Below are 60778 nucleotides of genomic sequence, written 5' to 3' on the forward strand. Positions count from 1 at the left end.
TTGTCCACTGCTGCATGCCCAGATGTGGATTTGTGTATTGGTAACACTTTAGAAACCAATTCAACACTCATTTTGAAATTACCCGACCAATTACTGTTGGTGTAATATCCAACTAATTCCACACAGTCACATAGAAAACCTGTCACTGAGAGAATCGTTGTGAACGATGTGCAGGTGGCTCACAGTTTTAATTTCACACAAGCCAGAGTCTATTTGCTTCCAGTTGAGCGTTTTTTTTTTGTGTTTTTTTTTTCTGCATGGGAAAAGCATGGGGCTCCTTGATATCTATTCTGCTTCAATTAGCAACAGATGCCTCCTTGCAGTGCGCTAACCCTAATTGTACGTGATGAGCAATGCTAATCGTCCTGGTGCTGCCTGACCTTGCTACAGCTGTGAGGGGGAACTTTTCCCAGATACCAAGCAAAGGCACACGCACGCACACACACACATTAGGCTTCTCAATATTTAAAATCGAGGGTGGCTGGGGGCACTAGGAATGGGGCAAGTTTGGTGACCGCAAATTAGCTGTTGTAATTGCATATCCCTCCCTGCACCCATAATTTTTCAAGCCTGTTTGGTGCAGTGAGGAGAGTTTGTTTGTTTTGGTGTCAGGGCGGTTTAGAATCAAAATGAGGACCTCCGGTGCACATGTGGACCCTTGAGGAAATAGGCAGTGTGGCAGCTTTAAATAGTCCCACACAGTGTGGCTCAGAGGGGAAGACTACAAGCAACAGTGGAAGCACAAACTATATTAAGGAACACAAACAATAAGCATTTTTTCTCGTTTTCATGGATCCTTGGAATGAGTGCAAACATACAAGACAAAAACAAGACAGCTGGAGCCTCTGACAACGTTTCCACCACAGCCATGGCATTATAGATATCTTATAATGCCTTGAATTTTCTTTGTCCAGTTCAGGGTAAGCAAAAAACAATGTACTAATTGTGTGTGCATATCATGTTGCACAGCATATTATTTTTCTTCCTTTGTTGTTGCACCTTTGGGTAATTATAACAGTATATTGCAACAAACTTCAATTTATTTTATTGGAATTTTCTGTGACAAAATTAGTAAAGTAGAACTGTAAAATGTAAAACTTAACAGTTTTGAATGATTTTTTTTTTAACATATGATCTGAAAAGTGTACCATATACAGTATTGGTATTTAATCATCTTTACACTGATGCCCCAAAACAAGTGTACAAAAATATCCACACAATTCAGTTGGCTTCAGAAGTCATCTTTATTACAAACAAAGTCCACATGTGTGTAATTTGAGATCAGTATCAAGTCAACGATTGTGTGAAGGCTAAACAGCAAACACCATCATGAAAACTAAGGAACACAGCAGACAGGTCAGGGCATGTGGGAAATTTAAAACTGGGTTTGGTTTAATAATATACAAAATATTTTATCTCTTTAAGCACTGTTAAATCCCCCATTTAAGCAAGGAAAACGTGGTATGAGAAAACCACAAACCTTCCAAAACATGCCTGCTCATTTTACTTGACAATTATTTGAAAGAAGCAACCAACTGGAGGTTGGTAGAGAACCTGTTTACCAACCATACTGGAAACACAGCAAGCATCAAGAAGAAGGTCCTATTGTCACCAGACCAAATATTAACTCTTTTGCCTCTTTGCAAAGATGGTTTCTGTGGCAGGAGCATCATGCTGCTGGGATGTTTTTGTTCAGCAGGGAAGCAGGTGAAGGAAGATGGATAGAGGGAAACGGAGGACAAACCTGTTGAGTCTCAGCAAAAGATTTGGAACTGGGATGGAGATTCACCTTCCAGCAGGACAGCAACCCCAGTCATAAATTAATGGATCAAAGCATATAAATGTAAAAATTAAAATCAAAAATCTCTGTTCAAAAATCCTTTCCATCCAGTCTGACTGAGCTTGCGCCACTTTTCAAAAAGACCAAATGGGCAAAAGTTGAAGTGTTTACATGTGGAAAGCAGGCAGGATCATATCTCAAAAGAATCGATGTGTAGTTGTTTTGTTTCACAAAGTAAAACAAATTTGGAGAACATGTGGTTTTCTTTCTACTTTGCAATCAAGCACTACTTTGTGTTAGTCTATCACATAAAATTCCAAAGGCATACAGTAAAGATTGTATTTGTAACATGTCAAACGGTTTAAGGGGTATGAACACATTTGCAAAGCACTGTATGATAATTTAACGCCATGTTCTTGAGGGTTTTACTCTAAATGTAGTTAGTGCTCAGTCTTAAACGCGTACAAGTGCATAAAGACCCCAAAGCAAAGTTCTCATGTTTATCTGGCACAATCGGATGTTTGTGGACCACCAGGCAAAGGAGCGTAGCAGAGCTAGACTTACTGAAAAGTCTTTTTTTTCTTATTTACCAAAGACAATGACTTACAGATGATGTTGCTCTCCTCAAAAATGTGCAAGCTAGCAAGCAACCAAACCAGCATAAATCACATTAATTAGCTGTGCAGCTGTAGCGTGGTCCTGTTGATGCCTCAGTGGCTTCTGCAAGATAAGAAATCCTTTTGCCGTAGTGTAAACACAAACAGCAAATCAAGATTGAACAACAAAGAGCAATTAGAGCTTTGGGGTAATAATTTAGATTAATTATACTCGTGAGTATTAGAAGTAAACATTTGATTCCTATCTTTGTCAGAGATGCTAAATTAATAAGTAAATCCTATTTATCCAGGGTTTTAACTGTGATTAAATCTTTCTTTTCTCTAAACTGTGAACCAAGACTCCGCAGACAAACGGTGAGAAGCAGCACTGTTGAGCATATTTGATTGGTTTGCTTTACACACACATAAATTGCAGCAAATGAGAAGTCTGACCTCAAGAGGTCTCTGTGCTGCAACTAAACAACTTCATTCTGTATAATCGGACACAACAACCAAATTAAGACAACTCAACTGTATATGGCGTCACACAAAACTTAGTAAGTCCTTTTGTGTGAATCATGTCAATAATTCCCCTCCCCAGATTACATGTTCTGCAAGAAAATCCCAATTTTGCAAATAATTCAAGAAACTCAAAAATATCAGAGTATATCTATGTTACTGAACCTTATAATTGCATTTTGACTAGAAGATTTTTTTTATGAAAGTTTGTGCCAGCTACAGAGGGATCATAATTCTGTGTACCGCAAGTTAATTTGCAATTATGCCGACTTCAGATTTAGAATAATAAATCTATTTTATTTACTGTTAGAAAATTTCATTATCTTCAATGACTCAAGATTTAGTAAAAACTCAATTTTTAATTTATTTTTTTTTATCTGTGGGCCAGGGAAGAGTAAGAAAGAGTGTTGTAGCTTTCCACAAAGCAGATCAGGAATAAAGTCAGACTAAGTGAAATATTATGAAACTGCGAATGTTGAACTCTGCCCTGTACATTCCTGTATTTTCATAAATACAGCATCGTAAAAGAGTTGTGACTATCACAATTTGTCACCTTTTAACCACAGGTTCAGCTTCTTCTTTGGAATTTTATGTAATAGATCAATAAAGTAGCAATGAATTGTGAAGGATGGTAAAAGGAGAACTGGATTTTTCAAATAATAACCTGAAATGTTTTTGTCTTCAGTGCCTTTGATACTATTTGGAACCACCTTTCTCTATCGTTACAGTTCCAAGCAGTGACTATTACCCCACCTGAAGTATGGGTCTCTCTGCATCTCCACCCAGCATAACCATAGGCCTCTTGGCTGCTTCTCTGATTAATGCTCTCATCGTTTGTCCTGTCAGTTTAGGTGCAATGAAATCCAAAATGTTTCTGGCACAACTTCACTGACTCCCAACGTGCATGGAGATTGTCAAATATGTGCCTAAAGTTGAAGACTCCAGCAACAGCTCATCAGGGCCATGTGACCCATGACCCTGACGAAGCACACAAGCTGAAACGCATTGATCTACCAATAAAGTTGTTTCTGTCGGATGTTCAGAGTTTCAAATATTGTTTCAAAACCTTCTCCACAACTTTATCCCTGACCTGATGCTGTTTGTTTTTTAATGTTCTCGAGAAAGTCTTTGGGGCTTCTGTAGAACAGTTAGACTCACACAGAGATTATATTATGCAGTGGACGACATTTAATTGCATCACACTGAAGGGGCATTAATACATAATCAGCATTCAGAGTTCTTTCTGTTATTTCTTTTTTAAAAACAAGTTAAAACCATTTATTATGCTCTTTAAGTCATTCTATCATTTAAAATCCTAACAAATTACATTGAAGGTTTTGGCTTTAACTTGACAAAATAAACGACAAAAGGGGTTTCATAACTTTTAAGGCACTGTATGTCTGCTTTACTTTAAGATCAACTTAAATTAGGTAAAATTTTTCTTTAGAGACCTTATGTCAGTTGAAGTTTGTAAGCTGTGCTCAAAGATTTCTAGCAAAAGCAGAAATACCAAAGCAATGACTGCTTCAACAAAGCACTTGCCAACAACCACAAAACAAGATTTAAAAAATATATTTAATCATTTATCTATTCAAGCAAGTGGGTACCACCCATATAACAGAATGTTCTCCTTCAGTAATACTTATTTTTTATGTACTCTGTTTCTTGGTTAGAGCAGGTTTGTAACTCTTAATCAAGAGATGTTTTTCAGATTTGACCAAGAACTAAATCTAAGCATGAACTCCACCTGATCTGCAGTAATCTTCATGCTGGCAGAAAGGTAAGTTGCAGTTACCATGGGAGTTGTTTTTTATTTTTTATTTTTTTACACAGAAGCAGGGTTTCAGCTGAGGGCTTACATGCTCTTGCTTGTTTTTAGAGCTAAGTGAAGCCTGGGCATACACTGTTCATGACCACATCCTTTGTCCACCACAGCTGACGACCACTGTGACCATGCTGGTCAGAGCTCTAACCAGCATGGTCACGGAAAATTCCCAGTGGTCAGAGTCCTCTTACGTTCCATTGCGCGATGCAGAAAAAAACACATTTTACTGTTTAGAAAAGATAGCTATGTGAATAACAGAAGACTGCAATATACTGTATGTATACTGTATATGTATATATATTACTCGGACTCAATTGTTAGAAACGAGACTACAGAAAGCTGCAGTTGAAAGTTTTTGTGAAAGATTTACAAAACAAGAGAGGGTGGTAACTCTGTTAATCTGGGTTTGGCCTTTCAACAAATGAGGGTAATATAATTATGTAATTGTATCCTCAATCAGTTCCATGTGCTTGCAGGAATGCTGAATCACCAAATCAGAAAGGGTTCACTGCTGGGACATTGGAACTGTTTTCTGAAACCATTATCAGTTTTGATATGGTGGTGTCCCATGCCGGGTCGGGCCGTCCAGACCAAGACTGCTGATTGGACTGACTCATTACAACTCATTTAACGGGACTCAAACAGAAGCAGATGCCAGAAAACCGTTATTTACGACTGCTCTAGTTGTTTATGCACAATTCTGATTTTTGAAGTATAAAATCTGGATTAGCTGTTGTTAGTTAAGAACTAAGGAAATTTGCCTGTCAATATAAAATAAATGAAATAGTTTGTGGGCTTCAGGGATGATCACTAAAGCCTCCAGCAGCAGCGCAGCTTATCCCTTTCAGTTGTTCTCACACTGACAGATTGCAACATCAAACTTAAAGGAATTGGTGCCAACTATGAACTGGAAATTAAATTATATATAGCTTATGTTGTTTTTGTGACTCATAAATCATTACATTATAATACCACTTTTCTTTAGCATTACAGCTATAACTCTCTAATACTTGCTCTTACAGACATTGTTTTTCCTCCTTTGTCTTCTTTGCAAAATTGCTCAAGTTCGGTCACGTTGGGTCGACAGCGTCTGTGAATAATTAATGATCATTTCTGATATTTGACTAGACCATTTGAACACATTATTATGTTTCTTTGATCTAAATTTTTTCATTGTACCATCACCATGGTGTGCTCTATGTGATGTAGAGTTTGGTTTTCTGGCTGAAATAGTCATTTGGAAAAAAAAAAACAATCAGATGAGCAGAACTAGAGAAAAAATAATAGTAAGTAAAACAATGAGGAAAGGATTTTGAATACTTTATATCTCAGGGACAACTAGGTTGAAAAACTGAACTGACTTGTTGATTAACAACTCTTTTCTTTGTTTTCAATTCTATTTTTCTTCGCCTCCTTTGACCAGACAGTGATAAACCAGCACACTATCGCCCTCTATGAGGCTTAGTGAATACTGCACATCTCTGGGTGGAACACTGTGGTTCAGCCACAATTTAAATAGAATGAATAGAAACAAGTTTATCTTCAAGGCCGAACGGGCTTACATGTGAGGAGATTGACAGGTTTGTAAAGCTCTTAAAAGGACTAAGTGTGTTCAGACTGTTATTTATATATATATATATATATATATATATATATATATATATATATATATATATATATATATATATATATATATATATATATATATATATAATTTTTCTGCTTTACAATTATGTGCCTCTTTTTGTTTGTCACGTCAAAAATTAAATAAATAAGACACTAAAGATCTATCACCGCACACAGAGGAGTAATTTCTCTACATTAGAAAAACGCTTTATTTAGATATATACTTTTTAAAAATGCAATGGCATGCCGAAACAGAAAAAAAATTGCAGATTTCTAAGTGTTTTATCTTGAATAAGAAACCTTTATGAAGTGGGAGAGTGAATAAGACAGGGTTATGGCTGAATACGACCCATGAGTAAGCAGTGAGAGTTTCTAAAGAGGAACAACCTGGTAAGAACCAATTCTTACCTGAGAATGTCCTAAAAAAGAAATTTAGATGGGTTTTTTTCCTGGGATTTTTTTTTAGGTGATCAGTTGTAACTTTCTCCAAATACAAAGTTATTTGGAAAATACATCAATAGTATTAACCTTTAAGAGTTACTTGATGTCAACATTTTTTTTTTTTACCTGCAACAGTAGAAGGAGGGACTGGATATTCCTGAGTTGGTATGCTTTTTCATATTTCTGCCATATTGTACTTAACAAAAAATTTCTTGCACAAGCAGTGAATAGACAGTAGTTGGTAGTGTACTGTATGATGCACTAGTGTCCGCTTTAGTGGTCTGTGTGCATTTATAACCTAAACTTCCACAAGAAACACAAAATAATTGCTTTTTTGACAGCTGTCCACTGCAATGACCGCTATGCATCAGAGTTAAAAGAAACCATAAACCTTGATCACATAAAACCCATTTGTTAAAAAGTTCTAAATTAATGAAATCATGCACTGACTTTAGTGAAGATTTAGGATTCAGGATTAGTGTATAGTTTTTTATATAGCTCACAACCTGAGTTGACTTTGATGTAAGAAGACGGTGAGACTAAAGTAATGCTAAAACAATGTTGTTCCAATCAGAATTTAAACAAAGAGTTTATGTCAGTCTTATTTTAGGTATGACATTAAGTGCATGTTAAGTAGTGAGCTTGTGTTGTATGGAGAATCAATCTCTGCTGGCCAATCTCTGAGTTCGGCAAATTATTCCCCTACCGGCATGCCACAAGTCTATTACGGAAGCACTGCTCTGAACCATAACAAAAAATGTGATACAGATATGATTTACAGTGTCTCATAACAGTAATTAATAAAGGCCTTAATGATGTTAAGTGTAGCAAAGCTTCTAACACCCTTTGTATAATTCATGACCCCTGTGTTGTCATTCTTCTTCTGCTGGTGACATTCTCTCCTGTGGTAATATTTTCTGTGTTGAGGAAAAAAGTTGCAGTTGCCACAGAGATGGAGCAGGAAGAAAAAAAAACATCTTTCTTTGGAAAGCAGGAGAGAAACTGATTAATGCTTAAGACAACCCACCCGAGCCAGGCGGCTTGGAGTGCCTATTTTCCTGTTGCGTCTCCCATTTCTCTTCTTTGCTCGTTCTTTTTTGCTTTTGTCTTCGAGGCACAAGCAGCAACATGTGCTTCAGGGCATGCTCAAACAGATGCTAAATTAAGACAGATTTTTAGCAAATATCCTGCTAATTCCCAGGCTTAGGATACCCTAGTGATAATCACCAACTTATTTGCTTTTCGCCTAAACATGCACAAAATACTAATCTGGGTCTGAACCTAAAGAAATATTTTTAAAAAGTGATCCCATCACGCCAGCGATTGGTGTAGCAATTTTCTAAAAGTGGCTTCTTTGAGTTGTGTCAGTGGTGTTGCCTGTGCTCTAAAAATGTCAGTCACACTGAAGAGGTTAACCCCGGCCCATATGAGCAGGCTGATGGAACGTTACACAAATAAGACGGACTGTATCTGATCCCAGCTCAGCATGTTGTAAGACCATCCCATTCCAATCTCGCCTCTCTCTGTCACCTCATTAAAAATACAAAGAGGGTAAAGAAGGGCCAGTCCTGAGCAATCTCCATTAAAGCTGCCAGTGAATGTGGTAGCGTTAATGTCATTTAATGCTGTTTCATCTGAAAAGCCACATTAAAGTCAGATTTAGTAATCTGGGTTTGCCCATGCTCGTCTCTATGATGTCATTATGCTAAACTGACCTTTATAGCCAGATTAGGAGTGGTGCAGGGAGTAGAGAAAGGCTTTGGACGGGGAATTAACAAGAAATGAAAAATAGCGTATTTAGCATATGGATGATGAAGGATTCAGCTGCATTTTCAACCTAAGTGCCATTGATTGCAAGTCAGAATGAAAGTGACAAAATGCCCCCATGTGGTTTTCCATCAGCTCATTCCATATCTTTAAATGAATTTTCAGCTATTTCAGGAATTTCTCTCGTCAAACATGGCTCATGTTTCACTTTGTAAAGCTTCACCAAAAGAGATAGTGAATACTATTTTTTGGATGTTATCCTGCATCCAAAAATGATTCCTGTATTTCTTTTTTTTTTACATTACTTGATTAATATAGGCGGCTGCTGCACACAGTCAGCTAAGGAAGTAATGCACACTCAGCAGTCTCCTACCTCCAAACTCATAATCTCTTACATACTCTCTCTGTCTTTTACTCCAAATTCCAGGCGGTATAAATTTAGACACTTGAAAGGTTCTTGCAAAACAATAATACACCCAGTGCTGAGCGGTGTGGGGTGGCAGTGGAAAAAGTAGTTGTCTTGCAGTTGAAAAGTGTGGGTTCGATTTCATCCTCCTCTATTGTGTTTTAGAGTCTGACTGGGTGAATATTACTCTTTGCACTTACTGATTACTCAGTAAGTGCAAACTTACTGACTACTCAGTAAGTGCAAATAAATTGACTCCAATTATCATTTTAAATCTTCTGTTCTCCCAACAATGTATTGCTTATCTAGTCATGTTCAGAGAAACCATTACCTGGAAAGATCCCCCATCTCACACCCGATGTTTTAACATAGTGCCTTGAAAAATACTCATACTCCTTGATTTTATGAGGCAGACCTTAGATTTTAAGGAGTGCACAACCTGAGTCTTTGCAGCACCTCCATAAATACCATAGCCCTATGCAATAGTGTTTCTATGCCTAATTTAGTTAGATGGTCAAGTCAGACGTGTCAAACTTGTTCCATTTCTTAAAAGATATAGTAAACAGTCCTCATTGGAATATTTTTGATAACCTGCCTTGTTTTAAAGAACTCACTTCTTTCTCCCTGACCTGGTCTTTGGTCTTCATGTTACTGTTTGTTCACTAATGATCTCTAACAAACCTCTGAGGCCTTCACAGAACAGCTGGATTTATACTGTGATTAAATTACACCCATTAGGTGTCTTCTGAAGGCAGCTGGCTGCACATTTATACAATACTTTTGTTAGTTTATCACATAAAATCCATCTGGTAAAACAAGGAAAAGTTTGTAATGGCAATGTAACAAAACATTTTTTTTTTAATTTGAGGGGAATACATAGATACTTCTTTCAATCATTGTAAGGGTTCAAAAGTTGAATTTACACTAAGCCTTTTAGCAAAAATACATATACATAAATGGGAATTAACTGAGAAATGTTACTTCAACACAGCCACACAGTGTAACATCGTCTCGCTAGACAAGCTCAGTACTTTACCAGCTTGTTTTATCACTCAAAGTTGCAGCATTTTAGGCAATTTTTCCAACCTCAGTAAAGTCGCTGTGTGTAGAGCACAAGCTTTTCTTGGTTGCATGGTTCTTTGTCCTAAATGTTGCCATGTTGCCTGTAGTGGACTGGGTTGTAGCCCACCTCATACTTAATGATTGCCCCACCTTTACTGGCCCTGCTGCAAACCTGCAGGGATAAACGCATGTAGACAATGAATGAATGCAGTGTAAATATAATTTAAGATATTGGCACAAATTTTGTAGCATAACTGACAGCACTTGTGTGGTTCATATCTGTACAACAGTGGGACGAAACACTTAAAAAAAATAAGAGTGATGATTTGCGCGATGATTTGTAGAAAACAAAACAGTTGCATTAATCTGTTTTTAAAACCGACAGCTTACACATCCACAGCACACTTCCAACTGATCTTGTTCATATAGGCACTAAATGCAAATCTTGTCAAGTCTAGTTTATCCTCTACTGACATGATAAGCACTTCCTGCACAGTGGGCAAATTTGTCTTACACTTCCTTATCATGTCATTATCACAATGTCATGTCATTATCATAATTATTATCATGTTATGTTCTTCCAGGAGGAAGGTAATTGATGGGTCAGCTAAACTCCTCTCTGAGGAGAAAGGCATCCCCTGGTTAGTGATCCCAGCAAAAAAAAAAGCCTAGTGAGCACGTTTGAGGCACATGTGTACATGTTAATCCCATCCTGCCGCCGTGAAGCTGCTGTTTTGTTGGTTCATTGTTTTGAACAACTGCAAAAACGTACGCGGAGTTTGACACAAGACAGCAAAACAGAGTGATATCCTGCCGGCAGGAGAAAAGAGATCCAACCAAGTCTGTCTTCTTTTTCCTCACCCCGTGGGACTGCACTAAAATGAGTGCAGAATTCTTTCAGCGCTGCTAAATGGACCGCCGCCTTCCTCCTGCAGAGCCACTACGCTTCACTCTAACGGTCAATCTCCTCTTCAATTGGGCCTGTCTTGCCTGAAGCTGGACCAAGAATCAGACGGAATTTGCCTGAGCTCGGTGTGCGTCTGCATCCGCCAACATGTGCCTGTTACATATTTCTGTGTTTATGTATCTGGCATATGTGTGGGTGTAGAGAACAGACATATTAGAGAATAAAGTCAGCAGGTAAATGCTCCATCAGTTTCTTTAAGATTTTTGTTGAAGTGTCGGGTGTCACAGCTCATTTTGTCTCGCTATGTTGAGACGTTCCCTGTCAGTCTGTCTGTCTAGTCAAACAGTGCAAAGACTCAGAAAATACCTTTCTTTCGTTTTTACGTATTGTCAGTGACATTCCCTCTGAAGTCAACAATGGTTTCTCAGCAAAGATCAGCGTGACAGAGACACAGGCAGGAGTGGGAGTGACAGTTCCAGGGACAGGAACCCTCCCCTGCTCAGTGCTCGTGCACTATTCCATCATTAGCCAATGAGGCTCTCATAAAAGTGAGTTATGTGCCACAAGAGGGGAGGTTCCATATGGCACAAGTGATCCAGAAAGGCAACGTGTCACAAAGGACCCCTAGAGCCCAACAAGTCAGCTTTTACAGGGGCCTCCCTCCCCGTCATTAATTGATTTTAATAACTGGCTGTGAGCAGGCAGAATGCTCTCATTCACTGGGCTGATGGGGCTTTTCCCAGCTCCCTCGGCGAACACTGCAGCACTTAGAGCTGTTTGTTTGGATTGCCAATGGTGTGTGTGTGTGTGGGGGGGGGGGAAGGTGCGTGGATGTATGTGGATTTCAGGACGGCTCGGTTACTCAGTCAGACACAAACTCAATGTCCCAACCGTTCACTCACTCGCTCGCTCACTCAAACATTTGTTCATTTACCCGCTCAATAATTTCTTCACTCAATCACTGGCCTGGTCATTTATGCGCACACTTATTCATCCCTGTGCTGTGTGCTCACAAATGGGCAGGACTCTTCAGTGCAAACTGCGTGAAACCACGTACAGTGTAGACCGTAATGTAAACACGGGGTGAAGCCGGCTTCATTTCTAATACACAAATAATAAATCTCAACACTGTTTTTTATAACATCTCTTTTCTTGTGATGCTTTGGCTGAAGGTAATTCTTTAACATTTTTAGTTTGGGTTTGATTGTTCAGCAGCAGCAAAGGGGAAAGGCTAAGGGGCTGTGTGTTGGATGATGGGGAGGGGGATCAGGGGAAAGCTAGACCTGTCATAACTGCATAATACACCCATTACTCCTGTGCTGCAGAATTTCCAAAGATGGAAATGAGATTTTGGAAGATATATGGAAAGTAATTATGACATACATATATGCATAGAAATTTTTTGTACTTTTTTTTAACTATGAAAAGGACCAGCGATATCTTCGGGTGGCACCTTTATGTAAAAAGAAGTGGTATGTGTTGTAAATAGTATTTTATTGGAATGATTTTGTATATTTTATTCAGAATTTCTGATGCTAAAAGATATATGCCTCTTCAAGTAAAATTTCCAAATGTACAAACTACTTAAGTATTTTTAAAGAGCTCTTGTGGCACACTCAGTAGTATTGGGTTTGAGGCCTGCTTCGCCTGTGACAAATCCTCACCATTTCAAAAATGATTGGACCTCACTGTGTGCTCTCTTCCTTTTCTTCAACCTTCATTGCAGTTTGTGAGATTAAAGTGTGTATGTTTTTGATGGAGTTTGTTATTTTAATTTTACAATGCTAGTTTCTCTCAAAAGGTGATAACTACTAAAAAAAAAATGTATGTTAATATTCACCTAAACAAAATGGGAGTAGCAGAAGGACTTGGATGTGCATTGCACCCAGGACAGAAAAAACCTCCCCTGCATCCTCTTATACTGCTAATTGACTGATTGAAAATACTGACGGTACTTTTTCCTCCACCACTGTGCTGTAGCTGAGGGTAGAGGTGTAGAAACCTCAACACTGTTGTTTCTTTATTGATAAGAAACCTTACTTATAAATAATTCTGACATTTTTCATGTAATTGGACGAGTTTATATAAAAGTAGCAGTGAAAGTAGCGCCATGGTGTTGATGTTAGAATATATTTTCCAGTCATTGAAAGTTCTGGAGACCATTGTTAGGGAGGGGATCTGAATTTAAAGTTAAAGAGGCTTTACAGGCCTTTTTTTTTCATGTTTGAATGAGTTTAGCTCATCTCGATGCTCTGCACTCAAATGGGAAAGATACCCTTACTCACAAGCAGATTGATATATGCTTTCATAAAACACCCCTTACTGTTTGTCTGCCTTTTTGACCTGCCGCTGATGGCTCTTGCCTTCACAGTGAACTTTTTTTGACATTGACCCGGTGCTGAACATCTTTCTGTCTTTTGAGGTCCAAGGTCTGACACTCCTAAACAAGAAAAAAGAAATCATGCTGACTCTCAATAGAAGTGAAGCTGTCTGAAGGATTATTCTCCCCCCTGGAATACAAATGCTACAAACTCCTTCAACCAAGTAACCTGCAGTACAGACCCGGTCTGAGCAGTGAGTAATTCTGGCTAGATCTCCGCACCATTCATGGGAGCAATAAAACTATTTCTTCTGTTCAAGTACAACACTCTTCTTTCTTCGTTGTGATCTGGATGCGTGTTGTTACCATATGTGTGCGGCTGAAGCACACAATGCGACAGCAGTAACCTGGAGCTCTAAGGTTGTTTTTCAGAGTTGTACCTTTGACAAGGGGCCTCTGCTGGAGGTTTTCTTTGGAAAGCACCTGGGTGTGAAAATAGGGCCTCCCAGTCTGGCCTGAGAGACTGTATAAACAGAGGTTCCAGGCGGCCCAGCCTGCTCTGAATTGGACCTCTCCAAACAGAAAGCATGAGTCAGCCTCAGGAACCCGTCCATGTTCCTCCTTCAGGGATAATCAGCCAAAAACAGGCTGGAAAATGGACAAGCTATAGTAGTGATGAAGGCGCTTGTTAACACGTACTCTTAATTTTAAAGCATTCTGAAGAGGAGTAAGAAATGTAGTATTTGGTGTTTTGAGTCTGATTCGAGTTTCTATCCTAATTCTGTAAAGCAGCTACTACTTTTAACCTCAAAAGCATGTTGTGAGACTTTATGCATGATAGCCTTTGTGTGAATTGAGTTTGAACAAAAAGATTGTGGAGAAAGCCCAAGTGTTGGATTCATCCTTATGCCGACATCTGTTTGAGTGAAGGCATTTGGGCGTCTGAGCTCTGCGGAGAGGGGAGACTTTCTCCTCATCTCCGGTTTGCATGAGCAGAGAAGCAGGGGCCTCACACTCCACTAAGGAATATTTATCTTTCCAGCTGGTTAGATGGATTAAATGACCATCCCACAGAGAAGGGAGAGGGCTAGAAGGATTTAAAAAAGAAAGGTTTGGGCAGGAAAGGTGAGCAGATGGAGAAAATTTTGTGGATTTAATGTGCCTCAACGAAGAAAAAAAAAAAGAAATGCTATTTCTTTCATCTAGAAAAAAATAACACAATAAAACAACAAGAATGACTTAGCAAGTCACATTTACCACCAGCTGGGAAAAAATATGATTGTGACTTTATCTTCTCTTACTGGTGGGGGGTGAAGACATGCAAAAGTACATTCATGCACACATGCACATGCAATTACAAGTCCACATGCACAGTCAATGACATACAAAAACACAGAGCTAATTAACTTCCTGACACGTTCACAGAAATTCATTTCAAAGACGGAACGCATATGTTCATGCAAATGTGATGAGAAACTGCTAAATGCTGAAATATCTGAAGCAGAGCGAAAATATTTTTCACTCATGTTCCCTCTTGTTCTTTGGCTTCTCATTTGAATTGTTTTAAATTGTAATTTTTTTATTTATATTTCACAGAATTAAGTTACCTGTTTCCTCCTTAGGCAAATTTTTCCCAGTAGTTTATACTCAATGCGTTGTATTTATAACCCTGGAATTTTTGCCACATACATATAAAAAAGTGAAAATGTGAATAAGGAGATATGGACTCATATTCAGTCCCCTTTACTCTGTTTACACTGAATAAAATCCAGTTCATCCAAATGCAATGGAATGGTTTAGTTCAAAACGTATTCATGAGAATAAATGGCCCTGTCAAAATCCACACTTAAATATATTTGAGAATCTTTAGCAAGACTTGGAAAATGTTGTTTATGGGCTATTATCATCTAATCTGAGATTGAGCTATATTTTTAAAGAAGAGTAAGATGATTCCAGTCTCTTCAGATGTTTGAAGTTGGTAGCGAGATAGCCCCAGGACTTTCAGCTGCACTAGCAAGAAACGCCGTACCACAAGGTATTAACTGAGTGGTGCTAAATACAAACAGTTACTGCATGCTTAAAATTTTTATTTGCAATGATAGGTTTGTAATGTGCCAAAATTTTGAAAGGTTTCTTTACTTTAGGATTAATTTTGCACGGCACATTAAGTTGTGCATTTGCTTCACCAGCAAGTTATCAGCTGGATCTTTTCTTTTAATTTAATCCTACATTTCACTCACTTCGAACATCGTTTAATGCCGCAGGAATTACAAGTAATCTGTATAAGCGTAAAACGGCAAATAAAGGGGAGTAATAACTTCAAAGACCTGTCCTGCGAAATGTGATGCCAGGCTATTCAGAAAGGAATGTTGAATGAGCGGCAGCTATGTGTGTGTGGGGGTGGGTGTGTGTGTGTATTGTGGTTATGCAAAGAGCACTGCAAGTCAGGAGCTGAAATCATGGAAATTCCCCTCCTATAAAGTGAAGCATGACAATGGATTTGGAGCATCAAGGCCCACAGGATTATGGGAGATCACATAAATCCCACCACACCGCAATTTTAGCAAACCACACCAAGATCAGTGTTAGGGGTTAATAATCCCATTCTTCACCTATTCGTGGTCCTCTTGCACCAGCAACAAATCCCTTGCACCGACATCCTCTCCTGTGGTGAACGGCATTTGAACGGCCATCCAGGAGTTTGTTGTAATATCTGAGTAGATTTAACCCAGACACAAGCTTGCAACATACAGTGACATTTTCTGGTTTGTTATGAATCTGACATCACTGATGCGCAATAACTATAAAACATAAAACCATAAGAAAAAAAACAAAAGAACTCCTCTCTGAGCAACAGCAGCCCCCCGCCAACTTTAACTCATCCCACTCTCAACACTGCATCATCTAGAGCTCAGAGGTATAAGCGCAGGGGATCTCGTTGGAGGAGCCTGAAATCGATTGCTGTGCTACAGCAGCTTCAGCGTCTCCCAGACAAAGCAGTTACCCAGGTTTTGAGTGTGTACATGCGTGTCCATGTGTGTTTGACCCTCTGTCTCTCAGTCTGTGTCCACTTTAACATCTGTACCAACAGTTATCAACAGCTCGCACACACACACAGAATGTTTTTCTATCTGTTTGGAGAGAGGCACGTGGCATAGGGAGAGCGACAGCTCCTTTCCTCTATTAGCTAGCTGTCTGAGGGAAGGCAGGGATAATATATAAGCCAAAGGGATTATCGGGCACCAAAGCATCAGGCCGAAGAAATCCCTCCAAGCCTCAGGGTCCAACGAAGGCCTTCAGTGATCTGAAAGAGCCCATAAAACAACAAACACTCTGCGTAATATTCATGCCATGCTCTTATCCAATCAGACTCTTTTAGATAAAATCACTCTCAAAGACGTTGCTTCCGCCTGCTCAAATAAAGATCCAACAATATTAGCTAAACACAAAAATTTATACTAAGTTTAGCCCTGAGATCAGCATGGCGGAAAAGTGATTTCAGCGTAGAAGCTATATGTACCCGGAGCAATCTCCCAATTCAAACTGGTAAATTTCCCACAAAATATAAATGATTGCAAATCATCCCACTACATAAATCAGTGGACAAACACCATTTCACAATTATAGATCTCTTTCTTCCACAATTTTTCTTTTTTTTGGGAAAAATTATGTTGGAAACTTGAATAGAGTTATCAATAAACATGTATTGGGACCAAAACGGTTTATTTTCTATATAAATGATATATTTAAGGCTTCAGAAATCCTTAATTTTGTTCTGTCCGCAGAAAGTACAAATATTGTTTTGTACAAATGAGAATTTACAGAAACTTGAAATCATATTTACCATATCATATCAAATCATATTTCATTTTTAGTTGTAGACTAAATAAAGGGGTTTAATATTAGGAAATTATGAACTTTAGATAAAACCAAGTTTATGTTGTTTGAAAATTGTAAAATAAATATATTTATGAATTATGATAAATTATGTGAATGTGCAGAGAACTACTGTAACAATGGAAGTGTCGACTGTTTACAAGGTCTTCTGGAAACGTCACATAAAATTTGTACAGTCTGAAAAACGTAGAAGTATTGTGGCTCTCAGCAAAGCAAGATACTTTCTGAATTACATTTCACTCAATATTCCATGCTGTCCAGTTATTTTTCCATATTTAAGTTACTGTGTGGAAGTTTGGGGCAACACCTACATAATCTCACTCACTATGCACATTACCAAAAGAACCATGAGAATGGTTCAGAAAAAGTTACTTTTTTATGACATACTAATTATTTACAGAATCCCGTCTCCTCAAAGCTCCAGATTTGGTAGAATTTCAAACAGTAAAACTGATATAAAATGCCAGAAACAAATTCTTACCAGATTATATTCAGCTTTTTTACTGATGGAGAGGGGTTAGAGCTTCTGAACTTGTCCTGCTAATACAATTGTACAGGAATGGCTCGTTTTTAGAACAAAAAGTACACACAATAATGAGATATTTACATATTGGTATTGATACAAAGCAACACTTTAGTTTTTTAATCTAAAGTGTTAAATAACTGAGCTGTTCAGGATGTGCACTGGCATTAAAACGCTTCTTCAGGGCACGAAAGTGTCAGAGTACACACAGAGAGCTGAAACGGGGTCACCGAGCCAGATGAGTTTAATATGGATTTTTTTTTAAATAATACAATGTTTTCACATGATTGATAACTGAAGAGTCTTGGTGTAAACAGGTCTACATTTAGGCTTCTAAGAAAACTCCGAGATGTTGAAATACTATTCACTTTTGAGCCAAAGGTCAACCATATTTAGCCTTGAGATTGATCAACCCTGAGGACATTGTTTAGATGTATTTTTAATTTTTTTTTTTTTTAAATTCAGTGGGCATGTAGGGTGTATCGTTCCGCATTTGCATTCCAGTAGGTGTGAGCAGCTTGATGGCTGCCTAACAGCAGCATGACTCCCCATATAAAGAGTTGAGCTGGAAGTAAATCTCTGTGATTAATCAGGTCTGAAGCTAAAACATAATAATAACCCCCTTTATATTAATGTGCAGCTCATGGCTTGAACAGCTCCGTGGAAAGGCCATTAGTCACCAGCTCCCCGCAAAGCTACAATTAAGCAGTCACATATTACTCTCTCTTTCTTTCTTTCTCTCCCTCTGCTTCCAACTTTAATCACACCGCTGTCTCCTTCGTTATGGATTCTGTTCCTGGGTGATCGTGTCTTTAGGCCCCGGACTTAGACAGGGAAATCATTTTATTTTCCTATTTGTTAAGCTGCGCATTAACAGTGTGTTTTTATAGAGATAGGGTGGGAGGAAAGAATATTAGCTTTTCAAAGCGAGTGAGTTAACACTCCGCTTTCCGCGTTGAAAAAAGTGCAAGAGAACCGAGAAGCCTTTTTTGGAGCTGGTTGAAAAACACATCAGGGCTGATATTGATATTATTTTTGAACATTTTAGATGTACATTTTGCTCTTCATCCCCCACTGTTCTTTTAACTGAGGAAGTGGGTGTATGAAAAAAGGAGCGACTGACAGATTTCATAATTGTCATTGAAATCTTATTTGAATTCAGGAGCTTTTTTTGTTTCTTGTGAGGGACAGTTTCAAAAAAAGCTGTCATGCACACCAAGCAGGCACCCTCCCAACCCCCTGCCAGCCTCCTCTTCCTCTCCTCTTCTTAGTTCTCTCTCTTTTTTTTTGTGATAGCCACAAATTTCGTCCGTGCCTAGGCAAATTTGTCGTGGAGCGTGGGCCCATTTGATTTCATTAAACAGAATACTTAAGCATAAAAATTGTTTAATCGTCTCATGTCATTAGGAGACGGATTTCATTTTGCATATATTTGCATATTTCCCCCTCAAATTAAACCAGGCAAATATGCAAATGCGGGAGCCCAGGTTATGGCGGAGGTGTTTATTGTCATCACTTCAGGCATTTCCACACTGCAGCTCCTCCGCAGAAAAAGGGCGACGGCAACATCTGGAGGCCCAGGGGCCAGGAAAGGAGGGATAGGGTGGAAGCAAAAAAAAACAAAAAAACAAAAACAACGGTGTAGGTGTCGGGTTGAGGATGTGTCACACACTTGCTGCTCAGTTTTGGCTCGGATAGTCTCTGCTTTAACCGAATGTGGAGCAGCGGAAATCTAAATATCCATCATCACACCCTACTTACCGCTTTAATTACTGACCTCATCCCTGGTGCTTTGGATGTCCCCGTGCTAAAATGTATAGCGAACCAATAAAGACATAAAACACAGCAATGTTCTTTCAACTGTAGCCTCTGCATGTGTTTTTATCAGCTGTTCTGCTGCTATTGTCCACATGGCTAAGCACTGTTGCTAATGAGGCAGTAATTAGCAATAGCGAAACGCTTTTTCACCCGTCCTCGCTCATTTTTTTTTTTTTCCCACTCGGTAATTTTCTCCTGCTGCAATTTCAAGCATCACAGCAGAATTTGCTCCGGCGCAATAGAAAGCCTGAACCTCGAAGCTGCGACACGTTAAGCCGAGTCATTTGTGTGAACTTAAAATATACACCATGACTTACATCCTGTACAGATGAGACAGTTACATGGCCAGTAAGACTGGTTTTTTTCTTATTTATTTTTTTTTTTTTACAATTTGTCATACAACAGCCACAAATTTCAATATATCTTATTGGGATTTTGAATAATTAGAGCAACACTTAGTGTAATTACAAATGTGGGGCCAAGAGAAAAGTGACTTGCAAAACTTTAACCTGAACAGTGTGGCATACATTTATGTGCATCCCCTTTTATTCTGGTGCTCCTCAATAAAAATACAATCAATCCCGTTCAGCTGTTTGGTTTTTGGTTGACTTTAAGTAAAGGCCAGCTGAACATAAACAGAGTGGTTTAGGTCATACCATAGACATGTGATAGAATAGACCGGTCAAAGTCTGAACACAAATCCATGGCAAAATTTGAAAATGAATGTTTACAGATGCTCTCTATCAAACTATCACTTGTTTTGCAAAGATCAGTGAGAAAAAATAATTTTGCAAAGTACAAAGCTGATAGAAAAATTCCCCCAAAGACTTGCAGCTGTAAATACAATGAAAGGTCATTCTAGTTTAAATTTGGCCAGTTGGAGAACAAATGGGCACCACAATCATGTATGATTTTTCCTTCCACTTAACAACTACAGATGGCTTTGTATGGCTTTATGACATTAGACATTACATTAAGATCTCCTTTCCTATTAACTATTGACTCTGAAATATGTTTTCTATGGAAGACCTATGTTTTAATTTATGACAATTAAAAAAAGTCACAAGACAAGTTTCAGACTGAAATAGATTGAAGTAGATTTTAGAATTTCATGCCTTGATGTTCTGTAATCAAGCACAAGTGACAGAGAAATGTCTTCTTAAACAGTTACAGACTTGCCTCTGTGTGCGTCGGCTGCAATCAGAGGAAAGCGACAACAAAACCTGACAAAAAAATAAAGAAATCACCACACTACAAATCACCATATCTGTCAAACATCTGTCTATCAAATAGCTAAAACAGGTAAAGCTGCTGCAGACAGAAAGAGCCAAACAAGAGGTCCAGCAGAAAAACAGAGGCCTTGTGGTGACTTCGCAGAAAGGCCTGTTGACAGTGGCAGCGACTGGGGTAATAAATCACAGCCAGTGGCAGTCAGATAAACGGTGTTGTAAAGCTGATTGGGAGGAGAAACAATTGTGACGAGAGCGCAGCGGTGAGGAGGCATTGACGACCAGTGCGAATAAGGGTCACCACTTCAGAGGCAGACCCAACGAGCTCCCTACATCTTAATTTACCCTCAAAAGTCATTACGGCCACTCAGCTTGCTTCTGCACGCCCTCCCTCTCAGTTGCTCCTTTTGGCAGGACTTTGATGGCCCTCCAGCAGACGTTCAGACATGAGCTCCTCTGTCTGGAAGTTTCAGAGTGTGGAGCTGATGTCTTACTAATCAGTAGCCGTTCTCCTGGTCATTGAGGCACTGCTAGGTGAAATTTTAAAGAAATTATAATAGCATAAAAACAGGGTAGTGTTACATGGTTTAAAGGGAGTCTTCAAAACTTATAAATTATATGTATTGCAGACAAAAGCACCAAAGTACAGGTTGTTAAAGTACCAAAATTAGGTTTGTCTTTATCTTTCACCTCAGATTTTTTGTTTCATATTTTGTGTCCTACATTCTAAAAGAAAATGTAAAAAACATTTTTTAAAAGTCATTTGTTTTCATCTTTAGCTGGTTTCAACGTACATCTGCTTGCTTCCTACATTTTAAATGCAAATAAGAACAACTCAACACATATTTTTATGACTTTATTATTGTTGTCTTGGTCATTTCCTGTGTTCATTAATTCTTTTAATGCAGTAAGTTTAATTAATAGTTTTAATTGCCTGTTTAGAACAGTTAGGCTGAAATAATTAGGGCCAGTTTTAGGGCGAGAAGCAGAAAAGTGTCTCCTGGTGTGAGACTTGTGTTCTGCAGACAGAGGGTGTTTGCTTTTTGAAGCAGACTTCGGTGCAGACCTCTTGCTGTTAAATAATTAGTTTAACGATGACTAAAGTCAGGCTCTACTGCCAGTGCGGGGATTATAAAGCGACTTTTATGAGTCACAGCTTTTACTGGAGCCAGCACAAGCAGTGGTGTTGTGCTACTTGGCAGAGTCAATACTATAGCTACTCCTTCAAAGAGGAAAAGCAGTAATGCTTCTTAATCTTGGTAAACATTTCTCAAAACTTCATGATGTCGGGACATAATTACATGTTTTTTGGGGGTTTGTATATAAAGGGTAAGGTCTCCCTTTATTTCATAAAAATATTGAGAAATAAAATACTCTGAATGCTTTTTTTTTTTTAAGTCATCGCTATTTTGTGCAACCAGAGGTGCTCAGTGCCATCTTTTGTCTCGTGTTTGCACACTCAGAAAACAAGCTGTTGGAACTGATTTAATAAATGTGGCATAACAAGCTGCGTCGCTTTCATCTGAATAATTTATTTTATATTAATGTAATTTTAGACAAACTGTCTCACATTTGATTCTTTACATTTTTCATCTCACTTTAAACAATATTGCTGGGCTGCAAGTTATCAATTAATAAGTTAAACTAAAGTTGATTAATCTTATCCACTGACTTACAATCAATTGATAAGCAGCCATTCTTGAAAAACCCAAGTTTTCTGTTGTATCAAGAAGATTTATTATGAAGGGCAAAATGTTTCATTACATGCTAAATTTAAAAAGGAAGCAATTTTTAAAAATGACTTTAATATATAACGAGGACCGCAGACTTGCCACTCTGTGTCAACAAAGTGTTATGCTCTTTGCTGGCAGGACAGTCTACAATCTGTGATGAGTGCGACACTTTGAGCTTTTAGTCGTGCTTCCAATTCGATTACGTTCTTGTTGTTGCACTCCTCTACGCAGGTGTTATGGTTTATCTCAAGGAATGTTGAAACTTTGCTCCATGAAGTTTATTGACCCACGGCAGTCCTCAAAATCAACTGTATTTATTGGCATTGTATCTTTTTCCATCATGTTAGAGTTTTTCTGAGTCATGCTCTCTGCTTTTCTTTCTTCACATCCTTGCCTTCTTAGTACATTGATCGTTTTTGGTTGAGTCTCCTCCACCATGCAGCTCAGCTGAATGAGCTTTATTATTAAGTTATAATTTAAAGAGATTTTAAAGTGTCTATTTTAAAACAGAACCTCAGGTGTGTTTTGCATCCCACACTGGATTTTCACTTTGGTTCTGGGATGCCTCCGCCATCTTTTGCTGCGTTCCAGTTATACTGTGAACTGGGAAATTCTGACTACAAGAAATTAACTGGGATGCCCTCCGAAGTAAAATTTTCCCTGAAAAACTGGGGGCAACTCTGACTATCCCAATCACGACTTAAAAATTGGACTTTTTCTAAATAATCATAGTAAGATGCATTAGAAACATTTATTATTTTACAAGCCTCACATTTAAAAATGCATCTAAAATAATTTGTTGCATGTAGCGCTTCTAACTATCTAACTATAAATACTTGGTTTGTAAGGTGAAGCTTAAAGTAATGTTTGTAAAACGTGCCGCAAACAATGGTTATGGGCTTTCTAATGTTGAAATTCTGACTTCTTAACTAGAATGCATAAGTTAAATTAAATATGTAACAAATTATTTTATTTTGGGCCTGACGTCAAACCCAGCTCCAAGTTACGACTTCCCTGGTAACTGGAATTCATTTTGAACCAATTGGCCTAAACACTAGATTAAAATTGAAATGTCTAATTCCAGTATAAGTCTGACCTTAAACTCTGATGTTCTGAATGGAAAAATCTGAGCTCTCTCAAATTACTTAAGGACACAGTTTTAGTGTTGTAAACTGATTTACAACAGTTATGGTTGTAACTGTTGTTATTGTGGCATTTAAAAAATTGAAATCATTTTGGTGATTTAACTGACCTAAAATAGGAAAAGGGTTTGTTTCATTTAATGTCAGACAATTAAAAAACACAGTCAGTTCTTGTTTTTTTCAGTGTATTTAAATATCTACTTTCATCTGCAACATCAACATTTTAATGCATTTCATTAGCTGCCCACTTTACACCCTCTTTGCTTAAACCTTTATCTTGCATTTATTTCACAACCGGTCTCCTAACCTCCACTAATAATCTCTTAGTCTTGCATTCTCATCTCTGAGTTTCTTTGGTTAGATTTTGCAGACCGACTCCAGCTAAACAGTCAGACTGCAGGACCGGAACAAGGTGTTTGCATGAGGGTCATAGTTTCTACCAAACCAAAAAATCCTTGTAGGGGTCAGTGGGCATCAAGTGAAAACACAATTTGAGATTTTGACTTGACACCAGGCAGTTTTGTGTTGAGACTGCAGAACAAATGCTACTCCCTGGAGATTCAAGACGGCGACCATCAACCATCACGTTACTTGAAACCAACACATGAGGAGAATTGGTCTGGGTGGCCTGCAATGAGAGGGCTAATTCAAGGATAGTCGCCTCTTGTCTTGTTTTTTTTCTTTAATTAAATGTGCATTGAATAAACTTTTTTTTTTATCTGAAAGCATTACATAGTTTGCACTCCTTACTGCAGTAGATGAGCAGGTGTAGGGTGCAAGCAGAACGAGGGAAGGACAGAGGAAGGCACCGTATAGGTGGTTGGTCTCTGCACGGCTAGTGAGAATGCAGATTGGGAGTTCCTGGACATGCATAATTCACCACAGGGGAGATAAGAAGAGGAGGTGGGTAAGGAGGATGGGGAATAGGAGGGGTGGGTGAGCGAGAGTGGAGGCAGAGAAGGAGAGAGGGAGGAAGGAAAAAGAGGAAAATGAGCAGTGCGTCTCAGGCAGCGTCAGCGTCTACAGTGAGGAGGTAATTAGGGAGCTGTCACTTGTTCCTGTCAGGCACCACTCCCGCTGAAACATCGAGTGTGTGCACAAGCGGGTGTGTGTTGGGTTGTTCATGTGGGGGAGGTCTGTACTCGTGTGTGCGGGCGTGTATGGATGTGTGTTTGTGAACGTATACTGGGTTGCATGTGTGTACGAATTGTGTGGAAGTGAGTGGGGAGGGTGTAGTGCAAGTTGAATTCAAATGAGACAGAAAAACCAGAGGAAAAACAGAATAAAGTAACAGATTCACTGCAAGGGAATTGTAATAAGGGTGGATGAATGTGTCTTGGAAGTACACAGCTCGGAGTATTAGAAGAAGAAGAAAACTATCAGTCAAAGCATTTGGACAGAGGAAAGAATTGAGAGGTAAAGGGGAATGAAATCTGATAAATAACACCTAAAGGTAGCACATATGTAAGTCGGGGTGAACGGGTCGCAACAGGGAACTGATTTGTTGTGGTAAACATATTTGCATGCATGCATTATCGACACATACATAAAGCAGCCTCTCTGCATGCTGATTTTAATCTCTCGACAAAATAACAAAGCTTGAGCAGTCTACTTGTCATATCTGTATCAGCGATGGGAATTTGCTTGACAGACACTTAAAGTGGCGGCACACGTCGAGAGGTACGAGCACAAACACGGGCATATGCGAGGCGCACAGGCATGCTCAGTCAGAGAGCGCGACGCATGGGTATTTAAAGTCGTAAACGTCTTTCTAATCTCTCAGCCCCTCAGGAGACGGTGGCTCGCCATATGAGTGAATCAGTGTGGGCCTGCCTTTGGAGTTTTCATTGTGACACCGGCACTCATACCACTCACTGGGTGTTCCAATTAAAACCCACCCCTGCCAGGAGAGCGAAAGCTCTCCACTAAAACTCTCCTCTCCCCCCCACACACACACATATGCACCATCCATGTGCACACATAACGCCGAGTCGCTGACAGACCACAAACATAGTCGGGCTGACGATGATGGATGGTGTGCATAACCTGGTTGGCGGTACAGACTTTGGCTAAACAGCTCTGGCCTTCACCGGGGCTTTGTCCTCAGGCAGGTGGTGTACTTCCACACAGGTGGTTCACCAATGATGTGAAAGATAATTAGTTTGCAGGAAATTTGCCGCAGCGTTAAATTTCAGTGGTTTGGGATGCACCTGATATCGGGGTACAAAACTGTCAACAATTAGTTAAACTGATCTTGACTCGATGCTGATTTCTTCACGTTGATAAATAAAAGTGATTATTCTGCCTTCCTGTTTGCCAATACAGAATACTACACAATGGAGGTGGGAGGTGGTAGAAATATCACTCTATGTAATGTTTTAATTTTTAAAATTCCCTATTTAAAAAAACAGAAAATAGATCAAACACATTGCTATGAAAAAGTATAGATTGTAGATGAACGTAAACTTCAGTGCAGTTCTGTTGTTTTCCTCCATATCGTCATCCTGCTACATTGGTCATTTGAAAGGTCACAAACTGATGACCAGAAAATCTCTTTAAGATGTCATGTTTTTTTTTAATCAATTACAGAATGTCATCCAGGTCTTAAAGCAACAAAGCAGCCCCAGATCATCATACTGCCACCGTCAAGTTTGACTGTAAGTGTGACACCCTTTTTGTGATGGTTTTACGCCAGATTTCACTTCCAAATAGTTCCAGAAAATATTTTTCTCCAAACACCTTGGGAATCATCAAGATAACTTTGGATTTATCCAGTCTTTTTCTTATTGATTAATCACAAACAAAGACATCAACTGAGACATAAAAAGCCTGAAGTAGCTTAGATGTTACTCCTGGATGAGTTGTCAGTGCACTTGTGGAGTAATAGTGGTATGGCAGCTACTACAAAGGAGGTTTGCCACCGTCTTGTTTTCTACATTTGTAGATAATGACTCTTGCTATAGTTCCCTGCAGTCTCAAAACATTAGGAAAAGGTTTTTGGCCCTTTAATTTCAAGATGCCATTCTGTTTCTTTTTTTTACATAAAATTTTGTTAAATATTTTATATTGTGAAACTGGCACCGAGTCTGACGTAATCAGACTTCATTGCGGGACGTGAATTAGAACCAAGCAAATAATGTTTTCAGCAGATTTTAAAATAGCAAGTGGTTATTTACCAGAACGAAAGAAGTTTGAGCATCTTGCCAACATATGCCAAGTGTAATTAATATTTATGCAGTTTGCTAAAGCTATAAAGTATAATCTTCCGAAACTATGAAAATGGCTCTTATTGTGAAGGCTTGAAGAAAGTCTCAGTTGATTTGTGGTCATGGTACTATGAAACAGATTCCTCTCTAACTTAAGGCACTAAGTCTTGTATTATTATTTTGACTGCCATTCTGGGTAAAAATCAATACAAAGCCAATAATCCACAAAAACTAGCATGCTGGTAACAAGTTAAACAAACTGGACCCTTCTGCAGAGTGCATACATTTGATGAAATGTTAATTTACTTGACATTAGCTGTTGGCGTCTGCTCGTTCTTATCCAAATGCTTTATTCACCAGCCCTGCTACTGAAGTGATGCTGAAAACAAGCTGATGTGACGAGTCAGAAACCCAAATCCAAGGGATTTGTTTTCCCATAGGGCAAAAAGAAAAGGGTGCAATAAACACAATAATAATTTGTATGAATGCCTGTGCAGTAGTTGTCTTACTTGGCAAGTCAGTGTAAACAAGACCTATTGTGCAGTAATGTCAGAGAGTGAGCTGTGCCATTTTCCCTGGGCTGGCCCATAAAAGACTCATTAGGGCACTTCAGACGTATTTGCACTGCAAGGGGCTGCCATTAAACACATCACAAGGCCTAATAAATGCATTATTTAAAAGCTGTGCTCCAATTACTAATTGATTAGAGTCGAGCGCCTCATCAATAACACAGAAGCGGCCCCTTCAAATCAAAATACGCATGATTTATACATGAAAGGATTTTAAAAGGGATAAGTTCTCAGCTAATGAATCATAAATGTTTTAAACATCCAAATTTTGCTCATGATGTGGAAAAAATTGAGGGGCTGTCAGAATGGGTGTGTGTGTGTGTGTGTGTGTGTGTGTGAGTGGGTGGGTTGAAGAAAGAGAGCTTTGGAGTTTTGAAATGTTCTCTAAAGACACCAAAACACATCGCTTCCACTGGGGAATCAGCATCAGCGGGACAAAAACAAGGCATGAAGCAACACTTCAGTCAAACATGACAAGTTTTTACACAAAGTGTTTAAATCCACAAAAATGTGAAATTACTCGAAAATGGCCTGCATTTTGTATTGAGACAGTTGTCCCTGTAGGCGTAGCACTCTTGTTACTGGATGCAATGGGTATTTTAGCACATCAGTGCAATATTTATTAAACAATTATTAAACTAAAATGTATGCTTAAACGTGTCATGTACAATTGAGATAAATTATTCAGTAACAGCCTCGATGCGTATTCATATTTTAACTTGGCAGAAAAGAGAAAAAGGCCATAAAATACTATTTGGAGTATTTCTCTACTCAAATATTCACAATATGTGACATACGTGTCACATTTGTACTATGGGAGGTCTTGAGCAGTTAAAGGGTTCAATGCGTACATGTAGAAGAGACATTGCAGCGTATTCTTCCAGCGTATTCTTTCTGCCGTTGTGCATATTGCTCATCGCCCTTGTGATCAGAGCATGGCTGCGTACCTGGCAGAAAACAAAGAGTATCAAGACTAGCACAATATAAAACAAAAAATAATCAAAGGCCTGCGTCCCACATGAGCAGTAGGCCCCGAGGAGAGCCCAGAAAATGAGTAGAAAGACCTCACTGCAGATATCAAACTGAATAGAAAATAAAGAGAGTTTAGCATTATTGTCATCCACGCAATTCTTGCATGCATTCTCTTCTGCCGCTGAATGTTCAATACACACTGAATCATTTATAAATTCTATTGATTTTAAATGTTATGATACTTCAGCCAGTTAAATTATGCAGCAAACCAAGTAAACGTTAATTGAATAGACTATCATCACATAAACTGGCTAAATGGGAGCTTAACCTCCGCTGTGTGCTTCAAAAACATCAAGGCAAAAAAAAGAAAATAACCGAAGACACAGATTCCTCAAAAAACAGGAAATTTAAAAACGGTGGTAGTTCACCCCAAACAAAAAATACGTACAACAAACTGTATGCAATTTAAGCAACACGGCTTAAATTGCATAGCCGTGTTGCTGACAACATAGATGTGCATAAAACAAGATTGTAAACCACAGAGGCTCGCACATGCAGCCTAAGATTAATCATAATCTGTTGATTTATTAACTCATTAATTCAGGCAATATTTTTATCTCTGAACCAAAACAAATAAGCTGGTGACTTACATATGATCTGGAAACAAACATTTGATAATGAGTATTTTAGAGGAGTGGTGCATTACTGGATCTTTTGGACTTACTGCAATGATCTTCCCTCATTTGGTGGCTTCAAAGCTCATGAATAAGCTTTGCCAAATTTTAAAAATCTCAAAACTGAGTGATTTAAACCCCTAAATAAAATCACAAATGTGTGCTGCACCCTCTTAAAGGAACATGTTTAGTAGAAATCAGATAATGTTCTCAGAGCTTGAAGATGCTTGCTTTACCTTGTCAAAAAATGTAAGTCCTTAAACATAACCTTTGAACATTTTAAATCTGTCCTTGTTCTTTGATAAACACAATTTAAACATTTTTTGTTTGTCAAGAAGATATTTGCATAAATGTTATGCACACCCCAGAAAACGTAGAACTTTTCCTTTCATTACAATTGTGATCTCTTTTGTGCAACTTGTTGCTGGGACAAGTCTATCAATCATAGAACAATACAGAGATAAAAAGGGCAAATAACAACACAAATTCACAACTTCAAGAGATAAAATTTAAGTTACATGCATTTCTTGGGATGAAGGAGAAAACTCATTTGGTGAAAAATCCTTTTTTGGACATTTTTTTGAAACTAATTTTAATATCTACAATGTAATGCTGTTTTATCCAAACTCATTTCAAATCATGTGTGCTGCACGTAAATTAGTAACTGCATATATTCTTAGTTTCCCTACACGTGTTTTAGTGTAGTCTCTTTTCTTGAGAAGGGTTTTCTTGTGCAACATCAGTTCTCTATTTTATTAACAAGCTCAATGATGCTCAGAAAAATATTCAGATTAGTTGAAATCATTTCATAAAGCTGATTTTGGTTCTTATGGGAGTGCTATGTGGTCTTATTGGAGAAGTTTTATTACTTGATGTTGCATAATGGAGTTGGAGAGATTTATGTTTTGCTCACAACCACTTTCTATATATCATAGACACACACTTATACTACACACTGGCAGTGTGTAGTATAAGTGTGTGTCACTAATTAAACGTCACTAATTTAAGGAGGTTTTCTTGAATGCAGAATATTCAAAATCCTTCTTCATTCAAATTGTTGTTTGTAATTTGAGAAAATGGAAAAAACATGTTGAGGGTATATATTTTTTCTTTTACCAAACATCCTAGAGTACACATATACAGTATATATATGTATACTGTATATACTGTATATATATACACACTTGGTAAGGGAGATAGGATTGAGTCTGCTTCTCATGTTAATCTCATAATAATTACAAATCCCATAGTTAAGGAGATAAAGGTGACAGTCATGGTAAAAATGAAATAAACTCTATACCAATTGGAGATATTATACATTAGAACATCATTGCCATAGAGTTCTAAAATTGTGACAAAAATACTAAAGATCAACAAAACCATGTGATATATACTGTATTTTTTGTTTAGCACAGACTAGTAAAAAATGTCGATTGAATCGTTATACCCCCGAATCCACACCACAATTCAATCCCTTTTAGAACAAGGTTTTACAACATGTGGTGCCAATCTAAAACACGTGTGGAGAAACTTTGTCCCAGGGGTTGTTCTTTTATACTTGGCTGCGCCTCAATAAAATTTGCAAGTCTTTGCTTATATACTGCTCTGTTAAGAATCTACACATCAGGCTGAAGATTGGACTTGCCATAACTTGCTCCTCTGATTGGAGTTTTGTTGTATTCTCTGGTTTCAGTGAAGCTTCAGCTGTTGTACTTTGGCCATAGATATTGTTGTAGATTATTTTGCTCTATGGAGATATTTATATTTGTCCAAGTGCAAAACCAGTTCAGGTTGGTATGGAGTAATTGTATTGTATATTTTGTGTTTGGTTTTCTAAGATGTGGAATTTTGTATTAGTGGCAACATTTTAGCATTCTTAGACCTAAATATATGTTTGCTTTAATTGCCATGTTCTTCTAGAGATCCAAAATACTCTCAGCTCAAAGTAACTCATGCTCTTTTTCAACCATTTTATTACAAGTGCATCTCAGTAAGTTGGTATAGAGTTGAAAAGTTTTATTTATTTCAGTATGACTGATAAATAGCACTATATTAGACAATATTGGTACATTTGTTCTGTTAATTTAGAGCACGTGTCAAACGAAAGGCCCGTGGGCCAAATGTGGCCCTCTAGACTCCAAATTACATGAATAAGTCCCTCCAGTTTTTCAACAAATCTGCAAAACTCACTCAATATTCACACAAAATCTACAAATTCCCACAGGTTTTCCTGATTTTACTGCAAATCTTTCCTCACAATTGGTCAAAAACATTGGGTTTAAGTGACTGCTGCCTCAGTCTTCCTTGATGTCAAATTCTAGTCCCTGATCGATAGGGCGATTAATAAAAAGTTACATTTAACATCATACATTAGCACAAATATAAACATTCTTTATAAATATTTCTAAATTAGCACAACAAAATCTGTGATCTTGATTGTTAAAAAACCCACAAAATACAATCACAAAATCGTGGATGGACTGATCAGTGTGAAAAGACGTTCAATATCATTTTATTTTAACCCTTTAACTGCCTACTCGACCATATGATTTAGCACATTTTGAGTCTCTATATCTCAATATGAGGAGTGCCTAACTTAGCTTAACCTGATTGAGCCATCTCTGCCGCTTGGTTGAGGTACGATATGCTAAAGAAATCCACTGGAGGGCACTGTTTCTTTAAATAGTATTCTTCTTCTTCCCCTCTCCAACCAGGAAGTCAGAAACACAAAAATCTGTCACAAATATCGACTGGTTGTGGTAAAACTTTGAAAGGTAGAAATAGGTTTCTGGCATATAATAGTGTTATAGACCTTACTAAACAGAATTATGTTACTTGATACCACCTAAAAAGCTAAATTAAAGGTCTAATAATTTTTTTAAAATATGCTTGACCAAACGGTTGATTTGTCACTTTATGGTAAATGTTGCAAATTAAGCTAATGTAGTTAACATTTAATTTTTTTGCTATAAAATCAAAAGTAATTGTCATCTATTGGTGTAAATATGAAACAATGTGTTATTACAGTGTTATACACTAAGAATAATTATAACATCATTATCTTACAAAATAATTTTTGTGACTTTCTGAGTTGATATTAGCAAATATGGTAAAATTTTAGAATAAATGTGGGGAAATCATAATTTTCACAACTACTAACTAATTTTAACTTTTCAATCACCACTAGAGGGACACTAAATCCTTCTATGGTGCAAAGCCACGCACTCTTCTCGCCCTTGTACCAGAAAATCCTTAAGAATCTGATTGTCATCTAAGTGATGATGACCAAGTAGACGATCCTGATTATCAGCCCACACAAGCAGATGATACTGGAGACAGCTCTTCTGAATCCCTGGATGAAGAGGAGGCTCCCTGAAAAAGCAGATCTTCTACACAGCCACCTCGTAAAAGGAGCCGGAAAGGGAAACACACACTAAAAACTGTTCCCTTGGAGCAGCCAAATGACAACGCCGACCCAAGTTACACCCCAGGCCCCAACAAAAGCACAAGAAGAATCTGGAAGCAGGAAGACATTGATGAGTTCCAGGTTCTTAATTCAAGATTTGAACCCCTTGAAGCTGTGCCCTCACCCTTCCAGTATTTCAAAATGCTCTTCACTGATGAGATGATTGAATATATCGCACATCACACCAATTTGTACTCTGCTCAAGAGTTGGGGGATCCAATCAAGACTAGTCCTGAAAAGATAGAGCATTTCCTAGTGATCCTTCTTTTTATGGGTGTTTTCAATTTCCCATCACTGGAGGACTACTGGCACCGTGAATCACGCTTCGACCTGATCACTGACATCATGCCAAGGAGGAGATTCCAGCTGTTACGGCGATACATTCATTTATGAGGGAAATGTAGTCTGTGTCCAAAAGGAGTGTCCAGGTGGAAATGTGAGAAATGTAATGTCTTCCTGTGTTTGAATGCAAACCAGGAATGCTTTAAGTTATATCACCAGAGGTAAAGTGCATCTAATGCACAAAAAGAATGCTGTTTTGCAAACACATAGATAAGGTTGGAAAGGTGATGTTTTAATATGTTTGGTAATGTTTTTTCTGTGTTTGCCATGTTTTTTCAAAGTTTAAATGAAAACAAGTAACACTAGTTCAGTCAATCCTCCAGATACGTGACACTTGTGTCCCAAAATACATGCTGTTGCACCAAAACAGAAAAGGTGTGCTGAGATATAAAAGCAACAAATGTTTCTATTGTTCTGCAGTATTTTCTTTTCCTTTTTGAATGTAAAAATGAATATTTTGCACTGTTACCTATAATCAGAAGTGGATTGAATGTGAGAATTTTGTGCTGTTGCACTTTAATACAGATACAGTCAAGATGGGAAGATTAAAAATGCAATATTCCCTTGTTCGACGCAATATTTTCCTTGGTTGAAATTAAAACCAGTGTTTTGTGGCATTTTGACAGAAATAAACTGTATCCAATGCCCCAGACATTTTTTGTTGGTTATTTCTTTATAAATTAGCATTTTATTTTAATTTATCTACTGTACTTGGTATTTTTATTACATCATATACTTAAACCATCAAGTGACATCTCAACTGTTTGGTAGAGATCAATATTTTAAAAACCACAGGGTCTGTTGGAAAAAATTTTTTTGATTGTGTATATGAGTCACCCTAGGGTAAAAGAAATGCAAAGAAAAAAATTTTCACAGGTTTTTTTCTTGGTGTGGTTGTTAAAGGGTTAAGAAACACTTCTTGAAAGCTGAAACAAACAGATATTTATTGACATTTTGAACATTGGTTTTATCGATACATTCTGGCCCTTTAAGAACATTCAAAATTTTGATATGACCCAAAATGAAAATGAGTTTGACTCCCCTGATGTAGAGGATTCTAGCACAGTAAAAAATGCTGGGTTATTTTCATAACCCAACTTCTGGGTAAGAGATGCTGGGTCATATGTTGGGTTACTTTGACCCAATATTGGTTCAAAAGTAGTGACCCAGCGGTTGGGTTGACTTTTTTTTTTTGTTTTAATGAACTCCACTTAACTGATTCTGTTAGGTTTCAGGTTCAGTTGACTCAACACTTTACCCAATTGGTTGGGTCAAAAACAGTTTGACCCAACCAATTGGGTAAAACTCCATTGCCCTCTTCACAAACCTCCATTTTCAACTGGACTGTGACCTGATCAGACAACACTGGATTTCTCAATTCAAATAAAACATGGTAAGTTACAATATCATGGCATAATATTTTTTAAAGTTTATAGGGTTATTGTATTCTTCATATACTACAGATTTTTTAAATTAAATTTATGTAACTTTAATTTAATTATTTGATTTAACCTATCATCTTCGTTGATAGGGTAATGTTTTTGAAATAATTCATTTAATTCAAAGATAATTTATCCAATTTGGTTTAAAAAAAAGGTGAGGGTGTGGGAGGGAGAGATAGCGCTTTGCCCCCCCCCCTGGTTTTCGCGGGCCTCGTTCACTAGCGCGCGCAAAGGGTGGTAGCTTAGCCAGAATGCTAATAACGGATCTATAGCGACAAGTAGGGACTGGAGGCTTTGCAGTAGCGGTGTCCGAAGCGATACAGGCTATACAGGTATTCATAGTAATATATCAGTAATATAACTGTTAAATGCCATTTTCATTAAGCCTTTTATTTCTTACTGAACACACTATGCTATGCTATTATACGGTTAACCTGGGTGAAACCGATTGAGGCAGTGGAGAAGAAAAAAAAAAGTATGCACCAGCAATGGCAGAGGAGGGGAAGCTAAAGTTGGATAATATGCTTTCTGTCAAATAAAAGTAACTTTTACAGATTTCTAGTGAAGATTTAACTATGTAACAATAAAATATCTGCTCGATTTATTGAAATATCTCTTAATTTAAAAGTGCTCCGACATGTTTGGAGTCGTCCCCACCGGTGTTCTGTCAGATCAGCACACTCTGCGATGGCATATGCTTAACACAAACTGACGGCTATATGTATCTGTCATTACCATATGATTTTATGTAAGCAGCAACATCATCATGACGCAGAAATTAGATAATGCGCACGTATGTTATTCTGGCCATTATTAGCCACCGAGGTGGAATTAAAAACATACAGTTATTAGTGAAAACAGCTGGATTAACTTTTGGGTTTACACAGATCTGCTTCATGTTGTCAGGTATCAGGTTGCGCTGGTGAAAACAAGACTGAACAGTGTGATCTCTCCTGGTGTCCCAAAAAGTGATGTTTTACATTTGTTCAGGGTTATTAGCTGCTAAACATATAGTCAATGTCCTATTATTTTTTCTTATTTGCTGTGAAATATTTGGTGATTGTCCTAAATAAAATATTTTTGCACACATTGTACAGGTTATTTTCCACATAGGAAAAAAATGACTCAAATTGTATCACTTTTTTCCCTGAAAGATCTGAAAGATGGATGAGTTTGTAAAACAGAAGCTGACTGAATGGAAACTTTCTGACCTAATCCCTGCTTTTGAAGGTAGGTTAAGTATATACATGTGTGTGTGTGTGCGTGTGTGTGTGTACTTAAAAGCATGCATTGGCAGGAATTCTTTGGATTGAAAATATTAATATGTAATTTCTAATATATTTCAGCTGAAAACATTGATGAAGAAAGCTTCTTTCTTTTGGATGCTAACTGCCTGACATCCCTGATTCCTCACCTTGGTCCTCGTCTGAAATTTCAACGTCATTTTGCAAAATTTCTTGAGGTATGCTTTGAGTCATAGGACAAGACAAAATGGGATATGTGTGTTTTAAATGTGGGATGTCTTTAGGACATAACATAAGGAATTTTTTTTCTCACCTAAGAGTAATTCATAACACATATTCAACTTCAAGATATGTCCAGTGTGCTCAAAGTGAGCACACTGGACATCTAGCCCTAAAACAACTGAAGATGCTGATCCTACACCACATGCTGAATTAGAGAGTGGAGTTTCTTCTGTTGGAAGAGCAGCATTTGTAAGTTAAGCTGCACAATCAACCTTTCCTACATAACATATTGACATCCATTCTTACTAATTAAAATTAAAAATGACACATCTCATCTTTTCTTAAATTTCTAAGAATATTAAACTGCAGCTAAATAACAGCTATTTTATTTTTCACTATTTATCTGTAGAACATCCGTGAGATCCTCAGTGCCTCCCCTGAAGGTAGACCTGTGGTTATCAGTCTTGATGGAAATCAGCATATATCCATTCGTGAAAGACGGTGCATGGTCAGAACACTTGTGTCACACCTGATGGATCAATATGGAGAAAAGTGAGTATTTCTTGTAAAAACTGGATCAATTAGGTTGTTTTTGTAACATTTTGCTCTTGGTCAGAACATTAACGGCATTGTGCAGTGCTCACCTAAGTAAAATTTCTCCAGTAAGAAGTCTTAAAGTATGTGTTGGGCTAATAAAAACTGGATTTTTTGGAAATTGTTTGTGTTTTAAGGTTTCTGCTCTATGTTTTAATCTTACAATAACTAATTAAAATAAAATATTTTACTTGCCTGTCTTACTGAGTGTAATTTTTTTTGTTTCCAGCCCATCTTCAGACACTAAAGCAATTCTGGCATCTTCGATTGTGGACCAGTTTCCATGTTTAAGAGACAGCCATGGCACAGGATATGTAAGTTTTCACACTTCAGAGAACTAGCACACAAGTACTTCAACAACTTGCACAATGGTTAGCATTAAATATCATTGTAACTATGGTGTTTGAGCTTTGAGTTGTAGGTTTAATAAAAAATTTGGACATTAAAACAGAAAGGCTAACATTTAACTTTTATATTTCTTTTGTTAAAAATGTTCAGGACGCCTGGTTTACCTGCGGAAGACAACACAGGCCAGCAACTGGCTTTCTGGAGGAGCGTCTCCGTAATGTAAGGAAAAGGCATCAACCAAGGAAGAAGATGCTTTCAGCCCCAGAAGCTCCACCAAAAAGATCAAGTTTGCCTGGTACTAGCACATAGACTTTTTCCAAGCCCTATTGTTTTGAGCAGCAATCTAAGCTCTTATTGCTGTGAATTACCTCACTTTTTTTTTCTTTTAATTCCTGTAATATTTTTTTCCCCACAGAACCAACCATCAGTGCTGAGCGTGCCATCCAGATGACAGAATGGCTAAAAAATAACTTCTGGCCCGCAGACCAGGTTGTCCAATACATGCGGGAAACTGCAGTATATCGCGCAGGATGGATCCGCTCAAGTGGGACAATCCCAATGCAGCAGATTTTTGCAGAGTTCCCACGTTTGTTGGACACACCAGGGATGGTGAGGTTATACCTCATATTGAGATCAGTTAAATGTTAAACAATAAACTGCAATACCATGTGAAAATGTACAATTACAATCAAACTCAAAATGTCAAACTACCCAGAACATACATTTGTAGCATCCATGAAAGGTTGAATGTAATAGTTCATTTCACTTTTACATTTGATTTGTATTTTTGTCTTTTCTGATTGTTAGATTTTGCAGGACTTTGCCGTTTTATATCCACAGTCTTGTGGAAAACTGACAGAGAACTGGAACACCTTGTTCTCATCAAAGGTCATTCGCATGGGGAAGAAGGAGGAGAGCGGTCTTCTGCCTGAGATTGAGTTGCTTCCACAAGGTATTGAAGCTCAAAAGGAACATTTTCTGAACTAATTTTTTTCTCCTGTGGCTCTTTTTTGATTGTGTAGCATTTTAATCTGAGTTTTGCTTTGACAGACAAACAAGGTGACGTGGCACTGCAGCTGCTGCCAAAACTCCTCCCTGCTGTTCCCTACAGAGTTGGGCGAAAGGTGGTCAGACCCAGCAACCTTGAAGTCCAGCAAGCCTTCATTGATGTCCAGCCAGTAAGTTCATGTCAGAATGAGTTCTTTGCTGTTTAAATGTAGTTGAAACCAGAAGTTTAAAACAAATATGCTTTTTTTCCCTCACTGTTCTCCCTGTCATTAATCTGGAATTTACCAAGTCCTAATTGACGTGAAATAAGAATTTTAATGTCATATAACACGAGACAGCGTTGACCAAAAATATGTCTTTTTATATAGTATAGTATATGTAAACTTCAAATGCAAGGGTCTTTTGATAATGTATCAACCAAAAATCATATAAGAATTAGTCAAAAAGTATTAGTGGGGAATGTTCCTCCTTACCTTTAAATGACTAATGGCTTCCTTTCTGCTTTTTCCACACACCAGATTGGGACAAATATGGTGGAATATCTTGGAAGTACAGCAACAGAGCATCCACGTGTTCTCATGCTTGGGGACAGGTATTGTTGTTCCCAAGCATTTGTCGTCATAAATGGAACTGCTTTGGAATATCCATCTCTTTTGGGGGCCGTTGATGGCTGTTTCAAATCATTCTTTGTTTTTGATGTGAGTTATCCGAAGTCGTGTATCCAGATTTGGGATTTTCTCCAAACTGTGATATATGAAATCCCAGGAAACGAGTCACCCCCGATAAAATTAATGAGGGCACAGTTGGAGGCCATGGAAGAATAAATGCAATTCTTCAATAACCCTTAAATAAGTTTTAAATGTTCTGATTGAAAAACCTTCTTTGTTACTATGTTACTATTTTTTTTTACATTTCCTTCAAACTCTTTTGATGAAAATATTTCGTTGTGTACACCAATAAAGTTAAAAAAGGGTGCAGATTTAATCAATTGTTTATATGTAACTTTTACATGTCTGTATTAAAAATTTCATGTATGTTGGAATGTATAACATTTGCAAATAAAAGTTATTTTGAGCTAATCTGAATGTTTTTAGTTAAATTTTTATAGTGAATTTTAAAGTAGAAAAGGAAAAAAAAATTAAAAATAAAAATATGGTGGTAAAATGACCCTTTTAATGGGTAATAAATTTCAACCCAATATTGAGTCATTTTAACTTTGGGCAGTGGTCAATTTAACCCAAGCTTTAGGTTGCAGCTATGACCCAATGTGCTGGGTCAAACCCTCAACCCAACCCAGTTGAGTTAAAACAACCCAGCGTTGGGTCGGTCCATATATGACCCAGCGCTGGGTTACGTATTGGGTTATTTTCAACCCAGCAGTTTTTACTGTGAGCTTACAGCTACTAAAACCCCGAAAATTCAACTTTTTTTTCGGAACATTAGAATACATAAAACCAATATAATTTGATGTTAAATACAGAGATATCAGCATTGTGCGACAATAGTTTGGCTTTGCTATGAATACCCATCAATAACAGTGATGGTCAGTTATTTATGATGTTTTGGATTTTTAATCACCACCTGATTTTCAGGAATATAGCCAAGCATCTCCTAATCTCTGCCAGTTATTGTTCAATGAATACAAGCCTGATGAGGCGCTATTAAAGAACAATAGATAAGAGTAAATTTGCACAAAGGTATAAACAAACAGCACAGCATACACAGAATAAACACAGACAATTTCTCTTCAAAACACAAAACCTTATTAGCACAATACTTCACCTATCCTAATTTCTTGAAAATAACTGTATACTTGATGATTCTGACTCAAGGTGAGCTGGGTACTTACAGCAGTAAATATAGTTTGGAGTCAGGCACTTGCAGCAGTTCCCCAGTGCTTCACAGGGCCCACACTTTGTGTATCAAAAGTTTTTGATACACTTTGTAAAAACCCACACCTACCTGAATGGACCTCTCATTAATCTACTTGTGCATGTTTTCAGCTGTGAGAGGTAGGAGTACCCAGAGAAAACCCATGCTTGCAGAAAAAGCACATGCAAACACCACAGATTTGAATACAAAACCCTTTTTGCAACATAATTATCAACTCTACAACAGTCCATCATCTTACTCACTTGTTGTGTTTCTAATTGTATCATCATAAGCTTTACTATTGTCATACTAATCAATGCTTATACATATTAGTCAGGCACTGATACAGATAAGCTTTCAATTTCACATGATAGCAATTCTGAAAGTGTAATTTTCCATACAAACTCAGTTTAGTTACTTTTTACACAAATACAATGTTAAATGACAAATGTTTTAAAAAAAAAAAAAAAACTCTTCTAGCCAGAAGCTGTTGGACATTTAAAATGCAACCTATTGTCCACGTCAGGACGTTCAGCTCACTGAGTTGACAGGCTGGAAGGAGTTTGAGGAACAGAGGTGAGACAATCGTTGGGCATTGCCTGAACCTTTAGAGGCCCTGCTGCTGTGTACTTCAGTGGTCAGAGCATTCAGACGTGAATGTCTCAGTATCAACCAGCCTGAATACATATGAACAGTCAAATATGAACAAGCTTTACATCAAGGTGCACCTGTCAGTCTTGAGTGCATTTGGGAGAGGAAAGACGACTAAGCTGCTCAGGAGAGGTGTAATCACTGATCAAAATAATAAAAAAAAGGTTTAGTATCTCTTTCTCATATGTTACCTCGACATAGCCATAGTTGGAACGCAAAACAAGCGTAGATTTATAATTGTGGTTTATTGTTACATTTATAAACATATCTGCATATTTACCTGGTGTGCAGTATACTCAGAACCTTCTTGCAGCTAATTTTCAATTCGATTTAGGTCTGAACTTTGACTGGACCATTCTCACACATGAATATGCATTGATCTAAAACAGTCAAAGGAAATTTGCCCTGTATTTTGAGGGTTATTGTCTTACTAGAATAAGACAATAACCCTCTAAAGGGTTTTGCAGACCAATGACAGGATTCTTCTGTCATCCATTTTCGCATCAACTCTCAACAGCTCCTTTGTGTCTGTGTCGTCACGGAGTGGTCGGCTAATTGTTAGCCTGTTCACAGTGTCTCCCACCTGAACTAAAAGTCTCCACAGCTCCTTGTCTGCCTCCTGGCTGCTTTTTCTTAGTGGGACTCCACAGCTGTATTTACACTGTGATTAAATTGCAGTGAATTTTATGCTATTTATTGTTTAGGAAACTAATGGCAACTAGTTGTCTAAGTAATTTTATTTAGAGGTATGAGGATAAAAATAGTTTTACACAATATATGCCACATATATTACAATTACAATTTTTAATTTTAAAACAATTTGAACGCTACTTTTTGTTAGTGTGTCACAAAATTTTATTAAATGCAATAAAGTTTGTGTTATGTAAGAAAATGTAAAAAAATAAAAATGTCCATGCGTTTTTGTTTTTTTTTGCAAGGCACTGGATATGGACTGGTGGCAGTGGTGGAAGATTCGCTTGCCAACTAAGCTCTGTGACTATCTTCCATGGCAGCTAAGACGTCCTTGCACAAGTCACACTGCGACAGCCAGAAGATGTCTTAGGTCTGGCTTTAATGATTTTTGTTAAACAGGGTACTGAACACAAAGCTGCTAAACTAAACTAATAAAGATTTCAAAGAAACAATCCAAAGAAGATGACTCCATTGGTGTCAATACTGATGAAAGCAGGATACTAGAACTTCCATCTCTGGAGATTTAGATGCAGCTGGTTCACAGAATCAACTAAGTGCATCATGCCCCAGGGGGTTGTCACTTTGCAATGAAGAGAGAGGTCTAAGGCAACGATGAAACCTCCCAGCAGCCACTGCGGCACCCCATGGAAGCTAATGCTAATCGTCAGTGCTGGTGTTTCACCCCCTCCTACCCACTGTCAGCTTACTGAGCTGGCTCCGCATCACCAGGGAGCTTCATACACAGCCATGCTCCCCGACAGCAAGCGTCTCACAGGGACACACAAAGAAAAGCAGGATGGATGGAGGATGATCCTGCTGTGGATACATAGAAAAACGTAGACATATGCATAACCCATCTGCGTGTGTACATGGCACGCACACACATTTTATGATGACACTAATGTGCGATAGTTCTTTAAATATAGGCAAATCATTTATCTGCTTGTGAGGCGAACAGGGATGAGCCTGTTGAATATGGTAATTCCCCACTGTATTAGCCTTCAGAAGATAGCTTATATAGTGTGTAAATGTGTGAAATATGTGCATGTGTGTATACTGTAAGTATTTACTCTAAACCTTGTTGCTCTTCAGGTCTTGGCGCCTGGGCTGTACCTCTTGTTTTACTGTGTTGCGGGAACTGTTGGCACACCTGCTATCTGTCCCTGCTTGTGTTTGCTTATTCAGGGAGAGAAGCTATGCTCTGTGTGGATTGTCCGAGGATGTCCCGGGATGTTTGCATTGCTGTGTTTACGTGTCTGCAGCACAGTATATTTATCTGTGGGTGTGCAAGATTTATCCTGAAGACTGTTTGTGTAGATTTCAAACGGGTTTATTTTTGCTTCAGTCATGGCTGCGTGCGTTAGCTATAATGTAGGATATTGGCTGTGTTGCAACACTGTGTTTTTGGTTTTTTTAACTCGAGTTTGACATTTCTTTTTTTGAAACATTTACTGAGAAATTTTAGTTTTTATGTCTTTTTAATGCCTTGGGTAGCTCCAGTGCGCTATTAAAATATTCACACCCTTTGAATTTCTTTCATATTTTGTCACGTCACCATTGTGTTTAACGCAGTTTATTGGGATTTTTTGCGATAGACCAACACAAAGCTGGGGAAGGAATACAGGAGACATGTTGGAAATGAAGTTGTTGAGAAGTATGAATAAGGGTAAAGTTATAAATTATAACATCCTAACTCTGGAGGAGCTACAGAGGCCGAACTAATACTGCCCTTCACCCCAACACTATCTCCCCCAATGACACATAGTGGTAGCAGTGTTGTGCTGTGAGGATGCTTTTCACGAGGGGAGTAATTTTAATTAAACTAAATTCAGGGCAATCTTGAACAAAACTCTCTCTGATGCTGCAAAAGACTGGAGAGTGGTGATCCTTCATATATAGCCAGAACTACTTTGTTACTTTGGCTCAGGCAAAGTCTGGACCTAATTACAATTCTGAATATTTGTCACAATTTAAAAAATTCTCCTCACATAGTATGCTCTCAGTCCAATCTGACTGAAGTGTTTTGCAAAGAAAGGCATTCATTTCTGACTGCAGATGTGCAAAGCTGGTGTAGGCATATCACAAAAGACTTGCTCCTGTAATTGCAGACAAAAGAGGATTCTGCCAAACTCGGAGTCAGAGAGGCAGGTCTATAAATGCCAGCCACACTTTTTAAAGTTGTGCTTGCAAAACATTTTGCGAATAATTTTCTGTTTGCCTTCCACTTCATAGTTAACGTGAATGTGCTTCACGTTTTTGAATTGTAAGAAAAATTTGATTTAATATTTTCAATAATTTAATAAATTTTAATAAATACATAAAGGTTTGTGGTTGTGATAATGGCTGTGACTACTTTTACAAAGCTCTGTAAGAAGGACAAGGGAACTATTGTAACAAAGCACTGCTTTTTTACAGGAATCTATTACATTTACTCCAGATATGAAGACTTCTGGAGTAACTTTACTTTTTTCCCTCCAAAGGAAAGTGCCTTGGAAGTTGAATTCTGCAGATTATTATACTCAGACAGCAGAGTCCTCTGAAACACGGTGCCTATAGTGGTTCATATAGATGGGAAGTGACAGAGGTCAGGAATCGAGGAGGTGCCTGTCTTATGTGACTGTACCTTTAACCTCACGTCCTCATAATAAGGGGTAAGGACTCTGTTTTGTCACTCTGAGGTCAGGTGATAGTACAGCTGGCTCAGGCTAAGACAAGTAAACTGCACTGACTAAACTGCAGACAAAAGATGATAGCATGACAAACAAAGCAAACCACGATACACACATGTATACACAAGGGGATGAAACAAAACATATATTTTCCATGTTGTCCTCGATAATCCTCTCCCTCGAGAACCCAGAGCCATATTCATGCTTGATCTTTTTTTTTTTTTTTTTTTTTTGTCGCGTCTTCCCAAGTCCCCTCAACATAGCAGCAGGCATGCATTAAGGCAAAGGCCGAGAAATGGAGAGATGCCAAGCAGCCAAAAGGAACATTACTCATCAGGGTCATGCTCCACTGCACAAAACACAATCCCCCATATATCATCATAACTGCCACCCAATGACAATTAAAATTGAGATGGCAAGAAGTAGAAGAGGGCTCTTTAATTTAACATCCAATTATTACAAGTTATCACCCCTTGATCAATGTAATATAACAGACAAGCAATGTTGCATGTGACACAAGAGATGGAGGCATTAATGGGGTGAGGTGGAGGGTGGTGGTGGTTTTCTGTGATAGTCGAGTTGGGCAGACTGTGGTTGGTGGGTGGGGAAAATGTAAATGGCAGAGGGATAAATAAATATCTTGCCTTTTATGATTTTATGAGTCACCCAGCACCTTTACCTGAGAAACAGTAAGAAAAAAAAAACATAAATAGATACTGAACACGATCATATTTACATACTAGAAAAGCTGAAGGCTGTGTATCATGGAATATATGAACCATATTAAAGCAAAATGCAGCACATTATGAAAGCTACTTGTTAACCAGATTTTGGAAGGGTTTTTTTCTTTTGTACCTTTCTTTATATTTGTGCAACTTTAGCATTTTACTGAATTGAATCTTCTTACGCTGCCTGTGTATTAGTACCACTAGAACTAATTTGCATTGCGCCATGTTTCAATCATTAACACTCGTTCATTTGTACTGGAATTTTACGTGGCAAACTAAAAAAATAGCAGAATAATTGTGAGGAGGAACATTAATATTATGACTTTTGTTTTACAAATAAAATGCTGAAAATTTGGATGTTCAGTTGTTTCAGCAATCAAGCCCTTCTTAAGCGCAACAGATTTTTGCATATTTTCACCAGTGTTGTTATGGCAGATTGAGGTTAGATTTTTTTATTTTGTTTAATTTTAACAACATGTTTCTTCTTACTGGAAACAATTGTAACATTTAGTAATGGCCCAGCCACAGTACCAAACCTGAATCTGATTAAGGCACCTAAGGACTAAAGTGACGGTAAAAGGCGGAAACTGTTCATTAAAAACTGTTCATTAAAAACTGTTCATTAAAAGTAAATGTTAAAATGTCATGATTGCTGTAATTCTAATAACGAATTTGTTATGGTAATTGACAATTCATAAATAGTTTTGAACAAGCCATTTAAAAAAAAATAAAAAAATTCCTTCAAAGTTGATGCTCCTCTTACCTTCATACATTATCTTATTAGAGATACCTGTCTGATTTTCTATCAGAAACAAACTTCTTGGTTTAATAAAATTAATATATTAGCCTGGGTAGTCATAACTTCATATCCTGCCTTTCAATTTGAGTTCTGTGAAATCTTCTGTATATTAATTCTGAGCAAGTCTGCAAAATGGCATCCCTGCATCAGTACTATTGATTATTTTTGTGCCACAGCAATAAACCAGCTTGACCTGTGTTGGAGTTACGTTGCCACTGGAGATAAAGTCATAAAACAACAGCCTGTGCCAATAAATGAGCATGTTTACTACACTGATGTATTCAAGCAATAGAGATATTATTTCTGGGCTCCTAATAAGGCTTGACACAGACATGTACAGTTCCCCAGGATTATCCATAAAGGTTGGTAACTTATTATAAGGGGATCATCGTTACCCTAACTACTGTTACTAATGAGGCAATTTAGTGCAGTGATGTGCATGATTCTCAGGACTGCAATAATCATAAAGACTGAGGAAATATTGGGCCTTTACTGTCTCAGAAGCTGGAAACCAGCCAGAACTTAGCAAACTTTATCCCCTTGCATTAACTGGAGAATATTAAAGCCTGTAAGCCTCTCAGAACATAAAGTAAAACAAACATACTTGACTCTCCATGGAAAAGCATGGCAAAGATGACTAAAATCCATTTAGTAATTAATTAAATCTGCATATCAGTATTAGCAACCATTAGCATAATGTGTTAATGCTGAATATACAAACTCATATCCGCCTTCCAGATCGATCTGAGGTATAAAGCAGAGTGGAATAATCAAAACAGGCCTTAAAGCCTTCAAATCCTAATTCAAATATATATGCTAATTAATCTGGATTAATGTATAATTTATGTAAATTATGAATGTGCTTTTAGCACCCTTGTTATTGTTGATTTGCTAAAAGTGGGCAGCAGGAGCACCAACAATGCCAAAATGGTAAAGTTTTTATCATATTTATTTTCCTCTGAGCTCCTTTAATTCTCTCTGTACCTTTTTCTCGCTTTCGCTGTGATTTTATCTTCCTCACAACCATGCACTCTGAGCCCACTGGCAGATTCCTTCAGCATTTCAATCGAGCGCTAAAAATAACCATCTTTTCTTTTATTCACACTGGCTTTGCTATAATGCTGCCACTCTTGGCGGGCAGACCAGAGGTCAATCCATTATTTCACTGGTGCTGCTACAAACCAAAAGCAGAGACATGCGCCACCTCTGTCACTGTGATATGCAATCTTCGAACAGAATTTGTGTTTGTATATTATGTTTTTCTTCATTTTAGGCAGAAAATAATCATCACTATTTTTGTCCTCTTAAATACATTTAGTTTTTTTTTAGGTGTCATTTGACAGGGCTATGAAACAATATTGGCCCACTTACAGATTTGTTCTGTTTATGCCTAAATGTTTAAGATCATGAAGCAAATTTTAATATCAGACAAAAATCATGTGAATTAACACAAAGATCTTATTTGAAAACAAGAAGTTTTCAAATAATGATTTAATTGATTAAACTAACCTGGATCTGTGAAAACAACTTCATATTAATTAAACATGGAGTAAACATGGAACAGTGTGATGGTTTTGGTTTTGAAAGGATTTTGATTAGCCTAGTCAAAGTCCAAACTTAGTTCTCATTAAAATGTTGTGGCATAACCTTAAATGGGCGTTTCTGTTTTTGAAAGCCTTCTAAGCTGAAATAATTCTGCCAAACTTTGTCCAAAGTGATATAAAGGACTCATTTATCTAAGTAACACTTGATGGCTGCTATTATAAGCTTTTAGACCACAATTATAATTTTATTTAGGGTCAGGATAGTTTAGATTACGGATAACATCATCTGGATCAACTAATCAGGTCATTAGCAGGCAAGTCAGCTGTTTGATTCAGGCGTGTTGCACCAGGAACACGTCTGAAAGTTGTAGGACACCGGCCCTTCAGGACTGGGCTTGAACACCCCTGACCGATGGGATCTTTTATATCTTTGTCATACACAGAAACACATGCTAGCTATGTGTGTGGTGCACATTGTTACATCTGGGACGTTATGAAAGAAATGTACTTTTCAGTTCATCCGTGCTGCATCCGCCTGTGTCCCACTGTGACGCGCACTTCGCCACCATTGCGCTTTGTAAGCATCAGCTACAGCGCTGGCAGTTCACTGCCTGTTCTGTCTATGAACAGATCAAACCAGTAGGCAGAAGCTCAGGACAGGAAGGACTTAGAATAAAAGAAACATTTTCTTTTTCTTTGCATTGCACCACTCAATTTAGGAATGCCATTGATGAGATGAGAATCCATGAATTTTTATCAATAAATACAAACCCCACCGATGCTCCATTTAAAACATGAATCATATCCAGGGAACAGAGAAAGTTTGTTCTTTCTCTATCTAAAAAAAAGTTTAGATACCTTTTTTCCCCACTCAATCATTTAAAAAATACAGTCTAGATTTCTTAGTCTCATTTTGAAATTAGATTAATTAAGACAAATAAATAAACGTGGAAGAAACCTTTAAGTGCTCTTTAGAAGCACAGTACATTGTTGATGGAGGTCTAAATTTAAGTGCGTAATAAGTCTTTGTTTTATTATGACACCAACAAAGCTCAGTATTTATGAACTCTAATGTTGCAAATCAGCTGATCCATGCTCATTTCAGTAAGATGGATGCTACTAATGTTTTGGCATTGCATTACTTTATTGCGGCATGACACCACTCCCCATGCTTTAATTTCCATATGGCTGCGGCACTTTATTCTCCATTGGCAATAATGTGATTCTTCCTCGGAAAAAGATGAAAGATCAATATCCTCTCAAGGCTGCGAGCTGGGGAAGGGGAACAAGAAAAATAAGACCATCCACTTCATTCCTATTGATATATGTCACCGTAAAATGGTGTGGATGATAATGAAATTGTTGAAAATGTACAATTTATGTGTCGATGAGTTAGGTTCTCCGTGGTTTATCCCGTATTCCCCACAGGCCATTGTCAAACCAAAACCATTAGCGTGTTCAGGGGGTAACATTAACCTTTCCATGCGGGCTTACCAATATCTCATCATCTATAGTCTCGTCGTCCCGTGCTTTTAAATACTACTTTTTTATGAGACATGCCTTCTCGAAGGCCTTTAAAACATATATATGCATTGGATAAATGGTCATTGATAAAGTCAATCATGTGCTGCATTTTCTGACAGTTCCTCTGAGTTACAGCCATTTGTCTGCCTTTTGCCTTTCAGTCTCCGGGGGGCCAGGAGGGGTCTGGGTGCTCTCCGCTCAAAGACATGAGGCTTTTTTCTACAGCCATCAGCGAGGCATCATTGTCTCTAAGAGCATGTCACTTTTCATGTTTGGGTCAAAAGCTTAGAGGACAAGATAGGCACTCACTGAAACAATCAGGGTAAAAGTATTGATCTATGTGGCTGCTGCCAGTCAGTTATTAATACTGGCTGGATAGGATAAAGAAAAAAAATTAAACATAGAGTAATGTCCTAAAATGCTTTCTTAAAGGGACAGTTCAGATATTTTCAAAAGAGGGCCTGTGAAATTATCAGAAATAATTTTCTCGATAGTGCAAAAAAGATGTCACAACACAATGAATGTAAGGCTAACAGCTAGGTCACTTTGGAAAATAGTCTGTCTATGCAAGAGATGTTTCATATCCACTAATACGTTGCACAATCATTTTCTGCTTGATTTGTTTTGAATTCATAAAATCAGCTGAAAAAGGGGTTGTTTTCACCTAAGGACTCCATTTTCTGAGATTTCACAAAAATAATGACAATATGACACCTGTTCACTGCAGGTAAAGGAATAATTTCTTGGCATATCAGCAAGATTTTCTGGAATTGCAGATCAAAACAAATCACTTTTACTTGAAAGACCAAATGAAAAAATAAACAAGATTATGTGCAGATTTAAAATAAAAACAGCTCCAGAATTGTACATTATAATTTATGTTCCTCAATAAAATCTACAGTCACCAAAAATCATAAGGACTCTTAATGTTGAAATTGTTTTTAGTATTTGTTGTCATCAAAAACTCAGCAAACATTTTATGATGAATGTGAAGGTAGAATAAAAAAAGATTTAGTTTGCTACTATAGAATATGACATCGCACCATTTTAAAATCTGACCAGTAACAGTATTTGGGTACGTTTGCCTTTATGTCTGAAATTCTTAAAACTGTAAGCCTCATTAGCACATAGAAATCTACTTATAAGGAGACGATGTATTCAGTAGTGGAATCACCAGTCAAGTAAATCAAGGACAACTGAAGACTTCCTGAGAGTAACTTCCCCACTATTACTTCTCAAAAACTTTGTTCAAAAAAATATCTCTTTGAGTCGTCTCTTGACATTTCTGTATTTTTCTTTAAATTGGTCTGAATGTTTTCACATTTTGCAGTTTAACATTGGATTAATTCAGGGTTGGTGAAAATATATTAGTGCTATATTAGTGCTAATAGCAGAATTTTGAGAATATTTTACGTTTTCTCTCCACTTCCAGGTGTGTGTATGTGAGTGACTTTCCTGTGTCCGTGGCCTGCCTCCCTGTGGGTTTGTGGGAGCGTATGTCAGGAGGTTGATTGTTGTGGAGGTGGCGATCGCGGCTGCAGGGCTCCTAATGAAGGTGTGCGTAATAAAATCAGTGCACTTGGGTCCTCGTCTGTGCCCCTCCTCCCGCAAACTCCATCTGATTGAAAATGGAACAGCTGTGATGATTTAATTTACATGTTAATAACCAACAGGCCTCCAGAAAATCGTCCAATAAACGTCTTTTTATTACCGCCTGTATCTCCTGCGACACAAGGGAATGAGTAGGAGAGGGAAGCAGGGAGAGCGGGGGATGTGTGCGAGGAGAAAAGGCGACTGTAATTAATTGTTTAAGTGATTTTATTAAAACAAAAAAGATCTGGTGGTAGCGTGTGGAATGAGGATAGACCACTGGGTAGTAAATGGCATCAGTGGGTGACGATGTTGGGGGATGATGATGATGATGATGATGATGATGAGTATGATGATGTTACTGTGTGGGAGTGTGTGTGCTGTAATGGTAGAGTGATGTTGAGAACTATGTCTTTTACACACGCCTAAATCTGGATTATTTCATTCTAGAAATGTTAAGGAGCTCTTTTTCCTGTAGCATGAGATATTTTAAATTTATTCAATTAATTATGCTGTTAGGAGAGGTTGTTAATAGCGTAGATATAACTCTCTTGATATCTCCATTAAAGGCCAAAGGGACCTACTACCATCTTAACCCTTTGGAGTCTTGGGTCTAAATGGCCGTTTTGGTCTAATTTTGAATTTACCCTTTATTTTCACCATAAAAACTATTTACCTTACCTTGTTTGGTATCATTATTTTCAGAACATCCTAAACTTTGTGATTTTACAGTGTTTGTTTCATTTTGACAAAATTTATTATCACATTGGAGCAAAAAACACACACAGAAACATGACGTCATGCCCGCCACAGGGCGGGCGTCGACCTTAAAAGGTTAAAACAACTCCACTCTCAAAAAGTCATAACTTTATGCGAATGCTGTTTTATAAACATTGAAACAACTGCCATGTTTGCATTTGTTGGTTATTTACACAAATCAATTGTTAACCCTAGAAATGGACATAAAAGACGGTCCACCACCAATAGTCTTCCTATTGGTGAAACATGCTAAGAGCAGAGCTAGTTAAGCGTTTCTGTTTAGAGAAACTATCTTGAAGTCTAAAGAGTAAAAATGAAATATAGGCGTTAAAGTAAATTTGTAATTTTTTCTTTTTCGGGTTTATCCTGTGCTTTTCTTTTACTAGGTAGTTGCCCTGAGTCGAATCACTTTTCATCTTCTATTCAACTGCAGTATAATCATTAGTTTGCTGCCTTTAACATCAGTTTACTTGTATAGATAGTTATTTGTTTTTCTTCAAATAACCAGGCAATGCAAATGTGCTAATGACTTAAAGGATCATAAAACAGGTATTTGTTTCTTTTCCAATATGATGTATTGATTTTCGGTCCTAATTACTAATACTATTCCCATCAGGGAAGTTCCATCAGGGAAGTTGAGCTCCCTGATGGAGCTCAACTTCTGATGCCATTTGTTGGTGAACTGTCTATGATTTTTATGGCCAGTTTCAACAATCACAGCCTATTTTCTTGTCCATACCTTGGACAACTGTAATAGAGTTCATACAAATATATTGTTGAAAAAATCTTGTTTTCTGTTTAGAATACAAGTCTGATTTTCACAGAAGTCCCTCTCGGTTCATCAGAGAAAGGCTTTGAACATGTTCAAAGCATGTTATTGATGAATGAGTTAATGTAATGCTGTCTATTACATGAGTTATTCTCCTGCACTGTAACGTTACCAAGCTTACATCGAATTGACCTTATCAGACTGTGAGTGTTTATCAGCTGATGCCTGTTCTCAGATGACTCAGATCGTTACCAAGGACAAAAACATCCGGATCAGGACATCCCTAGTTTCTGTAAGTGTTATTCTTTTATGAGAGTAGAAATCTGTTTTTCCTTCGATCCCTCTCTGACTAGCAGCTAGTGTTAGCCTTGAGCAGGATGCGCATCTCTCTGCTGTTATTCACGGATTTTAGGACCAGGCAAAATCAAAATCGTGAATCGCATCCAGCCCCATAGTATCGTGATCCATTTTGCTGTGTTTAGAGTGGATCCCATGCTGCTTTTTGTGGATTAGAAGTGCTTGTTGGAAATAAATTCTTCAGCACTGTGAGTACTGATTCAAAGTCTTCAGTGCAGCTTTACTGGGGGCTAAATAATTCTCTGTCATTAACTTTTATTGGCCTCCTGGGCACAGCTATTACATCAAGGCTAAGGCGCTGATAGAAATTCAAGATTTGTTGAAGTTTTGCTTCTTGTTTGCAGGTTTTCCTCCATGATTTAAACCACCACACGCCCCCTCCCGCTCCTCATTCCACCTTTCTGCTTGCAGCCACCCGGGGAACCGAGAATTCCTTCCCATTCGCGGAGAATAGAGGACGAGAAATAGGGGTTGAACCAGGGCTCCCCGTGCTCATCCTTCCCACCCCCTTTTCATTCTCCTTACCCCTCCTTCTCGTCGTGTCCTCAGAGAGGTGGCCCTGCCACAGTGGCCATTCATGTCATTGTCAGTGAAGCCACATGGTCGCGTTGCCATGCTTCTCCTGGGACACGAGGAGGTGGGGGGGTGCACAAAGACAGGGCTCTCACTGGGTGGGAACAGTAATTAAAGAATAGAAGAGAAATAGAAGCAAAAAATATAAAGAGAAAGAACAAAAGACAAATGAACAAAAGGAATTGCAGATTAGGTTGGGAGTGGGGGAGGGGGTGTATCAGCTTAAGGTCCATGTAAATCATCAGGGAATATTGCCTGGCAGTGTACAGTTCTGCACAACAGCTCAGTGGTGGGATCTATTAATGATCCAAATACCTCCAAGGCATTCTACAACCACTCACTTAGAGTGCTGCGGTGGTGGGTGGGGGGTAGGAGAAGGGCTTGCATTGCTGCACGTTGTTGTAGGGAAACTTGAAATTTCATCCCACTGTCATGAGCATCTTTGTTACCTCTTTGATCACCGGGTGTTCATTTTATTGACTTGGCTCACTGCTGGTGTGCGACATTAGAGAACACGGGCTGGCTGGGGTTGGCCCTACCCTCTGAGATTTGACACAGTCAGAGCTGTAATGCATTTGGAGCCCCGAGGCCTTGTCATGCCAAGATGGAAAGCCAACCCACAAACAACACCTAAAGCTGTTTACCTTGCCATCCTTAAAGCAAAGAAATCTAACTGTGACACTGCAGAAAGGCTGTGAAAGAGCCGGATTTATGCTAATAGAATATTGTTAAGAGCGCGTTAAAAAAAACAAAAACATCCCCCCACTATGCTGCCTTCGCAGCCGAGACTGCCATGGGAGGGGGCATACAAGCAGAAATGCGGAGGGGGGGCGGAGAGAAACCGCAAAGATAGCAAAGGAGGAGATGGGAGGTAAACAGAAAGATAATGTCTACGTGTCGCACATTCCAATATGGAGCGCCAAAAAGTTCTGGGGTGGTTCCCAGGAAGCGCCAACTTTGGAGAGGTAAAAGGTCACTGTATGTGGACAATGACGCCAGCTCAGCATCTATTGATGGGGAGGGGCCAGGGGCATGGTGGGGAGGGCACCAAGTGGCTCTCACTGCCAGTCATGGCAGTGTAGTATTTGCAAAGGCTGCCAATCACCACAGAAAGGAATGCACTTGGGTCAGGAGGGGTCAGGCAGGCGGAGCCGAAGACAGAGGGAACACAACAAGCCCTGACGCATCAGGGATGATGGGGTAGAGTCTGTGCACGCATCTGTGCAAGAGTCTGTTGCTGCTGCAGAGAACAAATCCAAACCGCCGGGCAAATAATGGGTCTCTTAACTCTTATTATGTTACTGAATTTCAAACTAAAGCATTCGTCTTGTACCACATAATTCGCGTACTATAGTTTGTGCTTTGTTTCAGTGCGGTTGTTTGAAATGACTGCCCATATAACACTGTAACATCCTGAAATAAAACTCTTTAGCCATAAAGCTTTTTTTACTTCCATTTTAAAGTTTGTGACAACTCCAGCGGGGCCCGTAGCTCTCCCTAACCAGCCTCACCTCGTCACTGTGACCGTGAGCGGTTCTGTGAAATGGAAGGAGGAAGAAAGCAAATTGTTTGTGCCGTGGGCCTTGACAGGAGGCTATAGAAGCCCAGTATTAGCAAAGGATAAAAGTAATGGGATTTGTAGTGGGGAGGCAGTGTGTGTCGCAGAGGTGCTGTTGATGGGTGATAGGGGTGAGTCGCCGCCTTTAAAACCTGATAAGTATCTGTGTGGGAGAGGGGGACAGAGAGCAGGGCAGCCGGCAACAAAAACAGATAAATACCTGCTCCTCCAACTACACGCTGTATCTTTATCACTTGTTACCCATGTATTTGGATTCTGTCCCCTCACCAAGATTGGAATACCAATATGTTAAATCGGTGTTATCTGCAGACTTTAAATGTACAAATATAGCGCAGTATTTGCTCCCTTTAACTTTTTTCCCCCTCATGTTACAACCACAAACTTCAATGGATTTTAAGAAATAAATCAAAATAAAGTAGTAGCGTTGTTAAAAAGTTGAACCAAAATGACCCATTGCTAATTTTAAAAGCCCTGCCTATATTCACCTTTGAAATTTGGGTGACCATGGCTAAGTAGGTAAGAGATTGTTTTACTTCAGTAAGTTGTTGGTTTAATCCCACCTTCATCTCCTGGGCGAGGCATTTGGCCTACTGGTGTTCAAATGTGATTGGGTGAATGTAGCCAAGATCACTAGAACAGTTCTATATAAGTTCAAATCAATTACCATACTGAGCTCCAAAAAGCAAATAAGTTCAAAAATATTTTTCTAAAAATAAAAAAAAAGCTTTCCCACAGATATGTTTTACAGATTCTTTTGTCACATTAGTTAATCACTGTATTAGATGCCCTGAAAATTGTAAGGCCTACTCATTCAGAGAGAGAATATTTTATGTTAATCCTGACTAGTTTATCTAAAGGTATTGATTTCATTTAAATAGTAAAATTAGACTGGAATACAATTCAAATTGCCACACAATTTATTTGATGGTTATAAAATTGAAAAAATTATTAAACAATTGCTTTTTGTAACTACAGCTGGAATGAATAAGACTGATGTTAAACTAGTCAATTGTCAGATTTAAATGATGCCATGTCAAACCTAATGTGCCTATAACAGACTATAAGTCTGTTTCAGATATTTATGATAAAAAAATACAATTTATTTAATGTTATGTTTTAAAATGGCAAAAGCACCAACTGCAAGTTTACAGACACAAGTGCCTTGTTTTACTGTGAAAAGATAAATATGCATTTGATTTAAGAATATAGAAAATATATTTTTATTTTACAAACAACTATAATAGTTTTGGGAGCACAGCAACAGTGGAAACAAATTTCTGAAGAGGGATTGCCCAAAATTATATAATAGTGTCCTACTACACCTCAAAAGAAACACAAACTTAGAAAACACTTCTCCATTGTATTGACACTGTAAAAATAAAAAAATAGATTGATTTTTCCATTTAATCATCTCTTTCAAGGACATCTTTGAGCAATTAACTGCTATTTTCTATGACCTGCATGCAAAATTTTCTCCTACACTGCAAAATTTTCAGCCAGGTAAAACAATATATCAAACGTTGGACAACACAAAGCTAACAGAATATCCTGGAGAAGGGGAAGTTGAGGTTTTTTGGAGCCGGGCGGTTAGAGTGGGCGTTAAAGCGTTGCAACAAGTTCCCCATCCAGCTCGGTGTAAACTGGTCATCACAACGGCTTCTGAAATGTGACTGCACAGACAGTGAGGAGTACTGCAAGCAAGTGAAGACATGGCAGTATGTGGCTGTAAATCGATGCATGTGCAAAGAAATAAACAAATGATGACGCTTAAAATAAATAATTATGTTTGTTGCCTTATAATATCAAAAGAACCTGCCTTCACGTTTAATAAAATATCCTAATGTGTTATTTTTATTTCTTCCAGGAGCAATCAGAGAGCTGCTCTGCCTTTCTGCTGTTCTAGCCACAAACACAAGACATTGGCTCTCTTCGCTGCAAAATATCATACTTGTTAAATTAAAGCTACAAAAAAAACCTCTGGACCCATACTTAGAAAAATATACAGACAATGTTATTCTTTGCATTTGAAAATACACATACTATCAGCGAATGTTTAAAAAGAGAGATGAGGGAAAGGGGGGGAAAAAAGGGAAAAGGCAGCAGACTCTCATATTGACTCAGCGGGCACTATGCCGCGCAATTAGTCCAAACTACAAGGAGAGGGAAAAGGAGGGAGGGAGTGAGATAACCCCCCAAAATAAAAAAAAAATAAAAAACTGTCTGTGGAAAATTTGGAGAACTTCCCAAAATATACAAACTTTCCCAACGAATACATTTCTTTGGTATGCCGTAATCTCATATGGCTGGGCTTTCTGAGCCCCTCCGTGAGACTTCTTTCTCCTCTCCTCGCAGCTTTCCAAGCTCCCCAGCCCCCAGGCCTCACCAGTCTACTTCACAGTCTGGCCTAGTCTCAGGCCCCATAGCCCCAGCCTTCACAAAATCCCCTTCCAAAACCCACTGTCCACACATGGCAATCATTAGGAAACTCTCTTAAAGAGCAACATTATACCACCAATTGCAGCCTTGCATGAAATTTTGATCACTTAAACCCATCTTAAAGAGGCAGCAGCCACTTTCTGCTGCAAGACGTCCTTTTCTCTCTCTCCATGAATGGTAATGCACTTACCTCTCAATAGTAACCCCCACTCTCTCATTGTACTAGCCCAACAAAGCCAAATGAGGCTTGTAGCCACTTAGAAGAGGCAGCACCAATGAGGGGCCCTCTTTAAATAAACCTTGTGGAGAAAAAAAAAAGCGCTGTGATTATGCATTGGTTAGTTTAAGACCATTTTCTGCTGCATTTGCTTCCCTTGTGGTGAAATACAAACAAAAACAAATGCTGGTATAAGGGAGATTCCTTCCTTTCCCCCACAAATCTCCAAATCTCTCCGGAAAATTAGCCATTACTTGAGGCGTGCTGCAGACATGAACAATAGAACCGCTGATATACAGAGCTAAATTGCACCTAGAGAGGAGACTTAGGAGGAAAAAAGCAAGACACAAAAACCCCATGGGGTTCACTCGTAAACAATGATTAAGGCACCTCAAATAACGGCATGCCCACTCTTTGCCACTCACCTCACACTACCGCCTAATTAGCTGGGGCTTTGCTTTTACTGCTGGCTTTAGTGTCGTAAAATTAACACGTTTCGCAAAGAAGCAGGAATGGGCTCAAACTGTGGTGTGGGTTTAACAAGCTTCTCATCGGTGAGGCTATTTGTCTAGCACAAAGGAGAGTGAATGGTCCCAACAGGCCAGCAACTGCAATGTGTAGGAAGGAAAGGAAAAGAAGGGAAAGGAAAGGAAAGCAAAGGAAAGGAAAGGAAAAGATTAGTACTCCATGCGGAGCCGTTTATCCAGATGAATACATGAAGTAGCGTTAAAACTCTGGAGGGCCCCACATGGCCTTCAGACAGACCTGATGCCAGGGGAACAGCTTACCCTGCCTTGTGCCCAACAGATCAATAGGATTTAGGCAAAAGTGGATTTTGCTGAAATCTTCCTCTTCCATTCATTTTGTGTCTAAAAAGACTTTTCTCAAACTGGCAGAGTGGAGACTGAGCTTGGATGGGAACCACCATATTTTCCAAACTATAAGTCACACTTTTTTTCATAGTTTGGCTGGTCCTGCGATTTACAGTCAGGTGTGACTTATGTTCTGTTTTCTTGAGGCATTTTGACAGATGATTTAAATATTAATTTATACTGACAAACACGAACCAAGGATTAAAGGTGCCGTATGTAACTTTTATAAAAATGTTTTTTACATATTTGTTAAAACTGTCACCATGTCATGACTGTATGTTATGAGACACATAATCTATGAAAAGATCGATCTCCTCCATCACCTCCCTGAACTATTACTGCTGTCTGAAGAAATGCACTGCTCCCGAGTCGTCCTGACCAAAAACAACCAATCAGAGCCAGGAGGAGAGTCTTAGCACTGTCAATCAGTGCTAAGATTGACAGTTGGGGATGAAGTCAAACTTTTGAGTTTGGGTCAGTCAATTGCTTCGCACAACCAGAACAGTCTTGCATCAGGCTTTGGTTGTATGAGACCTTCTAGGTAACTCCATGAATTTTCCCATCAGCTCTGAGCAGTGCCCATGTTCCAGATGAAAATAAAAGCATCCTCATGGCATGATGCTGCTACCACCATGTGACACTACGTTCAGATTTTCTCTTCTCTGACTGGAGCATCCGTTGTTGATGTTCAGTATGTGTTTAATAATAATAATGCTCTTCTGATTAACCCCCTCCGCCCCCCACTTCAGTGATCTATGTTCAGTCATCTCTATTAATATCCATTTCCAAGCTTCCAAATTGCTGCTTTGGAATATTCCCAGGATTTTTGCAGATGTAGGCAACACTGTATTTTCCCATCGTTCACCATAATATTGGAATAATTTCCAAAATATTCTCAACTAGAAGCGCTTGCTTATAATAATATGTTATATAATTGTTTTATATAACTTGGATTTGTGTTGCTCTTACATTGGCAAGCAGTATTTATTAAATGTTCATTTATATTATTGTTAAATTACACACACATGGCCTGTGTTTAGGGGTAAAACTTTATTTGACAGGTTGTGAATAAGACTGTCATAAACATGACATAACACCTGTCATGAACAGGGGTAAGTCTTCATGATTACTGATTAAACTTTAGCTTTAATAACATAAAGCTACATAATTTTTTAAGTTTAATCAGTAATACTTTTATAACAAATTTAGGTCAGATCATGATTTCTTGGTTAATGACAAGTTGTCATAACAAAGACATTTTGAATAATGTCAACTTTGTATTAAAAGTGTCATGATTTACCGAATGACACTTTATGACAACAGTCATAAATATTCATGAACACTTACTCATGTTCATGACAGGTGTTATGTCATGTTTATGACGATGTCATGACAGTCTTATTCACAACCTGTCAAATAAAGTGTTACCTGTTTAGGTGTGTTATTAAAGCAGTTGGTTGTACTTGACTTTAATTAAAAATATAAGACTGATGGGATGTTGAAAAATACCCTCTGCACTTTTCAGATCATTATTGAAAAAGCAAATTGTATCATTTCTTCCATTCCTAATTATGCAGTAGCTTGTATTGGTCTATCACATATCATTCTTAAAATACAATGAAGTCTGTGGGTGTAGTATAACAAAATATAAAGATGTTCAGTAGGTGAGAATGCTTCATACTCTCCAAATACTACCTTTACAAGTCACTGTAGACTAAACTGGTGTTGGAAGACTTCATCTGGTATGACTGGAATAATAGCAGGGGTCTGATTCACAGTGAAACATTCACCATACAACAGACATTTGAATATAATCATTTTAAAGTCTGAAGCAATTAATTCATTCTTGGATGTGTGTTCTAGAAACAAGAATTTAAATCCTGATCATCACACCGACGATGCCAAGGAAATGCATAGAATGAACGAAAACACCACTTACTGTACATATATGCATGTTACATATTTTTAAAACATGCAGCAAAGTTGGCATTCAAACAGAGATAGAATAACATTCATAATCAGCATATCTAAATTAGAGCAGTCTCAGATCAATGCTTATCCTTCTTTAACCTGTTTGGAAAATTCCTCCAAATGGCTCTTTTTTTTTAATATATCAAATAGTCAAACATTACTTGGACTATTCTATTTCCCAAATATTTTTTTTTTCTTGTCTGGCTGCATATTAAGAGGCAGAACGTCGTTTGGAATGCTGGTTTCTATTTTTGAAATGTTCTGAAACGATGTTTGCATACATTTGCATAGCCAAGTGCAAATTGAGCCATGAATATGCAAATGCGGAGCTGATGTCTGTGGCAGCCTCCGCTCTGCCAGGTTTATAGAAGAATTCGTTTACACACACACACATACACACGCGCGCACCCCCCCACGCCCGCACACTGACACATGCAGATTTTTCTCTCACCCCTTGCGTCTCTGCATGCTCAGGGAAGACTGCTTGTTTAAAACATGATCCTAAAAATCATTAATTTGTTTGTATCGCCTTATTAAGTTGGTATTTTCTGGTTGCTGTTTTCCTGTCGGCTAGCCGGCATGTATGCTTTTCCATTGCCTCATTAGGGGGGTAGATGGACTGCATACTCTCATGAAGGTCCTCTAGCTGACACTGAGACCAGACGCCAGCTCATGCTCAGCGCACCCGACCCCTCAAAATAAAGTCTGACTTAATTTGTTTACTGTATCCGTGGGCATTCGCACTGCCACCCTCTTAGCCTCTCTCTCGCTTTTCCGCACTGCCCTCCCTACTGTCGGCCTTCTTTCAACCTCCGTACCATGAGAAAGTATTTGACAAGAAGGTTTTAAATAGAGTTGTTGTGAGAACAAATGCTTTACAATGCACTATAGATGAGACGGTTGCTACAAAAGCATATGACTTAAAAAAATAATAAATACATAAGGAAAAAGGAGTAATTCTGAGACAACTTGAGGTCATGTTGGCCCAGAAGGTCTACTTCAGATCTGGTCACTCTACATTATTTACTGTCAGGAATAATTTTACTTTAGGCTCTTTAAAAAAGAAAACTCGTACAAGTCGTTATTACACATCGACATACTTCCAGACAATAGATATTTTAATTTTCATATCTGAAGTCAACAAATATGTAGAAAAAGAAGAATTTAAAAGCAATCAAAAAGCACTTGACAGAAGATGCAATCATTCAAGGACTTTAGTTGAATCCAGTGTGTTGATGGAAACATTTCATTTTAGAAATATGAACCAGTTAATAGAATGGTTCAAGAAGTTCAGAGAAAAGATCATTCCCTCTCAAAAAGAAAGAAAACATGACAAAAAGATAGAGAAGTGACCTAAACGTCTCTTGTAATACAGTTGCAGGCAAAGCATGCAGGTTTCAGCTCAAAAGAAACAGTTGCTGCTCCACCTGACTACAATAGAAAAGGAAGCTCTCAATATCTACTAATAAGGCTAAAAATCCTGAAAAACAGAACTGC

The 60778-nt window shown here is 38.2% G+C and overlaps 1 protein-coding gene across 3 annotated transcripts; it reads left to right on the forward strand.

Annotated features, from left to right (window-relative positions):
• Positions 1-34041: 34041 nt before the first annotated feature.
• LOC111610265 lies at positions 34042-38592 on the forward strand. Of its 3 annotated transcripts, none has more exons than XM_023343191.1 (10): positions 34042-34213; positions 35417-35492; positions 35609-35724; positions 36138-36280; positions 36552-36636; positions 36821-36965; positions 37086-37279; positions 37478-37622; positions 37721-37848; positions 38197-38592. In XM_023343191.1, the coding sequence occupies exons 2-10, from the start codon at positions 35426-35428 to the stop codon at positions 38500-38502; spliced, it is 1329 nt and encodes a 442-aa protein (XP_023198959.1). In that variant the 5' UTR covers positions 34042-34213; positions 35417-35425; the 3' UTR covers positions 38503-38592. The 3 variants fall into 3 exon arrangements, with proteins under 3 accessions (XP_023198959.1, XP_023198962.1, XP_023198961.1); XM_023343194.1 differs by lacking the exon at positions 34042-34213 and adding an exon at positions 34467-35230; XM_023343193.1 differs by lacking the exon at positions 34042-34213 and having other exon boundaries at positions 34467-35492.
• Positions 38593-60778: the final 22186 nt, after the last annotated feature.

This window comes from Xiphophorus maculatus, chromosome 12 (assembly GCF_002775205.1).
Source record: "Xiphophorus maculatus strain JP 163 A chromosome 12, X_maculatus-5.0-male, whole genome shotgun sequence".
Classification (NCBI taxonomy): Eukaryota; Metazoa; Chordata; class Actinopteri; order Cyprinodontiformes; family Poeciliidae; genus Xiphophorus; species Xiphophorus maculatus.

What these genes read in the sequence shown, in the direction of transcription:
- LOC111610265 (XM_023343191.1), top strand. Translation starts at nt 35,426, where the DNA reads ATGGATGAGTTTGTAAAACAGAAGCTGACTGAATGGAAACTTTCTGAC. An exon ending in ATTTTGCAAAATTTCTTGAG is followed by an intron (nt 35,725 to 36,137) that starts GTATGCTTTGAG and finishes ATTTATCTGTAG; the next exon opens with AACATCCGTGAGATCCTCAG. An exon ending in ATGGATCAATATGGAGAAAA is followed by an intron (nt 36,281 to 36,551) that starts GTGAGTATTTCT and finishes TTTTGTTTCCAG; the next exon opens with CCCATCTTCAGACACTAAAG.